Raw genomic sequence first — 72089 nt, 5'->3', positions numbered from 1 at the left:
CCCACACATTGTCTATTATTTTCTAAAAGGTTGCAAAGTCAATTAATAGAAAAATGGTAGTCTTTTCAACAAATTGTGCTAAAACAATTATACAATACACATGTAACCTCAACCTATACTTCACACCGTCTATAAAAAGTAACTAAATGGATCATAAGTCTAAATAAAAACTGTGAAACTATAAAATTTCCAGAAGAAGACATAGCAGAAAATCTTTGTGACCTTGGGTTGGGCAAAGAAATCTTATATTTGACACAACTGATAAAGAAAAAAATTATAAAAGGAACACTATCAAAAATTAAGAATTTCTGCTCTTTGACAGACACTGTTTAAAGTATATAAAAAGACAAACTGTGAAAAATATTTGCAAATCATGTCTGATAAAGAACTTGTACCCAAAATACGTAATAGTAAGAAAGCAAACAATTGAACTTAAAACTGGTCAAAACACTTGAATAGACAAATGTTCAATATAAATACTCAAAAGGCAAATTAAAACCACAATGAATTACCACTATACATCTACTAAAATGTCAAAAATTTTAACATAACTAAAAATACCAAGGGAAGCAAAGTGATAGGAGATCTTTCGTATTACTAGTGGGGATTAAAAATGGCACAGCCATTTAAAAACAGTTTGGCAAGTTCTTGCCATATGACACAGCAATCCTACATCTAGGTACTATCCAAGTGAAATGAAAATTTATGATTAGAATAAAATATATAAGAATGTTTATAGCATCTTCCTTTAAAATCACCAAAACCTGAAGCAAACACTAATGTTACTCAATAGGTAAATGGATAAACTGTGATATAACAATACTACTCAGCAATAAAAGTGAAGGAACACAGAAATGAAGCAGAGACACTAAAAGGATAATAAAATTCACAGAATTTTCAATGCCAAGAGTGAATCATAATGTGAACTATGGACTTTGGGTGATTATGATGTGTCAATGTACCACTCTGGTGAGAGATGTTGATAACTGGGGAGGCTTATGCAGGTATGGGGCAAGGGGTATGTGGAATATCTCTGTACCTTCCTCTCAATTTTGCTATGAACCTAAAACTGCTCTTTAAAAAAGACTAGAAGAAAATTCCTACAGAATTATTCACAATATGAGATAGCCTGGAAGAAAGAAATGGAGGAACCACTGATTCACCTGCCACATGGACAAATCTCAAATGCATTATGTTAAGTATCCAGTCTCAAAGAGTTTCATACTGCATTATACCATTTAATGACGTTCAGAAAAATAAAAACTATATGGACAGAAAATATATCAGTGGTTGTTGGTATGGAGGAGAAGGTGACTACAAAAGGGCATAGAGGAATTTGGGGGGTGAGGAAACTGTATTGTACCTTGATTGAGATGGTGATTATATGACGATGCATTTGTCAAAACTCTTAGAAATGTACAATGGAAAAAGTGGGTTTTACCATATGTAAATTAAACCTTTATAAAAAATGTAAAAAGTATTTAACCTGTAGCCCAATATATGACTTATGTATTGAAAAGATGTAATTAAAAGTATTTACTACCCTTACACACTATTTGTTTAAACTAATGAATTTATTCTTAAAAGAAAATACTTGCTAAGTAAACACTAATCCTGGCTCTTGTCTAAAATATCCTACATTTTAAAATCATAGAGTATGAACTGGTAAGTTTTCAGTGTAATATAGATAGCTACATCGTCCATATTTTAATGATCGAAATGCATTATAGAGAATGGATTGTTCTGACATTTCATGCAATCTTTGAGTACACTTTTAACCTGAATGGTTATCTGTGTAAATGCCTTCATAAATTCTTTATGATAGCTTACATTATATGAATAAATGAATACCCAGTTTTGAGTAGTGTCCTTTTCTTTTCAAGTGCTCCAAATTACATTTTATCTGCCTTCTGGAGTGATACATTTGCTCTTACAACCCAGATGACTTCTCAGCCCCAAAGAGAAGATTTCAAAGGTAGCCACCTATTGGCAGAACCTTTATTATATTGGATTTATGATGCCAAGAGTGTAAACTAAAGAGATGGGGTGGGGAGTATTAAGACCCTTACAATATCAAAGGCCATTTACCACAGTATCATTTACTTCATCAGTAGTTGATCACTGCTCCTCTTTAGATCCTTCATCCACTAATATGACTCTCAGGCTATGTCAAATTCATTTATTTAGCAATTATTTTTGTATCTTTGCTATGTACGCTACAATGATAAAGCAAATTCTGGATATAGCAGCAAACGGAAAAACAAAAGACAACTCAGCATGTTTGGGAGGATAAAGATCCATAAAGTCGAAAATGATGGCAAAATAGGATCATAGTTATGATAGAATACAAGGAGTATATGGGAAGAGGGCAGATTCTTTAAAGCAGGACTCTCAACCGGGGAGGTATGGTCAGTAAGAAAAAACAAATTATGAGAGTATAGGCATTGACCTGTTTGATGCCTATTCACCATCTATTAACCAGGTTTACTGGGGAATATGGGGAGTAAGAGAAGAAAATATGAGCAAAACCCTAAAGGCTTAGAATTTAGTAGCTTTCTGTAATCATTTAATTAAAGCTTTACTACACACACAAAAATGCTTAGAAAATGTAGACTCAATAAACCTTTGTAAAAATTCAAATTTAATTGATTTGTATATATGAAATTGAAGCAACCCGGTTGATGCTAAGTGGAAACACAGAGAGTAAATCTAATTTTGAGAAAATTCTATCATTAATTTGTCGTTAATTGGGGAAAATATTTTGGCATTAGAGTGACTCATGCTCGACAACTAAATTCTCACAGAATGTTATCAGTTGAGTAAAAAGCAATAAATAGGTACTTTTACCCTTGCTAGCTCTGAAACTGTGCACTTGGAGGGAGAGTCTTACCAAAATAGTTTCTGATAAATGTCATTTTAGAAATAACGACAGTAATCTCTTACTTTTATGCATTTCCTGCAATAGAAATATCTTGCACATTTAGTCTTGCTATTTCTTTGCATAGAAGCTTATTGTTCATCGAAAAACTATTCATTCAAAAAATCTTTATCTAGTGCCCACAATGTGCCATGACCCATAATCCTCATTTGTGTTATGCTCTTGAGTAATTGCTCTCATCAGTCATATAAAAGTCTGAAGATACACGTAAAATTACTTAACTGGTAGCTTAAATGCTTAGGTAAGCTCTCCCTGAAACCTCAAAACCAATAATAAAATGAGGGCTAAAATGTCACAAACCTAGCCATATTTTGGATCTGTACCATTTTTTCAGATAGAGTTTCAATAAATATCATTCCTTTAGCATGCCATAAATTCACTTCTCTATAGCTTCAAAAGCTTGGTCATAGTTTTATGGTTCTCAATTTTAGTGAATTTGTCCATACTCAACCATCAGTCTTTGTCTTTCCAAAACATTCATAATATATAATTCAGAAATAGCATCCCCTTATTTATTTTCCTGATAACATTTTTTGGTTTTTCTCCCTCTTCCTTATTTCAGGTTTCATTCTCCCCCATTATCCAAAGAGCTTCTGATGTTTAGTTGTGGTGGTAATTCAGCAAAAGGCTTAGGTAATGTTTCTGAAAGTTTAAACCCATGAACAAATAGCAACCTGGTTAACATTTAAAAAGATTGTAAGAATTACCAGAACCTTGATTGTGTTTTTTTTTTTTTTTTCAGTGAACTAAGCAATGGTAGGAATACAATTTCTCTTCTTTGTGTGCCTATTATATTATGCCGATACTTTTAACAGCTATTTACCTGGAGGTAATGTTTCTGAAAGTTTAAACCCATGAACAAATAGCAACCTGGTTAACATTTAAAAAGATTGTAAGAATTACCAGAACCTTGATTGTTTTTTTTTTTTTTTTCAGTGAACTAAGCAATGGTAGGAATACAATTTCTCTTCTTTGTGTGCCTATTATATTATGCCAGATACTTTTACAGCTATTTACCTGGAAACCTTTTCTTCAAGTCACTGTTTCTCTGAAGCAGTGATACAAGGTGGGCTATCTAAGACATCCTTTCATTGCTTCAAGCAGAAGGAAGTACTCCTATAATAAATCCTCTGGGTAGACTTGCTCCATAAGGGCCTTGAAAAGCTGAGAAATACAACAAAAGACCCAAATTTAAAAGAAGGGGCTGTTGTCACTGGCAACACACAAAGTTTAAATCACTCATACCATTTACTAAGTAATACCTGCCATGTTAGTAAATTGGCCAATTTCTCACTTACTTTCTTTTATCTTTATAAACCAAGAGAGGAGCACAAGAAGAATAATCTCACTTTTATGTTTTATGTTTTTAACCCATGAACAGAACGCAAGAAGAAGTTGTATTTTGCAGGTTAATCGCACTTATTGGGGGCAGTTATTGTTAACTCTTATAAGTTCAATCATAAGAATTATGGGATTCCACCAATCACAGGCAGTACAAGAGAAATCTGCCTTCTGTCTTCATCACATATATGTGATGCACCTTCAGAATTAGACATCACAGCATCATGAAAGAAAGTAACATATTGGAGGAGATTCACTTATTATACCCTACCCACATGATATCTATGGATATTTTGTTCAAGTCCACTCTGCTAACTTCTAATTTCATGGATGGTATCAAATTTTATTTTAGTGCTAATATTTTCTTCATAAATCTGCTTGTATATCTTGACTAGTGCTGAATCTATATGCTGTAGCCCTTAAGTCTCATTATAGCTAAGAACTTTATATATGTGGAGGATGAAATAAATACCTTACCTGAAATTCCTGCCCTCTGTTTCACACTTAAAATAATCTTTGCCAATACTCAGTTGTTGCTTAGAGAACTAGTTATAAGAAGTGACTGCTATAGGAGACACAGTTGAGCTCCATCCAAAGGCCCTTAAATTCCCAATAACATGTCTATGTGCCTTTCAGTGGGCCTTGCTTCATATGGCCTGCATCTGTTATTCTCGTCAGAGGCTGACTTTGGACTACAGGAAGGAGCCTCTTTGCTGCTCAGAGAAGCCAGAGTGCCTGGGAATTTACATCTTGCAAGGATGATAAACCAGCCCAGTTTGCATGAGAATTTCTCATGCAAGGATTTCTCAAGATGTGGGATTTTCAGTGCTAAAAGTAGGACAGTCTCAGGCAAAGAGATGATTGGCCATCCAATGCACCCCAGCACCACTAGTGGGCAGTCCTCAGCCAATATCTGACTAGTGCAGAAGTATAAAAGCCCAGTTCCCTGCCCCAAGTTGGGACAAACATTCAGGTACAATTATGCTCCAGAATTTCTTGCATGATCCAGCTGAGGCTGAAATTTCTCTTACTTGGCATCTTCCTTTCTGTCTTGTTTATCCCCCCACCCGCAACTTCCCTATGTCTCCTAGAAGCACGTCCTTCATAAACCACTTTCGCTCCTTCCTCATCTCAAGGAAACACTTCTGGATATCCCCACTGAAGACAAATGCCTTTCCCTAAGTGTCGGAAAATCGCAGGATGTATCTGTCATGGAAATCCACAAGGTGGTCACAAATTTCACTTTGGCCAAATTTTTCAGCTTCCTCTCCCAAACTAAAGCTGATAATAGAGATAATGGCAAGCAGGAAACTCTCTCATTTTGGTGTGTTTCTTTTTCTTGTTTCCATAGCCTTGGATCAACTTGGAGGTGGTAAAAATGTCAGAAATGGCAGCAGAGAATAAAGGTGGCTTTGATTGGCAAAGAGACAGTTAAAAGGAGAGATATGAAATTTAAATAATAAAATTCAACTGATTAAGATTTGAATATTTCTTAAATAGAGTGGGACTCAATGGGTATTTTTCCTAAAATAAAATTAAAATCTCTAGTACATTTTAAGAAAATAATTTTTCTACTATGATCTAGTAGAGTTATGTAATTATATTTTTAAATATACTTAGACATTTTTCTGAAACTGTAACTCAATAAAATATTAACCTGGTCTGGGACTGTCCTTTTATTATATCTATTTAAAAGCTCTCCTTCACTCTCTTTGAAGTTATTATAGGATGAGGAGCAATTTGCAATAATTTACCTAATAATAATAACAACAACAACATAGCTCTATATCCTGTATGTTTGATTTAAGGAAAAGGGTTTCCCTTCCAGGTCCCCATAAATGTACAAGGTTCAAACAAAGTGCGGGCCACTAATGAACAGACTGTTTTCCTGTGTAGGGCCCCCGAACAGAATGACTTCATTCAGGGCTACTGCTCGCGCATGGAAAGTGTTGGTAAGAAGTCCCACAGAGTTCAGACGACCTTTTCCTAACTTTCGTTTTTTTTTCCCCTGTTTGCCTTTCGGGTCTAAGCCAGGGATAACATAAATATTCATCAGCTGATATTTGCAGTAGCTGTGAAGTTATGAATGAGGCCATGCGGCTGCCCTCCTCTGCCATCTACAGAATGGCAGCTTCTCCACTCAGTTCTCAGCCAAACGACACTTTCCAAAATCCCCAAAGTGTACTAGTAGGCTTTTCAAATTCAGTCTTTCTTTTTTTTTTTCTTTAATGCTCAAAGCAGAAATGCTGTCTGCTTAATGTTTACCCTGGGATTATAGAAGAAGAAAAAGAAAAACATTACTTTGCCAAGCTTTAAACTTTCAGATGCCTTGACATAGCAGGCAAATGTGTTAGTAGCTCAAAATATTGGTAGCATATATCAATGGTTATGATGGTTGCAGGTTTTCTTTTTATATTAAATACCAGACATATACCTAAGGCATTTATTGTGTGAAGAACAGGGAAAATAACCACAGCTTTGATCTGTTTTTACTGTTTTGTTACTTACCTGGGCAGGTGTTGGAGAGAGATGTTGGAAAACACTTTTGAATAAGACAACTTCAAATAGGTCCTCGACATTGAGACATAAAAACATGAAAATTAGGCCTGTCGTAGGGCCTGAAATTGGGCTGGTCTTCCTGTAAATGAGACTTCCAACAAATCATCACTTTAGAATCTAGATTTTTAAAATTTTTCCAGGGCCTCTCACTCAATAAAACCTAAGTAGAAGGTGAGTTGTAAATGGAAACAAGAGACTGTGTGGTAGCAAATAGCCAATCACTGAATCAATCCCCAGTAGTTAATAAACATAAATATAACATGTTTTTATAGATATAGGATAAATATTGTCAGTGTGCAATGTTCTCTTTTTGACTTTGCTCATCAATGTGCTTTATTCAAAACCCAACATTTGGTCTGTCCTTGTCTCTGTAAAAATTCCACCTACATGTATGAGTTAGCCGTATAATTCTAGGACAGGAGGATCATTTTTAAGAAGTGTTACCCCAAGTCCTATACTTCTTCAGAATGTTCTCTTGTTCTGAATCTGAATTAACAATTGCACATTAAAATCTCTTATCAGCACTGTTCTGAATTTGGGGGGTTCAGTCATCTTATCCATAGCTGACTGTAGAAATAATTGTCTAAACCACCAAACCATAAAGAAGAACAAGATCTCAGGTGTTCAGATAAGGACTAGATCCCAGCCTGGCAAGAAAGCTGACTGGAGCAGGTATTCATGGCTGCATTCCTGTCTCTGTCTTCATCCTGGAGTCTAGACTCACCAGAGCTAGAATGGAAGCCAGAGGCAAGTGCTCAACTGAATTCTCCCTGGCTCTAGCCCTCTCTTGAATAAGACCTGATGAACTGCTATTGGAGGGAGACAAAGGCAATGACCTCCTGCAGGAAAAAGTAAGGCTATGGACAGGAATAATCATCACACACACTCAGAGACATTTGGGAGGTCGGATGAGTTAGAGCAGGCGGGAAAACGTTTCCTCTCCCTCTCAGCCTGTCCTAATACTGAGCTTTCTGACCTGGAAGTAGAGAGGAGAATTACATGTTGATCCTTCACTATGAAACTCTTTTTTTTATCCAAAGCACATCAGATCACAACGTCAAAAAGAATTCCAATAAATACTCATTACTCTTATGGTATCAGGGACGAAAGTAACCTGATTCGACAGTGGCTTGTAATAGTTGTGTACAAGTGATTGTATTTTTTAATCTTGGGCACAAGTAATCAAAGATTTTTTTAAATTATTATTTATGAATTTTGTCCCTTAAGGACTATTTACATATTAATGACCATTCCCTGGGTTTTAGCCTTTCTTTTATTTCTCTGAATTCTCCAGAAACATTGTATTTTCCCCACCAATACCTCATCTTTTCAAGCACACAGCTAGAATTTTCAAGTATAGTTCATATTGTTCCATCAAAGTGGTCCATGTAATTTATAATTCAAATTGGGAGACTTTGGAAGTAAATGGGGGCATTTACACCGGAACAATGAGTATTACATTAGGAGAATAAGTATTATACTGGGACTGTTGTGGGCAAACTGAAACATATGATCACCTTACACCTGAAGCCTTCTAGATGAGTCTCTCCACTTTTATCTTCAGTTAAAAATAAAGGTTTGTTTTGTTCTCTGGATAATGAGTTGCCTCTTTCATAGGAAATTTAATGTTACTTAATTTGACTGCTATGCCAGATTATCATCAATACACCTTACTCATCGTGCATCCTCCTGAAATATCTTCAGATGATGTCATCTACCTTCTGGCTTCCCCTTGATGGTTTTAATGATTTATAAAGCATAACATGTAAACAACTGTATTCTCTGCCTGTATTTAAGGACAGTACCACCTCAAGAAAAATGAAAGATTAAATTGTTTATTTTCCTTGCTGGGTAATCTGAAAGAGTATTGGTGGATACAGGATATCTAACTGCTGGTTCTCTATTCTGAAGTATGCTCAGCTTCCAATAGCAGGATCAAGATAATTAACAATGTATAAAAGGGCCTCAGACTACTTCCATGGGGTCAGTGTCCATAGATGACAGAGAAAAATACCCTGATAGAATGGCAACTTCAATACTTTAGTTTTGTCTTAAAGGCTCCATGATACCAGAGGATTTCCAATTCCTCTGTGGTGAATTTCCTTTACTGTTCGGTGATCTTGAGAACCCACTATACATCTCTTGTTTCAGAAAGTTCCTTCGGTATTATTATGTAGAAAATAAAACTGTTCCACTTCAAAGTTCATAATTTTTTGAAGTAATAATTACCTGAAGTCCACAGATACCATTTAAACGATGAGAAGGATTTTGACCAGGATTTGTACTAACCAAGTTTTTTTAATTTCTTACCAGTAAACTTTGATTTATTTTGTTATTAAAACCTTATCAATCTTCTCCAGCTCTGTTATTAACTGACTGACCTTGGGTAAATCATAATCCTTCTGTGTCAGTTTCCAAAAACAAAAGATGTAAGGTCTGTATTTTTAGCATTCCTCAAACTGCATTTCATAGAACTTTACTTCTTTATTATATTAATTGTAGATGTACATGATATATTTATAGAAAATACCTGGTTTAAAAGGGTAGATTCCTTTAATATAAGACCTGAGATATATTAATAGGCAGATGTGTCTAATCAGATCACAAGACAACTTTAAATGTATATGATTAATTTATGCACTTCAACAATAAAGCAATCAAGAAGTTAAATTTGCAAGAATGAACACGCTAGCTTTGAAATAACATGTTAAACTTACATCAAACATTCTGTGGTCTTAAACTGACAGTTTGGTTCTGGATCACTGATGTGTGGTCAAGCAAACAAAGTAAGACACTACTCACAGTGGTATCCGAGGCAACTCCATGGCCAGCATCGAATTTCCCAGCTGCCAAGTGAAGCTGTATCCTTCAGGTGTTACAAAATTAAGGTCAAAGGACTGCTATGTTTTCTAAGTTTCTTTTTATATGAAAATATGACCAGAAAACATTAGTTAATTTATAAGAAGGCCCAGAAATTTAGCATACACATACACCCACACACATAAAATACAAAGCGTCCAGTTAAATTTGAATATCAGATAAACGATAATTTTTTTTAGGTTAAGTATGTCCAAAATATTGCATGGGATATACTTATAAGAAAAAGTGTTTATTGTTTCTATAAGGAACATCTATAGTTTTGTTCCCAATAAAACTTACTCTGGAAAGAGCAGCACCTCTTCAATTTCTTCTTCATGATATAATATTTAGGATTCACAGTATCTCCATATTTGTATTGTACCTTTTCTCTCTGACCATGTTTGATTGCTCAAGGGGTGTGCAAGTGACTTAAAAAAATGAGTTCTCTTTTCAGATAATCTTGAACTGAAGCTGGAACAAGAACATAAATTCTTCTTGGTTGAAGAGCTGGAAGATGTGAATCTAGGGAGCTGCATGTAGATATGTGACCCGCTAAGTTGATGTTGCTGCTCTGTGGTGGGAAAGCAGTAAAGCCTACGTTCTGGGAGAAACAAAGGGGAAAAAATATGAGTCTTTGTTGATTTCCAATTCCTACACCTAAATTTCCCAAGGCCCACCTGCATTTGTGTTCTTCCTGTGGCTCTGTGGTTCCATACTTCAAAAACTCCTTTTGTTTGACCTCCTTCAAGTTGTGTTTTGTTCTTTTCAACAAAGTGTTGTGAGTTATAAAATCTCAGTGAGACATTGTTTAGGATGCTTAAACAAAAAAAAATTTTCTCAGAAGGACTAAAGAAATATTAATTACTTACCACTTTTTAGGGACTAATTATTGCATAACTGAGATATGACACACCCACATCACCCAACTAATAAGGCCAGGAACCCATCATTCATAGAGCAGATCATAGGACTTGGCTATTGAATGTATGTGAGTAACATTTGGCCACATGATCTAACATATTCCAAACAACTCTAAAATTCTACAACTTTGTGACATTTCAACAATTTTTCAATCTTAGTTTGGTAGTTATTTACTATAAAAATATAATCAAAGAAATTTTTAAATGGTGAAATCTATCCTTGAGAAAATTATACTTTTTAATATCATATCTTTTGTTTTGAAAATCAAAAACAATTTCACAATAGTCACTTAGGATTATGAAATTCTCATGTATAAAATCGGCATTCTGAAATTTTTCCATTAAATACTATAATTTTAAGTTTTCTTAATGGAGATCTTTAAAGATTTTCTGTATTTGATGCCAAGCACATGTAAGAATTGGTTCTAAAAAAAACCTCTAATATCTCTGACAAACGTTCATTGATTAATTTAACAAATATTTACTCGTTAACTGTCATTTTCATGTAAGGTGCTGGAAATACAGCAAAAAAACAAGACAGACAGATTCTCTGTTCTCGTGGACATAATCCAGCTTATAGTACTATTTCTTCAAAATTTTTCCTTACTGGTGTTTGTTTTGTTCTTAGGACATTGTATGTTTACTAATATATTTACTTAACAGTATGTAAGAAAGTACAGATCTTCATGTGTCAACTCCAAGACTATGGAACATTCTATAAGCATCACTTAATATCTAGGCATATTTACCATGTTCTTTGCTTTCCCTTAAATGTACTCAGTGAGGTCAGAATGGGAAACAATGCTACATGGATAGATAGAGTTGAGAGAAACTCTTTCTATTGTCCTTGACACTATATTCTGTTAATTAAAAGAGGATTAATAAATACTACAGTTAGTGATAATAGAACTCTATCCTCCCTGAGATAAATATTGAAAGCACCAAAGAGCAGGTCAGAGTGTGCTATAACATAAAGAAGTCTCCATTAGGAGCCCAAAGATCTGGATGTCAGCTCTTAGTCCAGTATTCATCTTGGCATGATCTCAGTACTCAGAGAAATGTCTAATGGCATTTAGAAATCCTCTAGGAAATTAAAGGTCATGTCCACAAAATTCTACTCGCCTACACCTTTGCACCCTCTGCATGAAACTGGTTAAAATTTTTTTTAAATAATGTATTGTTTTAGTAGCTGATATGCTATCATGTGATAGCTGGTGGCAAATGTAATTACTGAACTGCTTCAATAGTGAAGACAAGGTCTGATTACGAGTATTTTCTAGCAAGGTCTGATAGTTCTCGGTTTCATTCTTAACCCTTAGTTTGGTGGAAGTAAAAATATAAATAAATCTAGACTAGGGAAATCATGTTGGCTCTTATATCGGATTGAACTTCTGAGAATACATGATTTATGCTTTATTTCTAAATGAGAGTCAAAAACCAGAAGGGTCAGCATATCAAATAAATTGAAATCGATATGAAGTTGTATTTTTGCATGATACGAGTCTTATTTTGTTGTTGTAGCTCAGTCATCTCTCATTCTCCTCTGTTGGGCAAGGTAAAAAATATTAGCAGACAATGTGAACCTTCATCATCAGCAAGGTTTGGATAAGCAACAGGAATGTCAACATTAATGAAAACTATTAGAGACTAAATAATTTTAATCACTTCACCGTGTATTGTTTTTAATTAACTTTAAAAAACATATTTTGCTACTTTTTACTTACCTGAAGCTTTGAAGAACTTTGGAAGTAGCAGTGTTAATGAAGGGGATATTTAGTAGAGAGGAGATTCTCATTCCTGAAGTCCAAGAGGAGGCAACATAAATGGGGAGGCAGTTTGGGCATTAACCTCTTTTGCCCTTTTAACCACTCACTTCCTGAGAAAGGACCAACAACTGTGGGGAGTGTCCTGTTTTCCGAAGACCTTTTTTTCTGTGTTTATTTGCTTGCACTTGCATCATTTCCTCCATCATTCGCCTGCCCAATAAAGAATGGACGAAAGATGGCAAAAGAGTTGAAAGCCAATCAAATCATTCTGGACAAATTGTTAACAGACCGGGAATAAGATTAGCCAAGAAACGTTTAGCAAAAATAAGGTTTGCAGGAAAATCTGTGGATTTCATTTAGACTGTGTTTACATGACAACAAAGTATCTGGTCAATTTAGTGGAAAGTAGACACATTGTTAATGCAATTATGTAGACAAAACCACCAGTTGATTCAATAACTACATTTTCAAATTTATGGTTTCTAGCTTTCATATACACTGCCTTCCTCATAATCATGAATATTTAATAGTTGCACAAATTAAATCTTTTTTTTTTAAATGGTTAGGAGAATAACCATTTCCTAATGCCTGAATCCTGTTTTTGTTGGTGTGTTGAGTTACTGAAATTTTTTTGTCATAGAAATGTATATCTTTATTCAGATTATTGAGAAAATTTTTTGAAAGTTTCATCCTGACTGCTTTTTTAGTGCATTTTTTTAAAACTCACTAATTGAAACAGGGAAGTTCACATCATGACACATTATATTAAATTACTATTATTTAGAAATTTTCAAAAAAATCAGGGTGATATTGTTCATATATATTTAAACTAGATAGCATGGTTATAGTATTAACAAATATTTGAATAAAAATATATTCTTGACTAGGATAAAGCTTTTATTTACTTGAATAAAGAATTCTGAATAAGAATTTTTCAAAAAATCTGAAAGGTTTGCTTATTAATATTAAAACCAGATAACATGGTATCAAAGATAAAGGAAATCAACAACAAAGTGCATTCTTTTTTTTTTTTTTTTAATGGTGATATTGGTTAATGAAATCCAGTAACTTTTAGGGGTACAATTTAACAGTAAGGCATATATATATATATTGCATTGTGTGTTCACTGCCCATAGTTATATTTTTTTCTGTCACCTCATATTTGACCCCTTTTAGCCCATCTACTTCTCCTCTCCCCCTTCCTCTTTACCCTCTGGTAACTACTAGTCTATTGTCCATGTCCATGAGTCTCTGTTTGTCCTGTTAGTTTATTGCTTTTAGGTTTATATCCCACATATAAGTGATATCATATAGTTTTCAACTTTTTCTGTCCGGCTTATTTAGCTTAGCATAATTATCTTGAGGTCCATCCATGTTGTCACAGATGGCAGTATTCTATCTCTTCTTATGGCTGAGTAATATTCCATTGTATATATGTACCACAGCTTTTGTAGCCAATCATCTATCATAAGACACTTTGGTTGCTTCTATGTCCCGGCCACCGTGAATAATGCTGCTATGAACATCAGCGTGCAGATATCTTTTCAGATATCGGTTTTCAAGTCTTTGGGGTAAATACCCAGAAGAGGGATTGCTGGATCATATGGTAGATCAATTCTTAGTTTTTTTGAGGAACGTTCATACTTTTTTCCATAGTGGCTGTACCAATTTGCAGTCCCACCAGCAGTGTATGAGGGTTCCTTTTTCTCTGCATCCTCTTCAACATTTGTTATTACTTGTCCTGTTGATTATAGCTATTCTAACAGGCATGAGACGGTATCGCATTGTGGTTTTGAGTTGCATTTCCCTAATAGCAAGCAATGTTGAGCACTTTTTCATATGTTTGTTGGCCACTTGTATGACTTCTTGGGAGAAGTGTTCATTCAAGTCCTCTACCTGTTTTTTAATTGGATTATTTGTTTTTGTTGTTGGTGTTATTATTGAGTTGTATGAGTTCTTTGTATATTTTGGATATTAGGTCCTTATCAGAGGTATTGCTTGCAAATATCTTTTCCCATTTGGATGGTTGTCTCTTTATCTTGTCGACAGTTTCTTTTGCTCTGCAGAAGCTTGTTACTTTGATATAGTCTCATTCATTTATTTTTGCTTTTACTTCTCTTGCCTTTGAGGTCAAATTTATAAGATCCTCGTTAAGTCCAAGGTCCATTAGTTTAGTCCCTATGTCTTCTTCTATGCGATTTATTGTTTCAGGTCTTATATTCAGGTCCTTAATCCATTTTGAGTTAATTTTGGTGTGTGGTGATAGACAACAGTCTAGTTTCATTCTTTTGCAGGTGGCTTTCCAGTTTTCCCAGCACCATTTATTGAAGAGGCTTTCCTTTCTCCACTGTATGTTTCTAGCTCTTTTGTCAAAAATTATTTGCCCATATATACATGGGTTTACCAAAAGTGTATTCTTGACTTGGGCACGGTAACTTGTTCATATGATGAAGGAATTTATATGCTCCTGGTTCAAGGATATGTCAAAGTTCCTTAGAGAAAGACTCTCTATTGGTAGAAATTGGCTATTTAGGATACAGAGTTTTGTCCACTCTACAGGACATATTTCACTATGTCCAACAAATTTGCTCCCTCTTTTCAGATGATTTCCAAGATGTCAGTCATTATACTACATGCCATTTATTTTTATTTATTATTTTTACAATAGCTTACGCATACATCATTTCTTACAGTTTGAAAGGTCATTGCTATTCAGTGTTATATACTATTAATTTGTAATATCACTATTCCACCTAAAGGTTAAAAATTAACATTCAAGTTTATTTTCTCAAGATGATGTGTTCACTCAGAGGTTGGGTTGAGTCATAAACTCAAGACTTTAAACAAAATTCTTGGGATCCTCTCAATAAACCACAACTGAAAAGATTAATAAGAAAAATGAACAAAATCAAAGCTGCTTTAGATCAATACAGTATTTTCCTTCCAAGTAATTTTAAACATTATCATATTTATTATTTCAGTTGCTGCTCCTGCTACACAGATAAGACCTACTGTAACATTTGTATTTTTATTTTTCAATTACAGTTGACATTCAACATGACATTAGTTTCAGGTGTAGAGCACAGTGACTAGACATCTACACAATTTCTGAAAGGATCCCCCTGATCAGTCTAGCACCCATTTGGCACTTTACTTTTATAGTATTATTGACTATACTCCCTATGCTGTACTTTACATTCCCGTGACTATTTTGTAACTATCGAATTTTGGATTACTTTTTAATCCTTCACCTTTTTTTATCCAGCCCCCTAAGCCCTGTCCCATCTGGCAACCATCAGTTCATTCTCTGTATCTACGATTCTGTTTCTCTTTTGTTTGTTCATTTATTTTGTTCTTTAAATTTCACATATAAGTGAGATCATATGGTATTTGTCTGTATGACTTGTTTTACTTAGCATGATACCCTCTAGGTCCATACATGATGTTGCATGTAACATTTTATTTTTAAATTGGAAAGCTACATTGAAATGACTTTATTTGATTTGACCAGCGTAACCATGTAGCAAGGTTGGCCTGGAGTCTATTAGATAAAGTTTCTTCGGTGTCTAAGGTTGTTCTGAACATACAGACCTATGCTACAAATTGGCACATGAGACAATTTAAGTTTAAATTAGTTAAAATTAAATAAAATTAAGCACTCAGTAATAGGCAAATTTCCAATGCCCAATAGACACATGTAGTTAATGGCTATTACACTGGACAACACAGATATAAAACATTTTCATCATCACAAAACATCCATGGGGCAGCATTGGTCTGGATAATAAGAATCCTTAAATATTTGTTTTAATGGAACAAATGTCCAAAATTTTATAATAACCATGGATATTACCATTGTTATAACACTGTTGGTAAGGCTACAGAAAAATAGAGGGCAATGTTGTAAAAATATATGTAAATAATTGCTATGAGATATATTACTTCAGCCGAAGGTTTGAAATTCAAAGATAAAGAAATAACTTTTCAGACCTCAGGTTTGGGAGGCTGGAGTTCAGTAAACAACAGGAAAAGAAAGCAGGCTGGCCTTTAATTATTCACATACAATTCAATGTCAAAATGTCCACAAATGAAAATGTGACCCCAAAATATCATACTTATCTAAGCTATCATTCAAATATAAAAGCATTAAGCAGATTTTTTAAACATGCACAAACTCAAAGAATATAGCTAATCTTAAATGATGTAATTTACCAATGAAATCTGGGGAACCAAGAAGAAAGAAATCAAAGTTCACCAGGAAATGGAGAAGCTCTGAAGATTGTAGTAAGTACTGAGCCCATTTCAGTGAAAACTAATATTAAACAATTTTGGAAATTATTGTTACAGAAGAGGATGTTTTATACTTTGATGATATAAAAATAATATATTAACAAAATTAGAACATAAGAGGAGGAAAAAAGAAAGAAGAGTTGGTGTAAGAGGCTCATTTCTTTATTTTTTTTATAGCAATGAGTCAACTGATATTGTCAAAACTGAAACATGTGTATGCCAGAAACAAAAAATTATTTCAACCTCTTATTTTCATAGCTTGTAAAATACAATGAGCAGGTGCTTTTAAGCTATAATATTTATTTTTGAAAGGAGCATTTACCTTAATTTAAAGAATTCCTTGAATTTAACTTTCTCTTCTAAATTCAAGTAAAACTAAATTGAATATTTTACTTAAATGTAACATTTATTGAATAGTCCTATTTTAGTAAAGCCATTTCTACCTACCTATATATCATCTATCTACCTATCATCTACCCAGCTACTATTTATTATACACATACAGTAATGTCTGAAATGGTATTCCTAAGCCTAATACAAATAACAATGATCTGTATGTAGTAAAATCTGTGGTGATTTTTATTTTTAGTCTGTGAACTGCTTGAAATCTTTAACCAGTTTTATTAAAAATTTAATTTTTTAAAATAAATACTATAAAACAAAGTACATATTGGAACTTGTTATATTATCTCTCCTGATAATAATTATTGTTAATAAGAAGTTAAGCATTGATGTATAATTCATGATATATTCTCACATATTTCACCATGCCACGTCCTCATTTCACAGCTGAGAATCTGAGGGTCCTAAGGGGAAATAATGGTTCACCTGGCCAGTCACACAGATCTTCAAGATTGGCCTTGACCTTCATTTAGTGAGCTTAGTAATGAAGCTCTAACATATAATCTGAAGCACATTACCATAAACAACTCTATGAATAAGAAGATCTCATTATTAGAAACAGACTGAAGAGTTTGACCATAATGGGAAAAAAAAAATCAACATTAAAGAGATGATTAAATCAGAAAATACAAGTAGGAGAGTAAACCAGAATCTTCTCCTCAATGATGCTGAATCAATGGAAGAAACAAAATCACATTTATTGCTCACCTGAATTCCAGTCCTTGTTTTAGCATCACTCAAGGTAACACAATTCTTGGTTTTCAGAAGATCCTGGAAAATTTCCAGTTGAACCTATGCTCGTTAGCTAAAATAATATTCAGAAAGATTTCAGTAGAGAAACTGATAACTGAATAAAAATAAGCATTTCTTATTTCTCCAACCAACTATGGGCAACCGCTTTAGGAAGGAAAGAAGATAACTATTGCTCAAGTTAGATTTGGATAAGGACAGGAAATTGCATCTTTTAAAATAGATAAGAGTTTCCATCACATAAACATATAATAATAGCCTTCTACCATTTGGGTTAACATTTACATTACCTAAAATAAACTCTCATCCTGATGTCATTCTATAATTGGCATGTGATGGAGTGCACATTGAAGCAAATATAGTTCAGAAAGCATCCTCTATCTTTATGTTATAAGAAACCTTCAGACTTTTCCTAAACAGACAAACTTTATTTTGTTGCTATGCAACTGACATCCAGTACAGTCCATCAGACAATAAATAAATTATGAATTTTACAATGAAAAGTCTTTTCTCTCGGTTTGAGAACAAGCCACAACTTCCCTTCATACTAACCACCAAAGCCCTCTAAAGCTGTTTCACAAATGGCAATGTTTTGACAAGATAAACAAATGAATGAATAACATAGCAATGACACAGATGCAGTTTTGTAAACTGCACACTGAGAAGCATCTATACCGTTTGATTCAGTCCTACAGGCCTGGGAACCTGATGGAGAGAAGGAAGTTTATTTCACACCCACATTCTTCCAGGTAGCAGAATATAAGCAAACTTAAAAGAGATTCTGGCAAATTCTGTTGGCAGGCACCCATCACTGCTACATGTTTCAGGCATGATTCTTTGTAAGGGCATTAGAGTGATTTTAGTTATGAGAGAAACATCTGTGAGAACAAAATGCTATAGGCATAGAGAACTTGAGACTCCTGAGCCAAACATGAGCAACAGCCATCTTTAACATGACCTTCTCAGTGTTCAAATGCTAAATATTCTCCAACATTTAAAATCTTTACTTAAAATGTAGATGTCTAATTTTCCTTGAAAAATCAGAAAATAATACTAGACTTGCATTTTCACAAAAATTAGTTGGAATCGGCTGCTAGAAGAAAAACTGCAAACAATCCAAACGTATAATGATAGGAAAATGGATAAATTGTGGTATATTCCTATAGTGAATTGCTACAGACCGATAAACAGAACTACTGATATACTCAACAACATGAATGGACTTCATATGCATTGTGCAAAAGAAACCAAAAACAAAAATATGTACTATATATTTCCACCTGTATGAGGTCAAGAACAGGCAAAACTAATCAATAGCAATGGAAGTTAGCATAAATTTACTTCTGGTAGAGGAGACACTTTCGGGATGATGGAAATGTTCTAGATCTTAATCTGGGTGGTGGTGGTCACATGGATGAATACGTAAAATGTATCCACCCATGCATTTAGGTTAGAGCATTTACATACCTCACTATAAAGTAGTCTATATCTCAACAAGAAATATAAAATTCAGTGAAAAGAATCAATTGGCTAAGGAGAAGTTGGCTTTTGTAGGTGGGGCATGTCTCACACCCAATAGCCAGCTCATTACGTGATCTGCTTAGCAAATCTGACTTGATGGTCATTGCTCTAGACTAGCCCAACAGACCAGTAGTGCCCGAAGTATGATGCCTAGACGAGCAGTATCAGCTTCACCTGAGACCATGTTAGAAATGCAGGTTGTCAGGCCTCACTCTACACCTGCTGAGTCAGAATTTATGGGAGTGAGGCCCGGCAATCTGTTTTAACAGGTTTCCCCCAACCCCCATGCCGCCCCAGAGATGATGATGCACTTGCAGATTGAAAAACATTGCTCTAGAGCACTACGTACATTAAATAGCATACAAGAAAAGTAGACTTGGTCTGTATTAGACTATCAAGTCCCTAGTACCCTACCCCCAATGTATTTCAGGAAACTCAGGAATAGAAAAGTTGATTGCTTCCTCAAAGACTTTCTATCAATTTCAATCAACAAAATCTCCAGAAATGCATGGAGAACCAATAAACCCCATTCCTATCTTAGCCATAAGATAGCTTTAGTATTGTTATAAATGGACTGGAAACACTCTCAGAATAAAAAGTAAAAAACAACTTTATATCATTCTGATTATGAAAACAATATACACCATAAAGCATTGTTATATTATAACTCTAAAGAAAAAAATCTACATTCAAGGAGAAAGAAGGCTCTGAGGGTCATAAAACACCTAGAAATTCACAAATTAAGACTACGAATCCCCATTCTCATATAACTTAAATAAAATTTACTTATAACACAATATGTGGATCTCCATTTGCTGTGGGATGTTACCAAGCTTTTAGCCAAGTCACCATCCAACCACATACTATGATGTAGACTAAATGGATATTCTTTGCCAACAGCAAAGAAATTTCTGAATCAGCTGAGGAAAATCAAAGAAGTGCTTATTTTGTACTTATTAACTGATTAATATTAATTTGGAAACATAAAACAACTACATAATGTGACAGTAATATTCCCTCTTTGTATTTGGAGAAAATGTGAAGGGGTAATAACTACTTTTCATAAGACCGAATGATTCTTCTCTATCAGACCTAGATATAATTTCAGAAAGATCTATATTTGTGTCCATCAGAGTATTTAGGAACACCCTAACATTTTGAGAGAGAGAGAGAGAGAGAGAGAGAGATGAGAAAAAAACCATAATAATAAAACAATAAAATATAACAATCTTATTTTAAGGTAGTGATTCTCTCAATTGTTTTACTCAATACTTCACAGTGGTTTAACAACTGGTGAAAAATCAATTTCAAAATTACATTGGCTATTAAGTTCACCTACAATCTGTCATATGCCTGGCTTGGGAATGAATCTAAGAGTCACGTGACCCGAGCTTTGTGGGCATACAACCAGTGCAGTTGCACAGGACTCCACACTCAGAAGGGGGCCTCATGCTTGAGTTTAATGCTCTGTGGTTAATGGCTTGAAATGCTTAATAATTTTATCTTTGAGTTCATGTTTTACAAGTAATGGCTAAAGGGACATGTGCTGGGGACTTGGAGCCTAGAATCACACATTTTCCCATCTCTCACCATTTCCCCACCTCCTCTGAATAAGTCCTTGGCTGCTGGCTCACCCATCTGCCCAGTGACAGCTCCACCCTCCACCCCAAGGGTCTTGGACCCGGGCACAGAGGAGTCAGGGCAGGTCACAGATGGTGCCTCACACATCTGTGAAGGTCTACACTGTGAGTAGCCCCGTGCCCAAGGAAACATGACACTACATAGCAAATAAGATACCATGACAGGTTAAGAGAGAAACCATGGAGGAAAAGAAAATGCTTTTTTCCTGCTTTTTGAACAAAGGGTCAACATTTTCATTTGACATGATCCTCACAAATAATGTAGTTGGCATTGCATGTGACTGTGGAAAGAAGCAAAAGAATGAAGAAGAGGAATTAGGAGGTATGAGAATTAATGGGGTATGTGTCAGGGGAACAGGGTGGTAATTATCATTCACAGATTAAAATGGTTGAATTCCATATTGTTCCAAATAAACCAGATATATTATTTTCAAAAAAAAAGCTTTATTTCTTTCTAATTAAAAAGTAATATACATCACAAAATATTCAGATAATATTCAGACACTAAAGGTGCGAATGGAAATCTACATTCAAAGGAGCATAACCCAGGGCATTAAAATGTATCTAGAAAATCACAAATTCCTACCAATTCATCCCGATTCTATCTTTTGAGGAGGTATCAAGTGCTACCTCCTCAGTGTTCTGAATTCAAGTTGCCTGTTTCTCCAGGCATGGCCAACCTTTTGAACCTGAACTTACAATTTCAGAACACTGTTTTAAGGATATCTAAACACAATGCAGGTTAATAAACAGTGAGATCATTATCTTCTCACCCTCGACGTTAGCTACTTCTAATTTTACCGAAGGATAGCTTTTGTTTTCAGCACTTAGCTTGCCAGGGGATGACGTTGTCTAAACACATTTTCAATGTTTTCTTTTTAACAGTTAATATATTTCCAGGATGCAAGTCCATTTCTTTCTGAAAGGTTCCTAGGACACCCATTGAAAAGTCAAAAGCAATGAACTAAAAGGGATTGCTATTTTGTTGGAGAAGAACGACACCCTTTGTATCGAAGTGGCGAATTACAGACTGTGGTCACCCTCTGCACAGTGTCTCTTTGTCAAGTAATACATGCTGAAAAAAAATAATACAGATGGGAAAATATTGTGCACTGTCAGATCTTGGAAAGGGCCAAAGGATTTTTCCTCACCAATGTCTTGTCGATGACTTTCACATTCTGGCACCCTGAAAAAATAATGCATACATTTAATATGAAATGAATGCAATAATAATCAGGCAGGTAATCGTTTTCCCAAGGAATGTAAAACTTGACAAATGTAAAGTTTATGATTCAAGGTAGCCTTGCCAAATCTTATGTGGCATGAGACCATTTTTATTACCTAAACAGCCCTTAACACAAAATGACTGGCACATATTTTTATTAACACAAAGAGTATATTCTTTCTGCCACATTTAATAGAGAGTCAGTAGCTGAAAGCTCTCTTTTAGGATTTGTCTATAGCAAATTAAAATGTATAGTAAGGATTCACAGAATGACATTCTTCTCACTGAGGCTGTGTCCACACAGGCTCAGCACAGCAGTGAGTAGACCACTGATACTGAGGATTCTATCTATGGGGATAATCTGAGTGATATGGGTCACAGAAAAGGAAACCCTCCTTACTTCCAAAAGTGGGACAGTCGATAATTAACTCAAAGCCATTCTTTGCATCTAGAGGTTCATCTGAGTTAAATTTAAAACAGTTACTAGTAATAATAGAGCTTTATTATTTATTTGTTCATTCAGCAAATATTGTTCATGTGCCAGGCACTCCTCTAGATACTGGGAACACTTCAATGAAAACAATAGACAAAGATCCCTGCCTCATGCTTATTACACTCTAGAAAGAAATAACACATATTACATGTAATTTAAAAAATAAATTATACAATAGATCATCTATAGAAAGTGATAGGTGCTTTGGTAAAAGAATGAAACAATAAGAGAGAAAGAAAACTGAAAGTTGAGTTGGTGGGTAGAAAAAAAAAGTCATTTTAAATAGGGTGGTCAGGATGGAACCGTCTGAGAAGGTACAATGTAAGCGTGACTTGAAGAACGTGAGGGAGTTAGCCATGTATATATCGGAGGAAAGAGCATTCAGGCAGAGGGAATAGCCAGTGTAAAAGCCCTCTGGCTGAAACATGTCTGGCATAGTCAAGGAATAGCAAGGAGATAAATGAGGCCTGGGTAGAATAAGCCAAAGTGACAGTAGTAGGAGTTGAGGTCAGAGAGGCGACAGAGGTCAAACCACATAAGGCCTTGTGCAGTATTGCAAGCACTTTGGCATTTACTCTAAGTAAACTCAGAGCCATCAAAGGGCTCTGATCAGAAGAGAGCCATGATCTGAAATAACATTTAAAAAGATCCTGCTGACTACCATGATCAGAATAGGCTGGGAAGAGGAGGAAGGCAAGATAGACAGACGGACCTGCAATACCCAAGGGGAAAGACATGAGGAGGAGGAGGATACACAGAAAGACTGTCACAGTATCCAAGATAAAGAGAGATGATGATGACTCTGGCCAGAGTGATGGCAGCGAAGGTGGTGGGCAAGGTCAGATTCCGATTACATTTTATAGATAGAGCCCCTGTGGGTGTGAGGGTATGAAGAAAAGGAGGAGTCAAGAATGACTCAAGATTTTGAGCAGAGCAACTGAAACCGTGGTATTAACGTGAACTAAGTTTGGAGAGTCTGCAGGTGGAACAGGAGCCAACTTCAAATTTAATGACACCTCTTAATGATTCCATCTTCTTGCTCCTCAAATTCACTTTTTTCCCTACCCAAGAGCCTGGCTTAAAGACCACTAGAAGAAAAGAAAGTTGTAAACTGAAGCAACAAGTCTTACCACTCAGAGCCATGGCCAAACGGAATTCTTCCTTTAGAATCTCAAGGACATCTTGTACACCTTTCTCTCCCTAAGCAGGTAAAAGATACAGATTTTCCGGGTAAGTCATTCTGACTTGTTTCATGTATTTATTTCACTGTCAAATCATCCTGTTTTATATGTTTATTTCTTTGTCCTCTAATTACCTGAGAAGCTAAGCCCCAAATGATTGGCCTCCCCACAAACACAGCCTTGGCTCCCAGGGCCAGAGCTTTCAGGACATCCGTGCCTTTCCGAACACCCCCGTCCAGGAAGATTTCCACCTTCCCTTCAACGGCCTCTACGATTTCTGGCAGAGCATCAATCTGTGGAGAGAAGAGATCAATAATGGGACATTAGGCATGATGAACTGTTACTCAACTCAACCTCTACAAACCAATGACCATCTGAAAGCGGCTCAGAGGAGAAGAAGCTAAGTAGGTTTGGAATCAACAGTAAAATTGTTCCCTCTTGAAAAAAAAGAGGTACAAATGCTAGTAACTGAAAAGAACAACTAGGCTTATTTTTCTTTCAAAGTCCAAGATTTTGTTTTAGTTACTGATGTTCAAATTCAAAGATCATGATTAAAAAATATATAAACACAATTTTAAAACACTTATCCTTTTATAGCTATTCTTCATTAAATGCATAAAAGTAAATAAAGTATCTTGCTCATATAAATTATTCTGAATATTATTTACTCATTTAAAATCAATTGTTAAAATTTGTGCTGATGGTAGTAGAAGTAGTGGTATATAAAAATGCAAACATGGCTAGTAATGAAAACCTTAGTCTCTGATTTCCCTATCCAAAACACTTTGCATTCAGCCATACATTAGAGAAGTCTCCACGAAAATATTTTTCTTGCTTTTAAAGGAATATGACCACATGCATCTTGAAGTTCCTTGCCTTGATTGGCAATTGATAATGGACTTATATCATCACCAGAGAACACACAATTCTCATAGAGGTTCATCTGGTAGGCTGCATTATTATTCCTTTCATACCACTCTGAACCCACTTCTTTTCCAAGGCAACTTTGCAGTGTTTCCTGCTAAGTGAATGAATGAATGAATGAATGAATGAATAGATAGATAGATAGATAGATAGATAGATAGATAGATAGATAGATAGATAGATAAATAAGTGTACTTGCCCACTTCTTGACATTGGCCTACTCCTTGCAACCTACTTTGGCTAATAACATGTGAGCAGAGGTGGCAGAGTGTCATTTCTGGGCGTAAGCCTTAAGCAACTTCATGCATATCAACTTTCTCTTGTACTTGTGCCATTTGCCAAGAGAGGAGATTCCCCTGGGCAATGCTTCTCCTTTAGCTGGGCCCCAGAATAAATATTCAGGAAGCAGAGGTAGCCCAGCCAAGCCCAGCTGGACCTGGAACTGGGAGCACAGCCACATAATCAGTATGAAGTCTGTATCAACATACCCCCAGTTCACACAAAGTTTCATGGGAATAAATTACTTTTGATTTAAATCACTGAGTTTGGAATCTTGTTTTATAGCATCATGTGGCAATAGCGAATATATTTGGCTAATAGCCAATATAGTTAATAGCTAATAGCTGATGCAGTCGGCTACTTTGATGTAAATCTTTGCACTTGAGAATGGAAACAATTCCCAAGGTGACCTGTAGGTCAAAATCTGTAGAAATTACTCACGTTCATACCAAAATATTTAAATATAAAATTAAGTCCAATCCCTATTTAAAATGCACGCTGAAAAAGCTACTATGCAGTTTTCCTAGAAATAATTGTGCTGAAAACACTCAGTCTCTCCCACTTCTCCCCTAAAGTTTTAAAGGCTAAACTTAAAAGGAGTTTTATGTAAAAGGCTGAAGACCAAACCCAGCAGCAGATTTGGAGGAAGTGAAGGCAATATTTGGCATGCAGCCCCTAAACGTTTGGCAAGTAATGTGATTTTCCTCTTTTCTTTTAGGCTTTTCTGCCTTGCCAACCATGATTTGGATCCATTTACATATGCCCCTTTACTTATACATAGTCCTCCTTTTACAGTCAAGCAAGTTACATCAATATATAAATGCTACAATTTTCAAGCGATGATGCAAGCTATAATTAAGCATATTTCCCCATTTGAAACCAGAACCAAAGAAAAATATTAGCTAGCTTGGGTTCAATACACATTTTCTAAGTCACGCAAATCAAGTCCCTTTAGGTTGTTTCCAATGCCCAATCTGGCCTGAAAGGAAGCTAATAAGGATACTTAAAATGTGAATCCTGAGTTATAAAACGGAACCCCGATTGGTGCTTCCTGTGTCTGTGGACAAGGATGTTCTTTCTGCTGCTGAACATTCCTATCCTTCCCCCTTTTTCTTTACTTTACTGCAGTTTTACTGTGGGTGTGTTTCAGACAATAATTCTGATCAGAGGAGATTAAATAAAAAACATAATAGACAAATCCATTCTTTTATGACTGCTACGTTTCCTTCTTTTCAGCTTGCTACACATCTAAGAGACCATTCATTTCAGCTTTTCTTTTCTTAGTGGTACTTTAGACAACTTCTTGTGAGCTTAACTCCAGTGGAGTAAACCTACAGGGAAATACGGTAAGATGCCGATATGCCATTGTTCATTTTATCCAACCATTCGCTGACTTATCAAACACTCTATCGAAGATCTGGTATATTCAAGGCACTACACCAGAAAAAATATCACAGATAATGAGAGAAGAATCCCACATGGATCCAACTCACAGACTTCTCTTTCCTGATCCTGTTCAAGTCACACTCTTCCAAGATGCTCCTTGTCCCTCCAAACTTCCACTCATTGGGAGTTCTCACATTTCTACTTTCCTGTAGCAACTGTTATACTACTGATTTCTGACATTTTAGGCATGGAAGAAACTCTTTAAAGGTTTTACACCAAAGAAGTTGCACATAAATAAAAGCAGATAAAGTCAGAGCTGCTTTAGTTAAAGCCAAGTAGACAGAATCCAGGCTACTGCCCATAAATCCTTCCCTGACTCTCAACTCTACGCTGTCCATTGCGCTTTACCAGGAAGACCTTGGGGGGGTTTCTACTCAGCAGGCTTAGACAATCACTGGCCCATGTAGGTCTGGCTGATCATTTGCAATTGCAAAAATGGCTGCAATTATTTCCCTCCCTATCTTTATTTCTTTGCAATGTGACATTTTATCTCCTTCCATTATGGGAGAGAAATGGGACCAGAAGAGCCTATTTCCTCACCCCTGGTATCTGAACTAGCCATTGTGATCAACCGAATGTGAGAGAAGCGACAGTGTGTGTGTTCTAAGCCTAGATCTCAAGAGGCCTTGTATGTTTGCACTTACTCTCTAGGAAATCTGCCACCTATTCATGAGAACCAGCCCACCTAATGTACAAGACGTGAGACAGGCAGAACTAGCATGTCCCTGCAGAGGTCATCCTACACCAGCCTTTCTTAGTAAACCCAGTAGCTGACCACAGATACATAGGAGTGACTCCAGCCAGAAAAACCTCCCAGCAAATCTCAGCCCAAATTGTCAACTCACAAAATTGTGCCATAAATAAATGGCTACTGATTGCTGGCCAGTTAAGTTTCAGAGTTGTTTGTTACACAGTAAAAGCTAACTGATATATCAAGTGGTTCTCAAAGGTAGAATTGTGGATCCCTTTTAAAGGACAAAATAAAACCTCTTAGATCTCATAGAAGATGGCCAAGGACTTGATTTTGGAAAGACTTGACTTTAACAAACCAAATACTTATTTTATAAAAATGTTCTACGGTTGAGAATTTTCACTTGAAAAGAACACTGTATTTTTAAGCTTAAGTTAATTTGGTTCCCATTAGCATCAAAACAAAAATGAAAAAAGAAAAAAAGAAAGAAAAATGCTGCTATGGTTCAAAGATTCCAGAGAATCTGTCTTTAGACCCCAGTTTGAGATGTTGCAATACTATGATTTGGGAAATCAATTTGATTCTGTCACATTGTTCTCCAATTACTTCAAGACTGATCATGGCCACGTTATTACCTTGAGGGTAAGGAACTTGACACAAACTTAATTTTTAACTACTTTTGGGTATAGCAGAGGTCTGGCAGTGGCTCGCAGTAGTATGGTATTAAGATGAACTGAAGTTAAATTCTTGTTCTAGGAGACCTAGTGATAAGTATTTCCCTGTCCAAGGGAATTCTGTGCTTTATAGAAATGCAAAAATGACATAATCCAGCCTCTTTCTTTTTGCAATCCACATAATACTACTGAGGAAGCCCAGGGTGAAAAGTTTAAGCAACTTACTCACCCAGCTCTCACTCCTTAGAAGAGGCAAGACAAGGAATTGAACCTAAGACTCTGAATTTCCATTTCAGTGTTCCTCCCATGACATCATTCTACCTCTTTGGCTCTGATTTATGATATCATAGGATCTGCAGGACAGCAAGTCTTTCTGTGTATCTACTGAAAATTTTTACACCACAGCCTCCTTCAAGTCTTTTACCACTCACCTCAAAATTTACATACCGAGGGAAAAATATCTTCACCATAAACCGAATCCTTTCTCACATTTTTCTCACCATCATAGGCCTTAAATTTGCTGTAGAGTATGAGGCAAAACTCAAGCAAGCAACTCCTCTCTTGCACACCGCACGCAAAGGGGAGGGTCATTGTTTTTTTTTAAAACAGTCTCCAAGACCACAGCTCAAAAAGGCCTTTTAGATAAATTTCCATATCCCCTTAGCCAGAGGGAAATAAACCACACCATTTAGGTATTTTTTTTTTCTCTTAAAATCTAGTTAGATTTGATTTCAGTAGATTTAGATATATTATTTTTAGGGGAAAAAAAAAAAAATTTGGCCCTCACAGTAAGTCTATGTCTTCATATACAAGAGAGGCATAATCTACAAAAACGCCTTGATCTGTGACCACCCTCTCCTCCTTCTCCCAGAGGTCTTCACTCTTCCTTCTCCGTTTATCTGTGGGCAACATTTAATATCACCTAAAAAGATGAGTCTCTATAAGTAGAGGTGAATTAGAAAGAGCTGAAACCATCCAGTTTTATGATTTAAATTCTTAACAGCATAATCTGAAGTGTGCAAAGACTTGGTTCATTTCTACCATTAGTGCTTTAGGAAAAACTGTGAGTACAGATATGGACATCCAATATGCCCTGTAGTCATTTAGTCTTCCTTAAGACCTATTAAACTGGTATATGGATTTATGTAAATTAACCTGCTAGTTCAATGAAGCAACAGTCCATGTTACTTGACTAAATTATTTGTTCTATGCTATTTCAAGTTGTTTGAATAAATTCAACTGGTCATCCCAACTAAAGCCATCCATTTAATAACTATGACTGAATAATTCTGATAAAAAGGGGTAATGCATATGATGATCCAGTAGAAAGATGGGGGTCTAAAAAGTCCATCTGCATTATTGGGTAAATAATTTTTTTAAAGTTTTGTTACATGATGCTAGCTTACTTTACCTGGAATAAATCGGATTATAAGATATTAAAGTTTAAAGGCACCAAAGAAATAATCTAATGATGTTTAAACTTTAAAAGGTAAGAAAACTAAGGTTCGGAAAGTGGAAATTGAGTCTCTTTGCCCTGTCACAGTTCAGGGTCTTCTTTCCTTCCTTGGCTATAGTAATAAGCCAGGTGACCTAATTAATCTTCCTGCCTGCTGTCATGCCAAAATCCAATTTCTAAGACTCACTGCTGCTAAATCAAGGCTCTTCTATTGTATATCCAATGTTATCATATTAAAGAACTCTTCCTTACCTGTCCATGTAAGCATATTTCCCAGGACCCTCCTCCCACCACCAGACACTGCAAACAAAATAGATTACTTGGAATTCCCCAAGCACTTCTCATTCTTTCCCATTCCATATTTAGGCTCACATATGGGGTTCACATGGGGACAAAGCAGAGGTGAAAGGCAACTGCAAAACCATTGCCTCATCTAAAAGAATTTTGGCCAAGTCCCCACAAGTGGACAGCACAGAAATGAACTACTCTTTAATACTCCACCAACACCACGTACAGCTCCTGGCCCCCTATTTGGGATGGTGAATCCACAAAATCCACCCCTGGATATGTGTCTGTCTCCATGACTTTTGATCTATTTCTGACCCCTTGATCTTAAAATCTGCCCCAGTGACTCTGTTGGTCTTCTAGGCTCTTGGCCCTCTTGAGGTTAATTTCTCTCCTATACAGTTTTAACTCAGTCCCACAACTTTCCAGTCAGTTTATCTTTTTATCTAGATTTTGGACCTTGGTTTGCCTGGCATAATGTGTACAGTGTATAAAAACCATAGATGCACACTGGGAATCTCCTGAGTAGTTTTAAAAAATACTAGTACTTAGTCCCACATCCCTAAAGATTCTGATAAATTGATCTGGGGTGCAGCCTGGGCATTGAGAGTCTTTAAAGTTCCCCCAGGTGATTCTCACATGCAGCAAGGTAGTTCACAGCTCAAGCAGCGTAGCCTGTTTGCAGCTGACCTTCCCTCATTTGGGCCACAGGATTTCCATCTCCCTTCTCACGTCCCCTCCCTATCCCTACAGGTTTTCAGACCCACATCCACAGGAAATTTCAGTCTGTCCCTCCTCTTGACTTCCTGTCACAACTGTACTAATGATCTCAAACTCCACTGAAGCCTTTTTTAATTACTACAACTGTCTATTCGGTCTTCTTTTTTTGGACTTTCATGGCATAATCATTTCCAATTTACATTATGCCTATCGGTGTACCAATGAATACAAAAATAATCCTTACCCACGACTGACTTATTATTTAATGGGGGCTTTTACAAGTTTATAAATAAATGTATTAGACTAATTAATGACAAATTTAGGTAGTTATGTGCCACTAAACTTCAAATCCAAGATCTCATATATTCACACAAATTTTCCCTTGTGCACTCACACCAAAACATTCACAGAGAAGAGGCAGACACAGAGATAATCAAATCTGTGATGGAAATAAAAACTCCAAAGAGAAATCCTGGCGTGGGCTGCAACTCACAGTGGCTGGCACCCCATCAAGTTGTCTAGCTCCATGATTCGACACCAAGATCCCATCCAAACCGTGTTTAACTGCCTCCCTGGCATCATCTCCTAGAAAAAGCAAGACAATCATTAACCATAACATGAAAAAGCAGCTTAACAGAAGGCTTGGGTTTGGAGGTTGAAAAACCACAGTCAAAAGGAGCCTGATTTCACACATATGTACCTTGCTTGAAACCATTAGCACAGAAATACACCCAAGCATTAGATCTAGAATAGCCATGATAGTATCTTGGCCAAAAAAATTAGCACTTATAACAATTTAATTATAAAATAAAATTATCAATAAATAGTAAATTGGCATGCAGTAAAAATTTATTTATCCTCATAAGGAAGTATTCCTGCTAAGTACTTTTTATTTCTATTAATAAGCTCATGCCATTTAACATTTAGCAGAATTACTCTTCTACAGTTTGGATAGCATTAAATAATATAAGTGGCAAGAACTTTGAATGTAACAGGTAATGAATAAGTCTAATTCAAAAACACTTTTTAATACAAAGTTATAACTTCAGTAAGTATTTTAAGTTATATTGTTCTATAATTAAATATATTTTTCCCATTGAAGTATCTCAAAATGTAATATTAAAATTATATCTCTAATCATGCTTCAAAGTATATTGATTTCTCAAACTATTGATTTCTGAAAATCTTAAAATAGATTGTTCTCTTAAATCGATTTCCAACTTATTTTTTATATTCTATATTTTTAACTACTATTTTCAGCATGCTCCCAATAACAAACCATTTGCTAACAGAATAATGAAACTAATACGAGTTCTCAAGTTTCACACTCAAAAATGGTTGGTCCAAGGTTGTAATGAAAATCAGATTTTGGAAACTTAAGCAGATGGATACAGAACATTGTATATATTTATAATTCAGCAATGGAAATGAAGGGCAAACCTGACTAAAAATAATAAAAGATTCACAGGAGAATATGTAATTCTGATTGTTTTCAATTATTTTGCTAAAACATTTCCAAACTGCATTTCGTAAAATACTACTTTTTAAATAGTCCCATTTGAAAAATGATGCCAGTATTATTTTTCTTCTAAAATTACAGGTATATGAAAATGTGAAACCCATATTTTATGGACTCAATGTTTGTGTTCCCACAAAATCCATATGTTGAAGCCACACTTTCAATGTGACAGTATTTGAAAATGGGGTCTTTGGGGAATTATTAATGTTAAACGAGGTCATGAGGGCAGGGCTCTTGTGATGATATTAGTCCCCTTATAAGAAGATACCAGAGAGCTTACTCTCTCGTGCTCTGCTCTCTGCCTCTCTGTCTGTCTGTCTGTCTCTCTCTCCTCCCTCCCTCTCTTTCTGTCTCTCTCTCTCCATGTTCCCACAAAGAAGAGGTCATGTGAGCACACATTAAAAAGGCAGCTTCTGCAACCCAAGGGAAGAGCCTGTAGCGAAAAATGACCATGGTGAAACCTTAATCCTGGATTTCCAGCCTCCAGAATTGTGAGAAAATAAATTTCTGTTTAAGCTACCCAATCTATGGAATTTTGTTATGCCAGCCAAGGTGACTAAGACATCATGTCATCATGTTATTGTTGGTAGAATCTACCTTTAAGAAATGCTATGACAAACCCTAAAATGCAATGAAATCGCATGAAAGATATTCTGATACATAAACATCAGTGTTTACCAACTAACTATGTTGTATGTCATCTATTCACCTATAAGCCTGAATTGTTATGCATTTTGTTGTATACCTAATAAATGATCAATATTCTATATTAAATATAAAAGCTAACTGTTTCTATGAGACTGTTTTTGGCTACCTGCTTTAATCCAAGTATGCATTACATCTTGCAAGATCTAGTTGGTAATTTTTTAGTCACTCGTAGGGAAAAGGCTATAGCCTCTACCCCATTGATTGATTCATATTTTATATTTTAATACTGCTTCATATTTGAACTACCTATGTTTTATTACAGAGCTTTCTTTTCCTGGATTTCTAATTGCATTTCATTTCTTTCCCTTTTTCTCCATTTATCATAGAGACTTTGAAGTATCTTTGAGTTCTTCGAACGTTTTAATTATTCTATCTAATCCATTTAAAAATCACCTTATTTTCCCTATGGAGACATCCCCCGGAGCCCTCTATGATCCCATTCTATCCTGCTCTGGTTATTCTCAAGGCCTACTGACGACCTTCATCCTATAGAATTTCTCCTACTCGCTCTGGGTTGAATCTACTGTAGTCTAGGTTATATATTCATTTGGTTCACATTATCATCTGTTTATAGCACATCCTTTATAATTTCCTAAAAGAAGAGGTAAACTTATAGGTAATTTAAATAACTTCTCTTGTGTTTGAATGATAATTGGATCAGATATAATATTCTAGGTTGAAAAATCCTTTTCTTTAGAACCTTAAAGACATTACTTCATTGTCTTCTAGTGCCCACTGCTGTTGACAAGAAAATTGATGCCAGTTTGACTCCCATTCCTTTGTAATTCACCAGTTTTATGCTTGTTTTCTCTCTTTAAAAACATTTTTCAAGAGATGTAATAAGCTGTCTGTTTTTTCAATATAATGATTTATGTCTCCAGCATTGAGGCATTGTCTATCTTTAATAAATTCCTCCTGCCTTTTTCTTTTACTTTTTTATCTGAAGATCTTATCAGTTGAATGTTGGACATTTTAAAGGGTCTGCAAGCTTCTCCTTTATTTAATCATATTTTCCTTCTTTTTGTTTTGTTATTTGACATTTTGGGACATGTCACTGACTCTATTGTTCAATCAATAATTTCACTTTTAATTCCAGAAATCAAATTATTTAAATATTTGGTAACTCCTTTCTGTATTCTGATTGTCTTTTCATGGTAGACTTTTCTTATTTAGGTATATTTTCAATTTCTCTGAGTCTATCATTTGGAATTTTTTAAGTTCTTTTTCTTGCTTTATCCTTTTACTCTAGGATCAGCTTTTCTGTAGATTTATCTTGGTCTTTTACATTTTGATGTTTCTGATCTGCCTAGTGATGCTAAATTTTTCATTTATATTTAAGGAAGAAAGATTGGGGAGCTGTTATAGGTTTCCTGGGCTTTTTCGTAACTCGATTTAATTCATTCCAAGTTTTTGCCTAGAGTAGAAATTCTTTCTTGGAGCTCCCTGTGGGACAAGACAAGGAATGTCAACTAAGGGGCTATTCGACTATGAGCTCCTCAAGGTCAGAATGAGGATAGCATCGTACCATATTGTAAACGTTATTTCCTCATAGGTTGTCCCAGCAATCCATTTATTTCCTGAGAAAGGATTAAGCTACTATGTTAATTAAGTTGCTGATCATTGCACAAGAGGTGAGAGAGGATTGCCGGCTGGTGAAATAGTTTCACAAACAGAACTCCAATTAATCCCTGTGCTTCTAGTCTCTATTTCTCAGTCCTCAACCCTACTACACTTTCAGACTGGACCCCTAGAGCCTCTCAGGCATTCCATTATATAGTTTCCCCCTGCCTCCTCCAGGGTTCCCTCCAAGCCTATCTTGAGGGGCAATTTTTTTGTATGTTCCTCCTATCAACAGGCTCCCTTACGTTTTCTTTCTTTCATAAGTTTCTTGAAATTTTTCTGCTGTTCATGCCCCTCATCTTCCTTTGCTTTGCTATCATAAGTCTTATGTATTTTTGAATTTCCATACTTTAATTTCAATGGAGGTTTAGGTAACAGACTACATATGTACTCAGTCCAGCATTTTGAACCAGAAGCCCATACATAATATACGATATACGATAATGTAAAATATTATTTTACATAACACATTATTTAAAATGTTTAGAAAATGGTTCTCTAAATATATGGCCTTAATACAGTGCTATTCAAATGAACTCTTCTCTGATGATGGACATGTTCTTGATCTGTGTAGTCCTAAACAGTAGCCACTAGCCACACGTAGCCATTGAGTAGTGGAAATGTGGCAGCATGACTAAGGAACTGAAATTTCACTTTTATTAATTAACTTAGCCACATTTGGCAAGTGGCTGCCATATTGGACAGACCAGCTTTAATGTTTGTTTGAATTTATCTATTCTAACAAAGAGATGTAGTATGGTGTTTGTTTAAAAGTCTAATGTATCCATAAACAATCTTAACAAAAAATTTAAAATATATTTGGAATTGGCATGGTTTGCTCTGGTTATCTAGTTATGTATGTGATTCTCAAACATTAAATCAAAAGTGAAAAAAAGTCAAATATATGAACTATAATATTTTATGAACCCCATGATTGAGGATGTATGCAGTGCTCTACTTTATATTCAGATGTCTGTGACCATGTAGCTACAATCTGTGTTTTGAGAAACTGAATATTATCAATAAACAGCTTCTATACAGTATGAAAAAGTGATTAACTGTTTAGGCTTAGTAGTCAGACCACCTGGATTTGACTCCCACAACTGCTACTTGTTGGTTATGTAAATGGCAAGTTATTTCTTTGTACATCAGTGTCCTAACCCACATAATGGGGATAAAAAGCCACATAGATTGGTTTGTGCATCAAATGAGTATTTAGAATAACATTACGTAAATATTAACTATCATTATTATTATCTGATGGTGTAGGAAGTATAAATTAAGATGATGAATAAATGGGGGAAGATTCGTTTCCTGGATGCTTTTGGCAAGTCTGTTTGAGTTTTGCTTATAACAAAAAATTTTCATTCTAGTAAAGATTAAAATTATAAAGAGCCTTTCATTGGAAGTAAGTACGTCTTAAGTAAGTTTGTTATCTTCTATCATAGCAAGTGGTATTCCAGGTTCTTCCAGGCAGTGCTAGGAATGTGGGGGGAAATGACATGGGGCTTTGCTCAGAAGATAGGATCATGAGTATCTAGCGAAGTAAAAAAAGTAACAATAATTAGTGGCTAAACATGAGCCCTTTTTCTTAGCTACTTATGAAACAATGTCCACAGTTTTACATTTAATTTTAACCCAGAAAGAAAAAAATCTTGCCTTAATGAGACGGTCAAAATGTTCTGACTTAGGAAAATGTTCATGAATCTTTAATATTTTCATTAATCCTTAGAGTTTACTTACATTGAATTCCATGTTTGCTAATTTACCAGTCTATATATTAATTGATTGACAAATGCAATAGTCAATATGAAATAGTACTGTTTGATATCTTACTAATATACTATTTCTGTATTTAATCTGAAATACAAAAGTGAAATGTAAATACTCAAGATTTACCCTCCAGGCACTGGAGCTTTTGACCCAGGACTCTGCACTATCTTACAGGAGTTTAGTAACTCAATCCTAGATATATGGCAGCGGTTTTGAACACAGTCCAGGAAAACTGAGTGAATATTCTTTAGGAGTATTTTGGGGAAAAAATGTATATAGGAAAAGGGCTAGTTAGAAAACAGTTTCTGAAAAACAAAAAGCCACTATAACCTAGTTAAAAATTTTTTTAATTAAAAAAAAAAACTCTAAAAAGCATTATGCCTTTGCTCATAAAGCCATTTTCTTGTTAGTGTGAGTTCTGGCAAAGACCAAATCCTGTCTCAAATAACACGTTTGGAGCGTGTGTTGAAGTTTTCCAAGGGCAGAGTTTAACCACAGTGAGAGATTATATCTTGCACTCCAATTTGCATTCATTAAAATGAAATTCTTAACATGGTGGTAAGGGGGAATATTTCATTGATATCTTTCCAGTTGCCCGTGATTTCATATGCCTGCAACATAATCTGCATCTTTCTGGTAAAAGGAAATGAAAAAGGATGAGTGACTCTCAGTCAATCCATGTGACTTCTGGATAAAGATCTGTGAAATAGTGAGCACTAGACATGCCAGAACTGGCCCCACCAACCATGAACTACCGCCCCATGCAGACTGAGCATAGGCACTACCTGATGTATTTGTTGTCACAGAGATGTTTTTCGTTTGTTAAACAGATGAAATAAATAGTTACAGAAAAACTAGACAATATAAACTGTACATGTATAAATAAGTCATTTCCTTTCAAATGCCAAATGTTTTATCTCTTTCTCTTGCTTTTGAGCTCTCTCTAGTTTATAGACTCATATAGTTTTCACTGAGGATTTTACTTACTAAACATTGGTCTCTCTACTACATGCAAAACATTATGAAAATGTGTAGAAACAAGTTCACATGATCCATATGGATGAAAGGTGGTGGTCCTGGGTAAGATGACCACATAATGAAGTTCTAGAAGCCAAAGTATTTTTTAATATAACACATGATAGTAAAGTCTAATTCAATGGATTTCTAGCATATCCTATAGGACAAAGTTGTAGAAAACTATATATAGGAAATCTTAAATTAAAAAGGTTAAAAATTAGATAAACTCATTCTTATATTTGTTCCCTATTTAACACACAAATATGAAATTATACTAAAGTTTTATTCTTCCTTTGTGTTTTCAAGCCAGTTGCCCTGGGCTACCTCTGTGATGAGAGTGAATTAAATGTTTGAAACTGCATTAAATTTCTAATTCAATAACATCCTCTCACTTTTTTCGGGTCAAGCACAATTATCTTTTGCCTTAGCAACAACAGTTTCTTAAATGTACTCCCTGACCTCAATTTCGCCACCTCTATCCACTAAGTCCACTATACAAAGTGTGATTTTTCTAAAATACTAATCTGATGAGGTTGCTTACTCCCTGATCAAGATCCTTAGTGGTTCTCAAACATCTTAAAGTCTATATTCTCTAATACGGCTTACATGTTTAATAAATTGTTACTCATAACTGCTTTATTTTGTCATTATTGCAGTCTGAGAGTCATTTGACCTGATGTCATAGCAAAACTTAAGCATCATCTTTCATTCTTAAATGGAATCTTCCCTAACCTACTCTTATAATTGTCCACATCCTATTTTAAACCCGCCCTTATAGTTCATACGTTTCTATCTCAGCTCCTGTAATATGTTATTGGACCCAAATTCTTGTTTATTTGTCCATCTTTCACAAGAATGGGACCTTCTTTTGGCTAAGGACCTCAAGTTATTATTATCATATTATTACTTAAATTTAGTACACAGTAAGCATGATAAATATTTATGTAATGAATGACTGAGAGAATGAATAAGTGAGCGAATAAACGAATGGAGCAGAACCTTTAGGCTAATGTTCTGAGAACCTACAGGAAGTGGCACTAACAATCATGGATGACAATATGTATGTAAGGTAAGTTGAACTGTTGTTTAAAGATGCTCCTAACACCAGGATATACTTATTCAAGTATAATTCTCAGAAATTTTGAACTAGGACAATGATCAACAGGAAAGAGTAAAACAATATTATTTTTAAAGCACAGATTAAGACATCTGTATTTAAATACATCTCCACTACCTGAAAGTTTCCCTGGGCTCATTCTTTTACTTTTACTAGCTTCATTCTGCATAAGATTAGACAGATAAAATTAGTGGCATGCCTGGAGCTTTATAAATAAGGTCATGTGACACATACTCAAATAAGACTTATAAAAACGTTTTGATTCTAAGTCATTGTTAACCCTGAGATAAGATAATAGAATTTCTCATCCTTGAGCCACTTACTCAAACATTTTCATTTACAATAATAAGTGGTAGTTATCTATTTAACTGTACTAAAAATATGTATTTTCAAAGGCAAGAAAATGTTCACCCATTTTTGTGAGTGAACACATTTACACTCCAAATTATTACAATCACTGGTACCTCCCGGTAGGAATGAATACATGTAGTATTGAATACCGGGGAAGTAGTCAAGATCCTTAATACCCATCTTGATAATCGAAGATTTTAATGTTCTATTCAACTATTCTTTACAGGGAAGTAGATGTGAGATTCATCACACTCAAAAATCAGTCCTAGTCATAGGTACTTGAAGAGAACAGGAGAAAAATAGAAAAGGATGTTAAAACTGCTCTGGCTATCATAATATCACCTTTGGAGCTTCTCATTGGTCTGAGGGCAAATGTTGCAGCTTTCAGCCAAGGCAGAACCTTCTACACAGATCTTGCCAAGCTCCATAATTCGGTGACAGCTCCAAAATATGGCAACAGTAACCCAATGCTTTAAAAAGGGTAAGTCCTTACTTCATGAGAGTCCTACTCTCCTTCGGTATATTATCTAAGAATGAGGGAATATTTACTCACTAACATCAAAATGGAGAACTGAGAGATAGAATGTCTCTTTTAATTTCCATGTTAATTTTTCCCGATTTTCCCTTAAAAATAGCATGATTGTATTCACAAAGAACCATAAAATCAGTAAGAACTCAAGTAAAGAAATAAACAAACCTCTCAAAATGCCTTTTGCAACAATTGGCAGTGAGGTCAGCCCCCTCAGCCATTTAATATCCTCCCAGCTGAGAGATGGGTCTATGGCTTTAGCCGCATATTCAGCAAGTCCGCTGTTGTCTCCAAAATTTTCCTTAGGAGAAAATGCTAAATCATTGGTTTCAAAATTTTTCATTCTGAAATAAAGAGATATATAAAATGAGAAACCTACCAAAGTTAGAGATATCGTTACAATGACTCATTCAATGAAAAAAGAAAAGTCACCCTTTTCAAATCAATTGGCTGTTCACTCTTCAATCACCTATAGGGGGTTGCATGCCTATCTTCCATGTTTTGATGTAGGATTCCAGGCTATAATGTCACAATCTAGTAAACTTAATTGGTCACTTAAAGTTTATTTTTCATCTTAGGCTATTTTTTATATAAATACATCACTTTCAAGGAAAAATATATGTCCAAGTTCAAATAGAACTACCTTTTTAAGCTAGTTTATGAATATAGACAATAGATTTTTTAATCCTGTTTTCAGCCAGCAATGCATACTAATCATGATGATGAACACTTGCATGGTGCATTATGATTTATAAAGGGCTTTCATATACCAATATTATCATAATTTTGAAAAACTTTAGAAAATAAAATTGATACTCTAGGATTCCTATTTTATATAAAAAATAAAAACCAGAAGTGCTGAAAGAAATGCTCCAAATATAAAACTAGCTAAGGCATCATTTGGCTCCAAACTGGGTCTCTTGACTCCTAATTACATTCTTTTTGTTCAGATCTCAGTTGCATCATGGCAATTGCGTTTGACTTCAGGAAACCTTCCAACGTCCTTGTGGAAAATTCTAGAAGAGACTGAAACTGCAATAACATGTTAACACCTTCTGTCACCACTGTAGTCTTCTTCCTGCCTACTATTATTGTGGTGGTGGGCGTAGGGAGAAGTGGGGGTGCTTTTCAGCAGTTATCAGCTCTTGCTTCTCTCCTCCCCACTTAGTTGTTCTCTCTGAGGCTCTCTACCTGCTGACTCAGACTTCCCAATCTTCCAGACAATCTTGCCAAGGGCATGAGCTTTCTGATCATCAAGGCCTTCATTTCTTTGCCTGTGGTGTGATGGTTAATTTTAGGTATCTACCTGACTGGGCTAAGGGATGCCTCAATAGCTGGTAAAATATTTCTGGGTGTTTCTGTGTTTCTGGCTGAGATTAGCATTTGAATTCATAGACCGAGTAAAGATGGTCACCCTCACCAATGTGCATGGGTATCATCCGATCTGTTGAGGGCCCAAATTGAACAAAAAGGTGAGGGAGGATAAATTTCTGCTTTCCACTTGAGCTGGGACATCCATCATCTCTTGCTCTTGGACTTGGGAGCTACTGATTGTCAAGCCTTTAGACTCAAACCAGAACTTATGCTACTGGTCTCTCAGGCCTTCAGATACAGACTAGGACTTACACCATTGGCTCCCCTGGATCTCAGGCCTACAGCTTGGGACTGGGATTACATCACTGGTTTTCCTGGGCCTCTAGCTTATGGACAGTAGTTCATGAGACTTCTCTGCCTCCATAATCATGTGAGGCTCTCTCTCACTTTTGTCCCTTCCTTACTCCCCAGGCAGCTCCCTGGATTTCTGTGGCTGCTTTTTTTTCCCTTTGGTGATTATTTTTTTAAATAGCTCTATTAAGATATTCACATACAGTTCAAGTAATGTTTCATTATATATATACCTACATATATATACGTGTATATATAGATATACGTGTGTGTATATATATATGTATATATATATGTATGTGTGTGTAGATAGATAGATAGATAGATAGATAGATAGATAGATAGATAGATAGATGCCACTGCACATACTGCTCTCCTGCTGCTCATCGCCTGCTGTGCAGCTGAGTTCCTAAAGGGCCACTGACTGGTGCTTGCCCACAGCCCAGGGGCTGGGGACTCCGTTCTAAAGGAACTGCCAGCACTTAAATCACTGGCTCCATTCTGTTACTAGAAGAACTCAAACTGAGTCACAGCTCCATTGAGTTGCTGCCCTCCCCTAAGTCGAATTTTATTAACTCAGCTTAGACCAGCATTTCTCTAACTCACCTGTAAGATGCTGCTACTGGCTCACTCTATACCTGAAGTCTTTTCTCTTGGTCTAATGTCCTGATATCCTGACTAGATTTTGGCAGTTCTCCAAACTAAGGATAAAGTCTTTTCTGCCTGCAACTCTGACCACTAGCTGGATGGATGGCCATCTGGATACACAATGACACTATACATATGACTTAGCTGTCTACAGTCCCAAATCCAACTGTGACCTTCATTTCTCTGAATGGCTATCTCTGAATGGTGACAATGACCTGAATTCACTGTGTTCTTCTGTACATTATAAGTTACCTGCTGGCCAAACTTCTCTTTGGGTAAAAATACAACTGTATATTTATCTGTGGATTAGTCATAGCAATTTTTTCCCTTTTACTCGCTCTGCCACTGATTATAGAAAGAATCTTGGAGCCATATGTATAACAATTTTTATATAAACCTAGAAGTACATAGACCCACTACTTTAAAATTATTTTTTAAAGAATCATAACATTTCCATTAAAACAAAATTAGGTTTAATGCTTTTTACATTTTAGTGCATGTTCAGCTAAAAGGGCTGGTCGGGTAGTTTAGGTGGCATATATTATCATAGGACATGAATATTTACATCTTACGAAACTCTATTTAAGCCATTGGTAAAGTTTTCACAATAAGAATTCAATAGCCCTATACTTTCATGGACTTAGGTAGCTATTACAGATTAGAGAAGATTCCAACTCCATTACACTCACACTGGTACCCATTCATTGAGCTCTGGTAAGGATTTTAGCTGAAATAGTTGGATATCTCTTTTTATCAAACCACTTAGGGTTGTATTTTGTATCACAGACTGGCTTTCTGCTGTCATCATAACTTGAATAAAGTAACTTTTTGGTCAATAAATATATCCTGATTATGAAAACCTATTCCAAATACTTAGAAATGATATTAATTGATACTAAATTCCAAACTTTTAAGTAATATTGTTAATAAGACAAAGGTCCAGTCTGCCTCTCCCATAGCAAGATCAGAGGCGGGGGGTGGGGGGAGACTTCTGTATGTGTATATACTCTGCGTAGCACCCCACCCCCTCCCAAACAAGCTACAGTGTTTCAGCAGGGGCGGGGTGAAAGGGTGAAATGGATAGGAAAAAACAGAAACATGGATAAAATTATATAAATAACTGTTGTTATTCTTGGACGGTGAAATGCAGATCAACACTTGAATGAATGTTGCCTTACAGAAATTTCAGCGCACAATGAAGCCTTGTTGTTGCTCTAAAACGTTGTTCAAAGCCAGAAGCCAAGAAAAAGTTTTCAGATATCTTGACAGAGACCCGCGATGGAGTGTTTTACCAATGGCTCCATGAATGCTATTTTTATTTGAATTATGACATATATACAAAAAAACATTTAAAGCACCTTCTGATAACTAAAGTATTCCATTTCATAAGGAAGGAAAGGGACAACATCAAAATAATAACATGATTAGTTATGACTTAATTCTCCGAATCCCAATCTATTTAATGACCCAAAGGCAAGGGTTAGAATTTCTTCTTTGTAAAGGACTCATTGTGCCTTGAATGTTCCTCAAACATACTTTTTAATCTAATCTAAAAATTATTTTAGCTTTTAGTAAGTTAGCATCATAAAAATAGTAACAACTACTAAAGGAAAGTTAAACATTATTAAATCACCAATAGTAACACTAATAATAATAAATATTACTGAGAAATATATAACATTATTTATTTTAGCCATTGATAGGATATTAAAGATAAAAGCTATGTGTCTCCATGGTGAGAAATAAAATATAAAATAACAACCAGTAGAGCCCATGATATCAACACAATGAGAGACACAGATAGAGACACAGGAATTTGTTCATGGGCCACTAGCATTTAATTCAGTGGTTAGGAAAACACTTATAGTGAGAGTATAGCCTTGCTAATTTTTTCCTCAATGTGGCTGGGTAGCTAGAAGAAAGGGTCAGGGTATGGATATTAAGTGTGAGTTCAAACTCTTGTTCAGCTTCTTACTAGTCATGTTTTATTGGGTAAATCTCATATGCCCTAGTACATTTTTATTTACTTATGCAACATTATTTACCGGGCACCTACTGTGTGCCAGGATTTTAGATGTTTAGGATATACTAGTAAATAAAACAATCAAAAATCCCTGACAACATAGGGTTGCCATTCTAGCAAGGGGAGACAGAAAATAAACAATAATATAATCAATAAGTAATTTATGAAACATGTTAGAATATGTGTTATAAAAAAATAAAGAAAAGACGTAGAGCAAAATAAGAAGCAAGTAAGCTAGTAGAGGCTTAACTTAAAATTTTAAAATATTATAATCAGACTTGGCCTCATTGAGAAGTTACCTCGTAGAGGAAATTAGCAGAGCGGGGTTATTGTATATGTATCCTGTTGCTGCTATAACAAATGACCACAAACCTAGAGGCTTTAATATGACATAAATTTATGATATCACAATTCTGGAGGTCAGAAGTCTAAAATGATTCCCAATGGACTAAACTCAAAGTGTGGAGAGAGCTGTTCCAGAGGCTCTGAGGAAGAATCCAATACCACCGACGCCCCCTAATGCTATCCCTCCAACCTCTGCTTGTATCGTCACATCTCCTTCTCTAACTCTGACACTCCTGCCTCTCTCTTATAAGGACCCTTTACTTACATGAAGTTTATGAGATAATCCAGGACAGTCTTCACATCTCAAGGTCCTTAATCATATCTGCAAAGTCTATTTATTTTGCCATGTAAAGTCACATTCACAGGTTCCAGAGATCAGGACATGGACATCTTTGGGAGGTCGTTATTCTGTTTAACACGATCATAATGTGGATGTTTTTCTAACCAAAGAATTCAGAGGCTATTGGACCATGTGCCAAGTCCTTCAAAAATGTTTCTCTTTCCACTACCTCTTCCCACACATATTATGTCTCTGTTCTAATCTCTACCATTTAGTCTATTTTTATTGTGGTTTCCTGGCATAAACCTGTAGACTCATCCTTGATATCAAAATGCAAAGAAAACGATGAAGTTAGTAGTGCATTGATTTGAGGAAGGAATGTTACAGGCAGAGGGAAGAGTCAATTCTGAAGCTCTAAGGAGCACACGGGCCTGGCACGTTGAAGGAAGAGTAGAGAAGCCAGAGCGGATAGGGGAGTGAGCGAAGACAAGGGTGCAAGAAGAGGAGGCCAGAGAGGTAATGGGGGACCCGCTCATGCAATACCTCACAGACCACTTTTATCATCAGAGACTTGGGAAGACAATGGCAGTCTGATCTTTTTTTGGTGTAATTTTTCTGGCTGTTGTTTTTAATAAATCATTTCCAGGCTTAAGGAAGCATGTCCCCAGGCAAATCACTAAAAGGGTAGGTGTGATGATTTACCTTGAACTTAGCCATTAATGAGAGATTATATTTCTTCTCTTTCAATCGCTCTGGCACTACATCGAATATCCAAATTTTTATCCAGGGTAAATGAACCGCCCCCATGGGGTATGGAGAAGGAAAAAGGTCCCTGCCTCAAAGCCTCAGAAATCAGTCTGGTGAACTGGCTTCGTTCCTAGCTTCTTCCAAGAGCAGATGAGCATTCTCTTTACTACCCCTCAGTTTCAGGAATCTCTGTGGCATTCACAATTTACATACATACCTATGTTTTGCATATAGACCGAGCAGAGACTCCCAAACTCCTGAACTGTGGCTGGTCCCAGATGCTAAGTCGAGATCCTCCCCCTACCCGGGCACAGGAAGTAGCAAGGGCTGGAAGGAGCCACTGCCTTATGGACTCATTCTCCTCTGGATTTCCTGCCTCCCTCGCCTGCCAAATCTCACTTCTGAGAAGCCCAGCTTCACCTTCTATGAGTCAGGTCAGTTGCAGAAAGAAACCTGACTTCCTATCAGGCTGTAACAGATGAGCTTTTCGGCTATATGTGGCCTCAGGCGGAAGCCTAGGGCTCATATAATTGTGCTCTGCCTTCGATTGCTGACTGTGGGCTGACACGGAGGAGCTGACCAGAAGGTGCTGGCCAGCCCAGAATTTCTCTAGGACAAACAAAGCCAGCATGCGCTCTGCAGGCCAGGGCCACTGGGCTGTGGGGTGTTTCCTATGTTCCCAGTAATCTGGATGTGTTGCTCAATATTTGATCATCTTCAGATGGGAGATGTGACAAGCTGTGGAGCTGTGGCCACTCCTGTGCACATCGACAGCTGAAAAGAGCCTTTGTCTCATGGCCTTTCGCGTCATCTGGGTGGGAGCCCGGGAGCAGCAAAGGAAAAGGGGGAAAATCAAATCAACCTTCCTGCTCCTGACTGAGTGGCCCTGGCAATAAAGGAGTAAGAGATACCAGCCAGAATTTAAAAACTGTGCCATTTTCCCCATCTCAGTAGATAGCACTGTGAACACCTTCCGTTATACAGAGCAAGAAAGTGCTTCTTAAGCTGCAAAAAAAAAAAAAAACAAAACCCTACTGTATTATTTATTGTTATTGTTGTTATTGTTAGTACTAGTATTAACAGGCAGAGAGGAAAAAATAGCAAACTCCTTTTCAAATGGCCAAAAGGAAATAATGAGGAATGTTCCCTGTCAGAAGCCTAAATAGTGGGAAACTAATTATTTTAGAAAGTCTAAAACATAAGGTAATCAAAACAGAGAAATAATGTAAATACAAATCTCCTATTAGGGAAATTTGAAGCCATCTACTTTCTGATGAATTTGGCAAGAAATAGGACTATGTCAGGGACCTTTTGTTTTTGTTTTCTTAGAAACACAGGGTGTTTTGGTAATCCTGTGTCTGGCATACAAGGAGCAGGTTTACTGGTAGGTCTGACAGGGGGAGCACTTTCGTTTGTCATTGGCCACTGAAGGTACCACATATACAAATAATATCTTAAACCTGACCAGAAGTATTACAGAGATAAAAATCACACAGCTAATTTACATCTGGCTCAACAGCAAGATTTTATGCACAATAGTTTATACTTAAATAGGTAGACGCCCAGCAGAGCTATGTGACAGTTAAGTGATACACAAGGCTGTATAGGGACTTATGTGATAGTTGAGATACATCCCACTCTATGACCTATATGAATTCCTGGCTTCCAACCATCTTCTTGTCCTTATATGGAATGCTGACTTGATTTTAAATCTTTCAGATTTTTGATCTTTTAGAAGGGTCAACTTTATAAGTAGAAAGAGTAAGCAATGGTCCATGTGAAATGGGTCTAGGATCCAAGGAAGGCATCCCTCATCATTTCATATACTCCTATGTATGCTGTGAAATACCATCATCAAAATGTCTTCCGTTGAAACTAAGATTTTGATTCCTGTTCAAATACTTTTAGCTCTGAAGGTTATCACAGATTAGTCACACATTAGTATGAAAAAACTAAGAGCAGATTTAGGGGGAAGGAAAAATCAAAAGGAAAAAGAGGTTTTTATATTAGGGAGATTGGGGTTTTTCTCAGTAAATTCCACTGAATTCCCAGCTTTGACTCAAGATGACTCTACTCCTAAATTATCCCAGAAAAAAGGAGACTTCCCTGCTAATGGTCAAGTTGAATGACCTAAAAAAACCATCATAGTTCAATTACAGATTACTTGATATATTGTTTTTGCTAAGATGAGTGAATGAATGAACCACTAAATAAATGAATGAATGAATTTTGATCCACAATTAAAGAGAAATATTGCTGAAAGAAGAGGTAGAAGATGAGGGATCAAATATGCAGCTTCTTCTGTCTCTACTCTTTAAGCTTTCTTCAGTCTTCCTAGCTATAGTTCTTCAAAATACAATGAAAAATAAAGTTAAAAAGTGGCTCTTTGATTTCAACAGAACTAGGGTATTAGGATCACAATAAAACTGTTGTTTGGGCTATATTAGGTATCTTCCATCTATATGGCAATTCATACTTATAAAAATTCTTAATGTACTCTGGTACATAAATTCATTTGACTTTTATATGCATATGGGCAATTCCTATTTCTGTTTTATTGCTTGAGTATGTGACATCCACAAAAGGGGTGTGACTTGCTGGAGATTAGGTGGATATTTGACAATGACACTATCTCTAGAACCCACATCTTATCATTCCTAGACAAGGTCCCTTTCAACTATACTTCAGGATCAACGTTCTGTGAAGATGTAACTCCCCAGGGCTCCCACTTGGAGCAGGCTCATGACCAGAGCAAAGAGAATTAGAAAACCATCTCAGGGACTCAGGGGATCAGAGAGCTATGGTTACCTGAAGTGGGGTGGCAGCTTGAACCTGTTACGCACGTCATCGATGCGATTGCCCAGGTAAGGTGTGTCCACTGTTACGAATATGGCCTTATAGCCCATCCGCTCAGCCCGCTGCACTAGACGCTTGGTAACTTCACGATCCTTGTAGATGTACAGTTGCATCCAGCGAAGTGCCTCGTAAGCAGCTTCTGCCACTTCTTCAATTGAGGAGGTAGCCCAGGAACTCAGCATCATGCCGGTTCCCAGTGACCTGCAGGCTGAGGAAGAGAAGGAAGATCAAGGCGAGCCTGGCATTTTCCCCACTTCAAAAACTTCGGTTGTAGTTCAAAGGGAAAGAAATCTACAAGGGCAATTTGGCAATAAGAAGTCAAATCTTTATAAAGTTAGAAATGCACATTCTTTTCCACACTCTGTGAATTGATCTTGAAGACAAAAATGAGATAAATAGCCAAAGATATGCTATATGTAAGGTGAAAAAGTTGGGAACAATCTGAATATCCAACCTTAAGAGACTGGATGAAATGTAGTTCATATATAAAATGAAATGTACACATCTATTAAAGGTAATATATTTGTGATGATTAATTTTATGTGTCGACTTAGCTAGGCCGTGATAGATACCCAAATATTTGCTCAAAAATGTCTAAATGTTGTTGTAAAGGTATTTATAAATGAAATTAACATTTGAACTAGTAAATTTTGAGTAAGGAAGATTATCCTCCATACTGTGGACAGGCCTCATCCTATCAGTTGAAGCCTTAAGGAAAAGACTGACCTTCCTTGAGGAAGAGGGACTTCTATCAGTAGTGTCTTCAGACTTGAATTGCAACATCAACTCATCCCTGGGTCTCCATCCTGCCAGCTTACCCTGAAGATTTTGGACTTGCCAGCCTCCAGAACTGTGTGAGCTAATTCCTAAATAGCCCACTAGACATAGACAGATAGATGATAATGATAGATGATAGACAGATAGATAGATAGATAGATAGATGATCGATAGATAGATAATCCTTCCTCTCTCTCTTTCTCTCTATATATTATATATTCTGTTTCTGACTATTATAGGTATAAGAGAATATTAATGAAAATAAAAAAGATGTTCAAGATAAATTAAGGAAGCAAAAAAGTCTACAAAATGACTCCACATCTGTACAAATGTGATTATTGGTATATGAACCTAAACAAATTAATTACTAATGATATGTGGGAGAATTGTGGGTGTTAAATTTTTTCTTCCTTTTTAACTTTTGAAATTTATCTTTAAAAATTTTGTTAAAGTTGTATTCTATTTATGTGGTATTTTAAAACTTTATAAAATAGATATGCTAGACATCCCAATTAGACAGCAGTTTCCTCACATCCTTTTGAGCAAGATACCAAAAAATGAGCAAATAGATGAAAAATTAGGTAGATCTCTCTAACTATTTAGAGAATTTGAAAGAACATAGGTTTAAGCTTTCGTCCAAAAATAGGTAGTAAAATTGGGGTCAGCTTTAGCAGAGAGAAACTGATACAATGTTTATATGCCATATACCAAACATGCCAAGAGATAAATAATTAATATATAAAACTGACTATATGATCCTGGGTCATTCGACTTTGCGTGTTCACCATATATTAAATGGGAGTAAAAGTAGTTGTCTAAGTGACACTCATAAGGTGATGATGAGAATCAAGTGATATTTAGTTTATAAAGCAACTTTGAGAAGTTAAAAAGCTTCCATCCTTCTCAAACTTTAGCGGACAGCCAAATCTCCTGGAGTGCTTGTGAAAACACAGATTGTAAAACCCACCCCCGGAGTTTCTGATTGAGTACATCTGAGTTGGGGACCAAGAACTTATCTTTCCAACCAGCTGTGGGTGACACTGCTAGTCTTAGACTATATTTTGACTTTTAACTAGTAGCATTATCCTTTGATAGTAAAATGCTAAGTTCAAATAGCAGTAAAGTGGATTTTGTTTTTTGATAAATGTTACTTTTTCTATGCCTTTGAAGGTGTTTTCCATCCCTGTTCTTCAGGTCATAGCCCAGATAAAGAAGCTTATCTGGAGATTATATCGACCCAGAGATTATCTACCAGTCACTAATCTGTTCTGAGTATTCCTTTTAGACTTTCTCTCATAAGGACTCATGGCTGGCAAAATGTTGTTCAACAAACCACATTTTATTAAGTAATAACACATATGAACATCTGGACCATTGTCTGATTTTCATTAACATCTGTAAATACGGAAGTTAGCTCCAGGCCATCCACTGCTGTTAGACAGGAGGACACTGATTGTTCGGTCAGAATCGCCTAACCATCAATTTCCCATAAAGAAATTATGTCCTGAGGAGGGTGTGACTTAACAAAGGTCACACAGAGATGGGCAGCAGAGTGGCAGAAGAACCCGGCATATCTGACCACTCCCCCAGAGCAATGATCTTTCTAGAACTCCCAGATGCCCAAAAGACTCTCCTGCTATCAAACACAGGTAAATGTACTCCTCCAAGCCTCAAGGCCATGACACCCGAGGGAGCAGGGTTGCCACAGGCCTGAGGGACACTATCATGCCAACAGGTTTGGGAAGGCATGGAAACTTGGAAGCCAGTGGGAAAGGCCTGCCATATACTACAGGTGCAGAGTGTGGTTTACACAAAGTGGTCCTGTTAAAAGGATCGTCAGATGATATGGCACCATTTTGTAGCTTATAAAAAGGCCTCATGGAAGCAAGAAGCAGCTCTGCCAGTAAGGATCAAAAATCCTCAAAAAGATCTCCTTTAATTCATAAGAAATATCTAGACATTCCATACAGGCTGTTAAAATGCTATACACACCAATGCATCAGTCATATCTATTTCACCTAAACCATAAAACTTGGAGGGGATGTCAGTCCTCAAACATTTTGCCCAGATCTCTTCGTATATATGTCCAGAGAAAAGCAAGGCCAGGCCAGGCCATCTATTTCCTGAGTCCTTCGGCTCTGATACTAATGGCTCTTGATGTTATTGCTGTTAAATATTTATTTTCCAATGGGCTGAAATTTTGAATGAAGACCCCTGAAAATTCTAAGTTATAGCTCGTTCCGGTTGTAGGCATTCAATAAATATTTGGCGATTTAATGAGACTCTCTCCCTGGATGCAGGGGGGATATCAGAGTCTGTGCTGACATACTATGAGTCGAGGCTAAGATATTACTCCCAGAAGAAAACAGAAGGGAAACTTAGAAGGCTGCATGCTCCTTGGAACATATATTACTGATCACTGTGATTCCCATTCACTTGTGATTATTTGCTGTGATATAGGAAAATTATTGGTGAATACATCCATTGTTTTCAGAACGCCTTTATGTTAAAATGAGGTAAGGGAGCCCAGCAGTTTACAAGAGCCATTCGGATAGATAACCATAAATTTGCGTAAGGGTAGATCTAAGATTAAGTTGGCACATATCAGAATGACTATTCTGCTTGTTAAGATATTGAAATACTTGAATTCCAATCGGTAAATTACCGTGGCTCTGAAGCAAATAACCCCCTCCAGAGTTCCTTCAATGTGTCATCACTGCCATCTCTTCCCAAGGATTCCCTGGACCCATCCTCCCAAATCCAGCAATTTAAACGTTAATACCTGGCAGAGCTGGGGACATTGGGAACCCCGTCACAGCTCCAGAGACAGCATCTGAGCATCTTGTCTAATTGGTCAAAGTGCTGCACTGTACTGGTTGCTAAATATTTCCAATATCATCTCTGTTTGACACATAAACATATACCCTTCTAACTCACATCACTCTTTTGGAACAAAAATGACAAGTTTTTAAATTTTATAAATAATCTAGCATTGTCAGACTTTGTTCAGAAATTCTAATGAGAGTTATCCTAGTCCAGTGTTTGAAACCACTAATGTTTTCTGGTCTGTTTTCTCTCTTTATTCATTTTCTACAATGAAACTCTGACCTCCTGTTCTGAAAAGCAGAACATTTTATTTTTCCAATGACAGGAGTCAGCTTGCATGGGGTCCTGTTCTAAATTTGTGGGGCAATAACAGAAGACTGATGGAATTTGCATTTTTGCAACTGCTGATAAACTGGAGATCGCCTCTGAGGTGATATTACTATAAAGGCAAGACCTGGCTCTTGCCCATGATAAAGGTCCCTAATGTTGACCCAAGTCTATGTATCATGGATGGCATATCCAAGAGCTTATACAGTCAAGTAAACATTGATCCATATGACAGGACTCTATTTTCTTAGTTTCCATACTTCACTCATCCCTTCTTTTGTCATCCCTAAAATATAACTTTGAAGATAGATACCTAAACTTTTAATGCTCTACATGACATATTCAGATTGTATTTGACATTTCTTTCTCTTCTTTATTAGAGGTAACAGTAATATGTTATGCTAGCGATATAAGAAAAATGCATAACACACATCATCACTAAAAGAGACTCCAGTAAGGTCTCAGGCATTAAAGCATCAAAGGTGAGCCATACGTATAACCCAGGAGGTAATATCTTTATCTCAGAAAGACAATAGGATATAATGGATTGAGACTCAGAAAGCCTGGACTACAGTCCTAGCCTTTCCATCCACAAGGTACATTTTGTCTGCAAAACAGCTATAAACACAGATGCTGCCCTGTCTACTCATAGCATTGCCAAATAGTCCACTAAGACAATGTTCGTGAACATTTTCTGTGTAAACTCTGAAGCCATGCAACTGTAAAGGGTTATGTGAGAGAATGCCTAATACTATCTGGAAAAAGAAGTTCTGGAAAGCTTTTAAAATTTTCCCTATTTTGCCAAGGACCTGGATTTCTCAACATCATTATTTATAATCTTCTCCACATTCAGCTTTCCTCTGCAATGGTTTTGATGCTCAAGACACCCATTCTTCGTTTCTCTTGCAAATATAGTGTGAAATGCTTACTACCCTATCCGAAGGAAGAAAGCTCTGAGAAAACAAAGTAATTTTTTCCAGGCCAAGGAACTCCCTGATAGGTCCTATACAGGGAGAGAATATCAAAGGAGATAATTTCTACTTTCCCAGGGTACACATTCCATTGAAAAACCACGGCCAAGACAACAGCAAATAATCTAAGAATTGTAATTAAAAGAATGCCTTTCCCCACCTTTTTCCCCTACCCATTATTTGTCTAGAGATTTCCATGGAAGGAACTGCAGGGTAGATCTAAAGGGCTGTCAGTATTTGCCTAGTCCATCCATCAAACAATAATACCTGAAAGAAAAAAATTTAAATTCTCACTACTTTTTTTGTTCCCTACTCTTTCGTTTCCCCACTGAGGCACTCACATTTCTTAGGTGTTTGGTTATGGCAATGCCATGGATCGGAGCACATGTACATTGGACCCTCGCAATGTACAGCCGAAGGCAATGGTTAAACCACTGATGCATTTTCTTATTCTTTTTTTCTTTCTTTTACTTTGCAAACCTTAGGAGGAAAGTCTAAGATGCAACAAGTGAGAGTGCTGAAAGGTGAGAATCCCAGGTCAGAAAGCATTCAGTTACTGGGGAAGAGCAGAGAACAAGCCATAGGCATGCATCTACAGGAGCTGAGCAGGGCTGTTGAGGACAGGACATTGTGGACGTCATTCATTCAAAGGGTTGGAATTGAAGCTGACTCAATAACTCTTTCATGTGCAATACAATCATAAGTATAATTACGTGGAAATAAATGAGATTAATGCCATTGTTAACTATCACCCGTAACTCCTCTCCCCCATTCTGAAAGGGGCTATGGGCAAGTGGGAAATGTTGGTGTATGTTTAACAGAGTAAAAACTACCCTCAGACCCACTCACAATAAAGTTTCTTATTAGAGTTACATCGCATGCCCTAGGGTAGGGAAATGCAGCAAGACATTAAACTGCATTAATAATCTGGCATAAGATCCAATGCAGTTCAGCAATCCGAAACTGCCATTCAATAGAGAGTTTACTCAGTTTTCTATGCTATGGAACCTGCAATCCACTACAGAAGTTTACATCAACTCATATCAGACATAAATGCAGCCACCTCTGGGTCTGATACAAATCCGAAGCTCCAGTGTACAGTGATTTAAATGGGCTAAAGCAGGTAAATAACTCTGCAAAACACCATGAACTGGCAGAATCCTTCCTACGGCTAAGAAATCCAATTGTGCTTCTAGATGTTGGCAGGGTTTCACTTTACCCCAAGCCTTAATGGAATGTTTATTTCTGATCTAGGAAATCTGGACATGGAAGAGAGAAGATAGGAAAACTACTATTGATTTAAGTCTTAAGAGACTGACACTAAGCCTGCCCATCCCAGTTCCTTAATCGACAACTACTTTGTACACACCTCTCTCATTTATCTAGTCTGCTTCTTACTTCCTGCTACATTTCAGGCAGTTGTCCTGAAATCAGCTGGCTCTCAGATCTTAGAGGGTCTTCAGATGCGACTGCTATTTCTAACACTCTTTTATCTTTGAGGATTTGAACGATGATGCCTTTGACTAGGAAGCACCAGGAACTTTCATTCCAGCCTCTTTCCAGTGCTTCTCAGGCTTTGATGTGCACAGGAACCACGTGAGGATGTTGATAAAATTCAGATTCTGACTCAGTAAGTCTAGGGTGAGACCTGAGATTCTGCTTTTCTAACAAGCTCTCCAATGTTACTGATGCTTTTGTTTCGTGAACTGTAATTTGAGAACAAGGTAGATGTTTTCTTTCACAAAGACTCATCCAAGTTAATGGGAGATATCTGATGGCCTGAGTAAAGACAGGACCTTCTAGAAAATGGGAGGGAGACACGTATCAGTGGTGGTAGTGTTGCAGGAAGCGACATCTGTCAGAGGAATTTGGACTCTCAGACAACTTTGTTAGAGGAAGGAGAGTTTATTAGGCTGGCGAAGCTCGTGAGACAAAAGGCATGAGCTCATTCTGGTTAGATTTCACAGCTTATATACCCCGGTAGTGTTCCATGCAAGGGGCATGTGATTCCTTGTCTGAGGGTCTATGTGCACTTCCTGACTCAGGATGGTCGAGAGGGAGTTTCAGGTGGAGGTTACAAGGGGAAAGGAATTTCCAGACCATCAGTCCTATCTATTTACAGATCCTTTCTCTTGTAGGTGTGACAAGTTTCCAGAAGACCATTCAGAGATCTATAGGGTGTGGTTAATCTACAACCCACTGACTCATCATTTCTGCAAGCCTTTTCCTTTGCATTTTTCAGATGCCTCTTTTAGTAGGATAGGTAGTGGCTGGTGCCTAGCTTGCCAACTGCCAGTCACATCCTGATGATGAATCTGTCTATCTTTTCCACTGGTGTCCCTCTGGAGAGAGGCGCAGGTACTCTTACCAGTTTTAAAGTCAAGGCATTAAATTGTATTATAGTAACAGTCCTTCGGCACACTTAAATATTATCAGATGTATTTTAAAAGGTTGCTTATCTAGGATTTGCCCAGCTTCCTAGATTTTAGATTAGAAGCAAAAAAAAAAAAAAAAAAAAAATGACAAAAATAAAATGGCTGAAGATAAGGAAGATGAGAGAGAGGTTACTCAAAGCTGAGAAGGCACAATTTACCAATTATAAAATAGCTTCCAAATGTTTAATGTCGGGTCCAACAGTCTTACACAAATAAATAAGATGCTGAATCATCAAGTAGAACTAAAGTTCACCATGGCAGGATTGACAAGGAAGGGGATTATAATGTAGTTGAGAATGATGTTCATCCACAGCCACTACACGGCATCAGAGGAAAATATGTTAGTTATCAGTGGGAGCAGATGTCTATTATTTGGAACATAAATTCATGTGAGACAAATCACATACCCAGAACAATGAAGCAATGTGCCACTTTGGGTCCAAATGATTTCTTTGAAAATAGCTCTCTTTTAGGGAGAAGGTAAGTTTCCAAACTTATGTGTTTGAAGGAAAAGGGGTAATATATTCAAAGGGCCTAAAGTTTTTTTAAGGTGCATTTGATTAAAAAGCTCCTGTAAAACTGAGTCAACAAAACAGCTGTGCTGAAATTTTGTTAAGAAAATGCATTTTGTCATCTGTTCAGGAAGTCATTATGTAATGGGGAAAATATGCAATGACAAAGTAACAAACAGTTGTGTGGTTCTAAACTCAGGATCTTATATCCTGAAATGTTGGCATAAATGTGCACCCTCACATTCATTGACTGTGTTAACCTTTCTTTGCACAGGAACTTTCATGATACAGGTTTGTTAAAGACACAATTAACATTATGCTATAACTGTCTAAAATTACCACTGAGATTACTCTGAAAAAGAATGTTCTGAAGTCAATAATCGAAAAGAACAAACCTTGCACTACAATTATGCTTGAAATATTTAGGAACCGTCAAACAAATCTTAATTTACTATTTGGGGAACTTAACCAATTTAAACACTGCCAATTAAGGCCAAGAAACCAGACTTCAACTTTCTAGTGCTTTCATGATGGTCCCTTGTCTGAATTTGGAGCAATAAAGTCCTAAGTGATCATGTTGTCACTACATCTCAAGAACTCTTTTTATACTGAATATTTTCAAGGAACAGTTAGTCCCAATGACATCTTAGTTCCCCTTCCTTGCTTCCACTTTATCACTGGGGCAGAACTCTGCAATAGACTAAAATATTAGCTGTACCGTAATGATTCCAGGTTATTATTCTGCCATTTTATTGAGTTGTCTGGTCCGGGCATAACTGGCAGATCGCATGGAGACCACCCTACAAGTAAGATGCCTTTTAAAAGGGTTTCAAGAAATATCAAGTTTGCACATGATGACTTTGATCAACTTCCCTCAGTTTAACAACCTCAGCATTGGGATACACGTGAGCTTCTGATTTCTCACTGTCACACTTTAAGTCATCAGGAACACTAATATTTCGAGAATAAGCAATCTCATGCTCTCAAGAAAGCTGCCCAATAGCTTAAATTATTGTGCAATATCTTAGAAATCATAACATATAATGTTGGTCTTTTACATAGCTAGAGTCTAATTTAATAGCTATTTTTGATTTGAAGTTTGTCTCATTGCAAAGTGATTTAAACACTGAATCTCTCTACAGCCATGCCACCCTGAACAAGCCCAATCTCGTCTGATCTCGGAAGCTAAGCAGGGTCGGGCCTAGTCAGTACTTGGATGGAAGACCACCTAGGAAAATCAGGTGCTATAGGCGTAAAATTTTAAAAATTTAAAAAATAAGGGCTTGTAAGCTGACAAGGTCCTTGCAATCTGTGAGGTCAACCAAGGGTTGCCTTGCCTAAAAAATAAAATTAAATTAAAAATTAAAAAAATAAACACAATCTATCATTTAAAAAATGTTAGATATGAATTATACATTATATATAATATTTGTAAAGTCCATAATTTTTAATATATATACATGTACGTGTATATGTATACGTAATGTGCGTGAGTCTATGCAGAAAGAGCACATCCATTGACTTTTGATTGCTGGAAAAGAAGGCTCGAAACATAAAACAGCTGAAGTAGGTTGAAAATAAAGGTGAGAAAAGGTGTAAATTGATTTTTTTTTTTTTTTACTACAATGATACGAAGAGGTATTACCTTTCAAATGTTTAACTGATATAATTTGGAAAAGGTTTAAGTGAACTGTCCTTTTATTCCTTCCTACTTTTGTTTCATTTTAGTAAAAATGGATGAAATAATGAACAGAGACAAATAACTGGGTTGGACTCCAAAGTTAAATACTCAAACCCTGTCTTAACCATTGACCAGCTCTAGACCTTGGTCAAGGGTGTCCTCTTTCATGTCAGTGTGAGGAAAATGATAAACGATAATCACCTTGAAGGTCTGTTGTGAGGATTAATGATAGGAATGTAAAGTTCAAGCTCCTGGTGCATAAAAGACACTCACTTCAGAAAGAGTAAAAGTTTCATTTAAAGCAAATTGGGTGCTTTTCCTGGATTTAGGTAAAATCAAGAATAATGGGGATATTTTCCTCATAGTTATGCTGAAACGTATATCTACTCGGTCACCCAGCAGAACATATAGATATATAAATCAATAAAGCTTTCAAAAATACATCGTTTGGGTCTGGAGCAAAGGAAGTGACAATTTTTCTTGCTGAATGGTCTTTCACTCAATGTTAAGGTTGATCACTTAATCTCGGAAAATCCAGAAAATTCAACAGCTAAAGCTCTCGCCTACACCCTAATTCAGTTCTTCGGGGTCTGTATGCCTCTTTGTGCTACTCTGCAATCTGTTCCACCTGCACCTTAATAGGCGGTCAAGTCACAGCTCGGTCCCGAAACTTCACTTCGGAATGTTCTGGCCTTTTAGGCTCAAAAAGAAAGTGTTTAGATTTAATGGTTTTATGGTCCATTGAATCCTGTGTGGTAGCCTCTAATTGCATCCAGGGGTAGGAATTTCTTTTAAAAACTTTTTTTTTCTTTTGACAGTTTAATAAGAATTTGCTAATATGCTGAGCATTCCTGGAACACATTAGGTGAGTTTTAATTTTTCTCTATTTGAGGTCCCAGCACTCCCTCATGTGGCACTTGTCCATATAACAAGTCAGAAGCAAAAGGATAAATGAATATTTAATCTTTTTCTCTTTCTTTTTCACTTTCCATGTTTAAATGGAGCAAAATAGCTAATATAGTTCCATGGAGGATGAAATAAAATTTTATTACAGCCGCTATGTGTAAAACCAGAGAGATTTCTACTATAATGTCCTAAAAGCCTCAGTGAATAGTAGGCATTTTATTCATTGGTTCTTTGAGAAGTTATAGGCGCTCTACTTATCTGGCAAGACAGAAATTTAACCTAATAAGACCACTTCTTTTATATACTGCTAGCGTTTATTTTGATTGTTGCTTTGTCCTTCAATATTTTAATTATTTATAGAAATTATTTTATATTCATCCTTGCTTATATGAAAGATAAAACTTAAAATATAAAAAAAAACACAATCTAATAGTTTCAAATGAATGTGCCATTATAAGTAGAAGCATTTATATGGCTGCTTAAATATTATAATTGTCAATTATTAAAATGCTGACTAAATCATCTACTGCAATAAATCTCTTATTCATAACACGATGCATGGCACACTGCTCTCCACTCGGTGTTTTCCAGTTTTTTTTTTTTTCCTAGCTTAAGAGTTCTAAGAGTTTTAATTTTCATTTGTTTAAAATTCAAGCCCCTTAATTTCTGCTCCTGAATTTTACAAAAGTTTCACGTTTCCCAATGAGTTTCATATTCTTTAGCTTATTCCTTCCATCCTCTCAAAACTGAAGGAAGAAAACTGTAAAAACATAGAACATTCACAGTTAATACTCTAAGACTATAGCATAGCATTTGCTGCAGTTAATGACATTGGATATATCAGTAACTGACCAGGACATTACAGACAGCCTTGCGCACATTATCGATAATGGTGGGGAAAGTACTTAACCTCTCCAAGCCTTGATTTCCACATCCACAGGAGCTGGAGAAAGATCCTTACAGCTTTGGGCTCACACACTGTAAGATGGTGGTCAGAGACAGATGAGTTAATAAATTCAAATTGCCCGGCACACATTAATGGCTAAACGAATGTTGGCTATCATCATTTTCCACAGACTATCACTTTTTAAATTTTATGTAGCATTTATTAAACATCTATTTGTATTTTCAGGAAGTTCCAGAGATAAATGCCTATCTGCTTGCTCTCCTCTATTCCAAGAATGTAGCTATGAGAAATGAAAGTCGAAGGCACACAAATGCTTACTCCACCTGATACAGAAGAGCTGGCATAAAAGATAGAAGATAGAGAATAGAGATGAGATTTCAGAAATATAAGGAAAGTCAGTTCTCTACTTTGAATGATCTCTCTTTTCGTATTTGATAAAATTTTAAATACTACTGTTGAGAATTTTCTGTTTTTGTTTTTCGAGTTTTCCCCATGTGGAGGCTTTCTTCCTTTGTTTTTGTCTTAGAAGCAGAACTCGTTCTTTAAAGAACTGTTTTTTTGAACTGCAACATGCAACACAAGTCGCTGAGTGCTCAGCGACACACCTAATTTTCCTGAGACCCTTGGGAACAACCCCAGCCTCTTTGGGACATGGTAAGCAAATCACTGATCTTGCTTCAGCAGAGCCCACTCTATCACTGAGGAAACATAATCCTAGAGAGTGAAAATGACCTGCCACAAGAAGTGAAACTAGTTAGTGGTGAATTTTCACATAAATCAGATGTCCCAGCCGGACAGCCCATGGGACAGTTGTAGCCCACAAAAGTATTTGCTTTGGCCCATACCTTTTTGCCCCAAACAGTGTTTTAGAGAATTTTGATTTATTTGCCAACATTTAAAAACCAGTAGATTGCACATAAAAATAAAGGTTTCTGGCTTCTCTTAAAATTTTTGAAGATTTGGCATCCCACATCCTCACTCCCTTGGGGCAACAGTTGGCGAGTGTCAAACTGCCCCCCTTTTGATGGAACCTGCAATCTCAGGTCTGCTAGTGTCCACCACTGAGCTGGCATTGGTGTCTTCTTAACTTCATCCTTCTCTGGATACTTTTATCTGGACATTGTTATCAGCCTGGCCCTAAAGCCATTTTTTAAGGTTCCTGGATAATGTTTAGCAAAAATGTATGTGTGTGTGTGTGTATCTCTTTAGTAAAGAGTAATTTTCATTCCCACTAAGATCTTAATGGAGTATACTTTTCTGAAAGTGGCTTTTCATGTGTAGAAGAAAAAGATTTGGGCGACTCCAGATTCTGAGGGGCAAATAAAATCATAGCCATTTTGGGAAGATTTCCCTAGCATTTATCTCATGTAATCCTCATAAGAACTCCTAAAGGTAAGAGCTCTTATTTAACTAGGGCTGCCAGATATAGCAAATAAACATACAGGATACCTAATTATAAATAATTTTCGTTTATCTGAAATTCACATATAACTGGCTCCCTGTATTTTATTTGGCCATCGTGAAATTGAAAAAAGAGTAGCTCCATTGGTCACTTTATAACCACGTAGCTGTGTAAAAAAGTAGAGCTCTGTTCTTGGGCCCAGTTTATAATTGAGGAAGTGCCCCACAATAGCGAGAAGAAAGGCCCGAAGATCCTCGAAACAGAGCCCTGTGATCCAGTCGGGAGAGCCAACTGTGAAAGCGAGACTATAATACTGTAGCAACTTCCAGAACTTTCTAGATGTTCATTTTAATTATTCAGGCCAGACCATTCTCTGGGGATTTAAATAACCCTCACCTATACTGACTAGGCTGATGGGGATACTTTCTCCAGAGAGAACTGCTTAGTAACCCCTGTCCTCTGAACGTGGCCCCTTCCAGCTAAAGGCCAAGATCCTGGATATAGGAAACCTTGATTAAGGGCCAGATAATTAGGGAGGTAGAGGAAAAAAACCCTCTACAACAAGGTCCATAGATTTCACAATCTCCCCAAGGATCAGGCTTGCTTGAGACAATTTCCATATTTTGAAACAACAGAGTAAATCAAATATCTGCTGCATAATTCCATATTGATTTACTGAGTTTTGAGCAAAGAAAGCAGTCTCTACCAAAGGTGAATATTCTCACACTCTTACTTAAATTTGCCTGCAGCTATATATAATCTTCAGTTAGACACTGTCTTGGTTTGCATCCTACCAAAAGCCAACAATGGGACAAAGATATAAGTTCAAGTCTTTTTGGGGGAATGACGACAAGGTAAACTGAAGGAGTAGGAAAAGAGAGGGATGGGAGGGCAGTCAATGAAGGGCGTATTAATGGGCAGGTAACTTCTGAGGGCAATTGGGGCTTAATTCCATTTGGGAACACTGGGTGACAGTACAAGGAAATGCTTCAGTTACCTTCATCAAAGAGAGCTCAGGTATTTATTCACTAGCTCTTATATATCATTGGCTGAGCAGTCCTCCCACTAACACACTCCCAACCCACCCTACCTGACATTTGTCATTCTGTTGCCAGAGAAAATGTCCGGCAAAAAGATGCCAGTACTGGTATAAATGGTAAGTGACGAGGGAATACACCCCAGGCACCAACAGCATCTGCTCCAGATACACACCCTTTCCTTCCACATCACCGATCCATCCCACAACCAAAACATACCAATTGAGGGATACTCTTCGTTATGAGCTAATTACCATTGGATTTCAACATTAATCTAAATATTAAATAGACCATCAACTCCATAGGTGGGTACATGGAATACAGAAAACGGTAAGAATGTTGAAATCCTTGAAGGATGTTGCTACCACAAATCTGAATCATAAACTGTGATGTCACTGCCCTTACAGGTACCAGATCCTGGATCTAAGATTCTTGAGGGTATTGCCAATTCCCTCAGAGTCAGCACACCTTTGTTTTCCTTGATCCACCTTATCCCAATGTCTACCAAGTATCTCACTCTTCTGGGGGACCTGTTTTGTATGCATATAAATTAATTACTTTTAGGAGATTACAACTGACAGATTAATGGGTTTCCCCTCATGATATTTTATAGGATTTTATGGAAATTAAAGGCTGCACAAGATGCATAGGAGCCCAGACTCTGGAGCCAGACTGCATGGGTCTTAATCCCATCTTTATTATTTATGAATTGTGTGACCCTAGGTAAGTTATTCATCTGCTGTGGGCCTCAGTTTCTCATGTGTAAAATGGACTTAATAATAGTACTATGTCTTGAGGCTGCTCTGAGGATTAAATGCTTTAATACTTGTACTTAGAATAGTGCCTGGAACATGGTAATTGCTTTATAAGTGTTTGATAAATAAATGTAAAGGAATACTACAATACAATAAGTATTTAGTAATGCCTCATGGTAAGTGCACAGAGAAATTCATGTTGTATAAAGCAGTCCTACCTAGTTTCTAAGTAAGCTTTCTTATTTTTCTTTCTACCCCACCTCCACCACAAATAAGGAGCACTGATCTTGGCATCGTCAGAAGTGAGGCGGAGAGTAAGTCCTGTTGTTTGCTAGCTCTGAAAACCTGCTTTCTCTGGAACTCCAGCTTTTTGTCCACAAAATGGGGACAGTGACACCTGTCAAAAATCAGACAAACTAAAAAGTTCTATATATGTGTGTGTATGATTTTTCAGGCTCAGGGTGTTTTACCAAGTGAGCTCTGCTTACTGCCTTCTTTTACTTCCTCTCCATCATTTCCATTCTCTTCATATTCTTTTTTTCCATTTTTCTCTCTTTTAAATTTAGTTTTTATTGTTTCCTTCTCATGAAATAATCAAAGGAAATTTTATAAGTATGGACCAAAAATAAGAGTATAAAGTCAGGAGTAATCCCATCATTTATAAATAAATACTTGTAAAATATAGTCTGCATTCTTAGTCTTTAGTCTAAAATAAAATAAATGTATTTTATGTTAGGACCTTACTATTGTTTATAACTGCTTTTTAAAAATTATTATATTGTCACATCTCTCTATACTACTATATTCTTTCTATGATCTGATTTTTAAAAAATTATCTTATTTTTAATACACTCTCCTTTTTGCAATATTAAAATTACAGAGGCATGTATCTTCTTGCAGAAATGTTTTTCCTCAAAATAATATTTTCTTCGAATTCCTAAAATTTTTTTAGGAATTTACAGCATCACAGAGAATTCACATTTTTAAAGCTTTGATACACAGTGCCAAATTATTTTCTAGAAAGATTATTCCATTTTACACTTTTTCCATTAGTTTTGAAAATGTACATTTCCTTCTTTCCTGATTATACTGTATAATTTTAAAATATTAATTTGATATTCAGAAAATGAAATATATGGCTATAATTGACTTTTATTTGATTGTTAGTGAAATTGAATACTTTTCATGTTTATTGGCCATTTTAATGTCTATTTATAAATTTCTTATTTGTCTTTTTCCGCTTACATTTTTTCATTTATTTTGTGTTATGTATTCTTACTCAAATATAAGAGCTATTTACACAGAAAGGGCAGTAACCCTTTGCAGTGTCATATTTTTTCAATTTTCTTTTGTTTGCCATTTGTTTTCATTTTTTTATAGAAATTTGAGAGTGGGCAAGTTTTAGTTTTTGTATGTGGATTTGTTTGCTTTTGTTTTAATGGTTGTTGCCTATGGCATGCTTGGGAACGCCTCTACTATCTTAACTATAAATAGACAGATATCCATTTAGTAGTTCTCTTCCCCTCCCCCGCTTTTTTTTTCTATTCTCCCAGCCCATATTTCAGAATTACCATAAAGAAATGGCTGGGGCCCAAGACCACTTATCTGCATGTGGTGCTAGAATTAAAGAGGCTCCAGGCACTGACCTAAGTCTGTTCAGAGCAACCTTGTGTCATGCTGATATTCCTCCTGGCAGAATGCTGTGGAAGACGTTTCAGGGAGGGAAGTGAATCTACAAGGTCCTCATTTCTTAGAACTAAAATGCTTAAAAATAGTATTTAATGTGTGCTCTTTGGCCCTGAATTTCCTGCCCTGCTTAGCATCAAGAAGTCAGATAGAATTCATTATCAACTTTTATATGAGTTTCTGAAGCAGAATGTAGGGAGACTGATCATCATGCATACCCTCTCAAATGTTCATAGTTGCTAGGAAACTGGAAAGTTAATAAATTAGCCCTAATAAGGAATTTCTTTACATCATATTTGAATTTCTCATCACTCCCCATTTGGAAATGCTCAACTGGGAATATAATCCATTTGTAAAAAAGAATAATGGCAGAAATGTCCAAAATCATGGCAGAAAACACAACCAACCAGGTCACTGCATTTGCTCTTTCATTGTGAGAATAACGTAGGTTTGGGGGAGGCAGGAAGGACTTTGAAATAAGGTAGCCACAAGAGTGAATCCTACCTCTGCCACTACCTAGCTGTATAACTTTGGGTGAGTCAATTTTTCAGACCCCTATTTTCTGAGATGTTAATACTAACACTCATAAAATAATTAAAATTTATTGAGGCACTACTCTGTGCCAGGTGCTGTTTTAAGCACTTAATATGTGTGAACTCATTTAATCCTCACAGCAACCCAAGGAGAGAGGTACTATTTTTATCCCCATTTTACACCTGATAAAACCAAGACACAAAACGTATCTTTTCCAGAGTCATACAGCTAGAAAGTAGAGAAGGAGGATGTGCAAGATCAGGCATTTTGATGGCAGAGTCAATGAACTTAATTTTCGTGAGTGTGAGAACAGCCAGGGAAGTGTTTGCTTGATGCACACAGATAAGTGAGTCACTAAATAGTATCCACTTCTGTCCTGGGTGAAGACTTTCTACCTACCTCGCACAGTTGCAAGCTCTCCATCCACATGAGCCATGCACTGCATGGCAGTAGCCCCAACACATATTGGCATGCTGACTCTCTGCCCTAAAACAGAAGTCGACAGGTCTATCTCAGCAACATTCCTGAGCATCCGTGGATACAGCTTCCATCTAGAATTAAAAAAAAAAAAAAAAAAAAAGTTTTGAAATTTCAAAAGCTTAGCTAGAGCTTTGGCATTCCCATTTTAATTAAAAAGAGAATATATTCTTGTATTTTTCCCATGAAGCAACTTACTTTACAAAGATAAAGGAAAAGCGGTCATTTTAACATTTGTTAAGATGTAAAGTTAGCAATACGATAATAATGAATTTCTCAAGCCATTGTTCTTAATAAGGTATAATTAACATACAGTAGATTTGCCCATTTGAGTGTAAAGTTTATGAGCTTTGACAAATGTACAGTCCCATAACCGCCAAAACAATCAAGATCTAATACAGTTCACCATACTGAAAAAAATTCCCCATTTCCCATTGTAGTGAAACTCGACCTTCACCAATCCCCTAACAACTACTGATCTTTTTTTTTTTTTTTTGGTCCCTATAGATTTACTTTACAACAATATCACATAAATGGAATCATATAGCACGTAGCCTTTTGAGCCTGGCTTCTTTCACTTGGCAGAGTGAGTGTGAGATTCATCCACGTTGTGGCAGGCATCAGTAGATTGTTCCTTTTGGTTGATGAATAATATTCCACTGTAAGAAGGTAGCACAGTTTGTTTAACCATTCTCCAGATCAGAGACATCTGAGATGTTTCCAATTTGGTGCAATTATAAATACAGCCACTACAAACATTTGCTTAAAGTTTTTTGTGGGAACACAGTATTCATTTCACTTTCTCCAAGCCACTTGGAGGGTATACAAAGGCATGAAAGTTAGATTTTAATTTAAGAAGATACACTATGGCTACTTTGCCCCTCTCTCTCTCTCTCTGTGTGTGTGTGTGTGTGTGTGTGTGTGTGTGTGTGTGTGTGTGTGTGTGTGTGTGTGTGTGTGTGTGTGTGTGTGTATGTGTACGTATATAAAGTCAGACTAGCTCCAGGCAATTACTTTTAAAATTATAATGTTTTTTTCTTTTTCAAAATCCTTAAACTGAATTCTGTCCATTAAAGTATGACGATGAAGGAAGATCATTTTCCTTTTTCAGTTTGAGTATTTTCTTCAAAAATGTTATTTGGCAGAGACTGGAGTTTTTGACTTAAAGAATTTTTGACTATTGGTCTTAAATGCCTTTCTCTGTGATTCTTTTGTATCACAAAGAAAACTACCAAAACCAAGAACCAAAACTTCACTAGTAAAACTTAACAGGAGAACAAGTTCTCTTCCCTCTCAGCAAAATTTATATCTCCTATTTATTTGGGATTATTTTTCTCCTCATTACTAACTGATTTAAAGGAAAGGAAGTACAGCCCTATATTTCTAATGAGCGCTAGGAGCACTAAGACAAGTATACATACCTAACCAGTATTTACCTTTCATTACCTAGGTTTAACTCTGCTTCCAGAGAGATCAAGATTTTTAGTTAACATAGTGAAGTGTGATTTAGTAATGAAATAACCAAAATAAATCAAACTTCCAAAGTCTTAATTGAAGCCTACTTCCTGTAGCGGAAGAAGAAATTCTGTCTTCATGTTGCTTTGAGGAACAGCTAAGGGTCTGTAATCTAACCCTTCCTCACATAATGAAGCAAAAACATCCAGCCCCCTGAAAAGCATAATAAAGAAGTTTTACTGGGTGATTTCTCTGTAATTCCTTTGAACATCATAATTGTCATTATTTTCTGTCATACCACAAGCTCTGCTGCTGGAAGTCTTTTTTTCTCCACTGACCCTCGCAGCATGACTCTTTGATCTCTGTTTTGAAGGGGGAGAGGCAGAAGCCTTGAAGAGAGTTTTTATTACCAATCATCTCTAAGTGTATTATTAGAATGAAAGAAAAAGATTTTAATAGCAGCCACTGGCATGCAGGCCTTGGGAGGCATTAATATTGACTTAGAGCTGAGGAAACAATGGAAGTTTTTATAAAGAGCACACACAGAGCTTCGAGGCATCAGCTGTGTGTGTGTATGTGTGTGTGTCTGTCTATGAGGCAGAAGGGGCAATTTTAAATGTCCAATTCCTGCTTCTAAGGCAAGGTTCAACACTTAGTATCTCCAGGCAGTAGCTTTACACTTGTCCACATGGTGGCACCATCACGTTAATAACTGTTTGCTTTTGCTTTGCCACACACCTTGTTTTCTGCTCTGAGGATGACATTGCAGAGACTTGTCAACTAATGTGCAAAATGCAATTCCTAGGCAAAATTAGATAAAATCAATGGAATGGGGAAATATATGTTATCTAAAAAGTCCAAAGAGCAATTACAACTAACCTTGTCAGATAGTTCCAATAGTTTCCTAAGCCCCTCTGGGCTCCATCCCCAATTTAAGTGATTTTTTGCCCAAATCTTATATAAAATAGAAGCTGACGACAACCATTGACTGTGCTCTTCTGAGACCTCCGCTTTGGAAAAATAATATGAAGACTGACATAACAGCTGAACGAACTGTTCGACTGTTTTTTTCTAAAGGATGGAAAATAAGATGCCTGAGTAAAGGAAGTAGGGGAAAGGTAGTAAAGCCAGAGACCCTTCAACAGAGCTTCTGACCCACACTTCAGAGCAAACAAGGGCCTCAGCTTAATTAATTAAAAAAGCAGGCGATATACACTCTCTCCCTAAGAGGGGCTACTCAGTTGAAGGAAGACACACGTCATCCAGCTTTTTTAGCCACATGCTGAATCCCACCGACTGAACACAACAAATTAATATTTTGTAAGTTCTATAAGATGATTATATTGTGTGCCAATTTCTCCACATTATTTTTTACTCTAAGCATTAGAACATAAAATATATGTGTATATAAAATATACCAGGACTTTTGTAATCTTATATTTTACCATTCATTTTTTAATGGTTTCAGAAGACCCATGAATCTCTTGAAATGGTGAGTGTGTGCGCATGTGTGTGTGTATGTGTGTGTGTATAAAGAAGCCACAGCTTTGAGGTGGGGAGGGGGAAGAAGGTGACAAAGAAAGGGGAAGAGGATGAGGGAGACAAGGAGAAGGAGGAAGAAAAAAATAGAGCTGGGATATGAAATCTCTTCCCATATGATTCTTAAAAAACAAGAGACAATTAGCTGCTTTTCATAAAGCGAGAGCAAAAAGCAGCTTACTTACCCATTTTGCAAACTAGCTGAATGATTCTGTGACATTTACACCTTATGAGAAGAATGCTGAAAATGCCACTGGTGAGTTTATATTGTTTCTCAAATATTAGAGAGAATGACATCACTTTTACCATCTGATATTTGTCAATAAATGATGCAACAAGAATGAGAATAGCTTCCTTTTCTAATATCATGAAACTTCTAAATGCCCAAATTGTAGAATTATTTTCCACCAATAATAAAATACGTGCAGACCATGGTTAAGAAGGATATACTGAGTTAATGTGTAAGAAAATCAAATTACTGTTCTTTTTAAAATTGAGTCCAATCAGGTCAGACCATGTAAAATATAACAAGCTGACAATTGCTGTCCCTGTCATGTTTGCAATAGAAAACTATGTTCTCCTGGGTGTTTCCAACTATTTGACTTTATTTGCAATAGAAAACTATGTTCTTCTGGGTGTTTCCAACTATTTGACTTTTGCTGGAGTAAGGGGTGGCACAATAATATTAGAATCCCAAGTCTTACCCAAAAATGTCTCCAGGCAACTACTGGGTTACGTAAGTGGCCCATGTCCCCAGAACTCCAAAATGTGGTTGTCAGAGTTGCGTGCAAAGAGATAAAAACCGTCACTGTGAATGACCTTCAGTTGTACTTGTAGAAGGGAGAGGTGCATAAATTTCATAAATGTGTTTAAAATGCCCTGTCATTGTGTCACAACAGGTTATCTGAGGTCTGTTTCTCTGCAGTCTTCGTCTGAATCAGAATAAGAGATTTCACACTGATTCCCTTCATCATATCAACGCAAAGCCACCACAACCCTGGCAGAAAATCTATTCTTAGTTCCACATGATCAGCTCAATGACACAGGGTGAGGGACAAAGGGTCATCCAGCAACTTACACAACAAAAGAGGAACTGAGATGTTAGATAGGTAAGTATCCCTAATGTTGCAATAAAAACTTCTCAAGTGGTTAATAGCATGAACCATTCTCCAGAGAAAGTGAAAATATATATATTCCCTCCTCCTCCCCCACTTTAAAGCTGAACAAATGAGAATGATCGAAGTTTGTGAATAGGTGGCAGTATAAACCTATCCACGGTATCTGTGTCCTGTCCCTTAATCACTCAGTACAGACACAGGCTGAGAAGACTCACTGGAGCACTATGTAATTCACACGAGATGTTCCAGGTTATAGCTTGGAAGTCACCACAGCCTTCTACATTCCACAGTTTCTCAAATTCCCAGGGTTACAGAGGTCATCCATCTGCTTTGCTGCACCCCTCTGCTCTCTTCTCGGAAGCTTCCACTGGACCAACTGTTTTGGGTCCGTTTTGCATCAGCGCAACCCACCAGCCTTATGGAGGCCGGTTCCATGTGTATCCGTTGGAATGTCAGCTCCTGTGGAAAGGAACTTTGTCTGGCTCACCTCAGCATGCAGTATAGTCTAGCTCACAGAGATTCTTAATAAGTGTGGGTAAATTAATTAACTAGCATGAGTTAAGGGGGGTTAAGGGGTGAGGAAGGCTGTACATAAATGGAACAGGTGGTCACATGAGCATTGTGATCTAAGGAATGCTAAGAGACACCAATCTCATAAGCCTGTCAGGCCTGAAATTTCTTTGGTTAAAGACACCTATTGGGGCTAAGGTGTCTTCTTCAGTAGATTACTAATAGGCAAACCACATTACCTGGTGAACAGAGTAGACGTGGGCCCAAGAAGGGGCCTTTCGAGAGCAGAAAACTTTGAAGGGGCCCAAAACATTGATGATTGGAAAGATGCAGAATTTTAAGCTTCTCCACTGTTAGTCAACTTTTCCCTCCCCATGGCTCTTCCAGCATTTTTTCAGCTCATTTGGTTTCTAGAGAAGATCTGAGACAAAGTCAAGTCCAAAGGGGTCTGGAGGAGGCTCCAACCTTCACCCCATTGTCAGGCTCCTACACTGATTTGCGGGTGAAATCATGCTTCTTGCCAGGGAATGAATTGGTTAGAAAGGTTTTATTTCCTCTTAATTTACATATGGAAATGTGATTTCGAGTAATTTTGCTTTAGACTAAAGAAGAAATCAGGAAAGAATGCAGATTCTTTACCCTGGATATTTTCTGCCTTTTTTTCTTTAATTTATCACCATCAATGAGCACACACAAAATTCACTGGCTTTACTAATGGCTATAATGTAAAATGGATGAGCCTGAACGACTACAGCAAATAAACTGTTTTCGTACTGCTGAGACATAAAATACTTCTTTAGAGTTATTTTGTCTCTTGTTTTTATTATAAGCAGAAAACGTAAATCATGACACCCACCATCCTGTACTTTGAAATACAAAAGTCAAGGGAAAACTAACCTGGGAAGAGAGATAAAGCTCTTTGGAATAGAGATGAAACATCAAAGTTGAAAGATTAATGCTATATAGAAAAAATGAAATCTAAAGTGAACATTTAGACAACAGTAATCAAAATGAATAATACGGGAAAAAGCTAGCAGGATGGGAATATTTGAGGCAATAATCTGTTCTGGTTCGACCAGGGAAGACGGCTAACTTGCATTTAACGCTGTTTCCCACACCATAAACATAACCCCCACTGACATACTCAGAGAAAAATATGGGGTCATCAGATCTTATCACTATTTTAAATATAGTTAAATTAATTAGCCACATAATACCAAGTGAGGAAACAGCGCTGGCTTTTTCAGTCACTTGTTCGATAGTCCCAGGCTTAGAATAATTTAAAACAATTGAAAAACTCGAGATTTCTCACAGCCTCAAGAATTTTCCCCTCTTTACGAAGCATGTATCTACATGAAAAATTCCACATTGAAACTAGAAGATCCTATTTTGATAGAACGTTTTGGGGTAATTTTAAAACATGATTTTAAAATAAAGAAGTTTTCTTACCTGGAAAATGCTGCAATATTATCAGCCAAAGTCTCCTGATCATTTGCCCCTGACCTGTAATAGTCATATATAGACTTTTGAAGTACTGATTTAGCATGTTGTTCATAATCACTGATGCACAGTAGCCGGGTGAACATGTTCATGGGTTACTGCAATCTCAGATTGTTTGTATTTTCTTCCTGTGTTGCCTTCTACATCTTGACAATTCTGTTATTCGTCAATTATTAATAGACTTATTCCAAAGTCTAGATTTAGTTCTCTGGTGATTGATGACATTAGGTGAACAAACATATGTTTAGATTTTGAAATTTCATTTGTAGCTATCTGCCAAAGAAAAGCAACACCTAAGCCACGAGAATTTGGGTTGAGGAGGCAACAATGCCACATTAAAAAGGCAGAAGAATGAGAACTACTTGCATAAAACCACTCTTGGCTCAGCTCTGCCTAAAACCGCTTCTTCCACACCGTATGGGTCTGTGCTCTTGAATTGGTACACAAAACAGGTTGCGAATCATTTTCCTTCCACATTTAGATCATGCACATACATGCGAAAAAGAGCTTATGAAATGAGTGGGGCAGGCAGCAAACAGAGTGTCTACACAATATGAATTTCAGCTGATTATAAATATTTTGGCTTTAAGAAGGAACGTTAAGGTCAAATGTACAGCTAATTCTTCAAGGGTCTTATCTAGCTCTGGAGAGGATATAAGGAGGTGCCATTCCCAAAGACCTTGTGGTTTCAATCTAAAATTTCATTTAATCATGGAACACGTGGAGAAATTAGCATTAGTAAGACATGATTCAGAAAGCAATGGCTTTGACACCTGTCAGATCCGGGTTTCAATCTAGGACCTTCCACTTAAAGCTGCTCACCACGTGTTCAGCAGCTGATGTCCAAATGCCTACACCTGTAGGAGGATTTTCTCTTGAACTAGGTACCTGCTTCTCCATGAGTATAATATGCTAACGTGGAAGCAAGGCTCCCTAGAACAGCCCTCAACCAAGGACTTAGGGAGCTGGTGCATAAATATCCCCAAACCCACACTCCTCTGGTGGGTGACTCCTTAAGTGCATGTTCTACTTTGCAGGCTTCACTGGGCCACAGTGTTAGTTGGTTTATAACCCACCCCATGTTGGCTGCCTTCCCTTTCAAGCTCACTTCCCTACCCCTTAATTTAATTTAAAAAACTTTTATGATACTAGGATTGGCATTGACTTATCCACAGT

The 72089-nt window shown here is 36.6% G+C and overlaps 1 protein-coding gene and 1 pseudogene across 1 annotated transcript; one reads left to right on the top strand and one right to left on the bottom strand.

Moving 5' to 3' along the window:
• Positions 1 to 22012: 22012 nt before the first annotated feature.
• On the bottom strand, positions 22013 to 71058 carry HAO1 (hydroxyacid oxidase 1). The gene is made up of 8 exons (XM_006921603.1): positions 70863 to 71058; positions 64714 to 64865; positions 47511 to 47766; positions 39163 to 39338; positions 30854 to 30945; positions 24020 to 24178; positions 23835 to 23904; positions 22013 to 22172 (listed from the first exon to the last, which is right to left on the bottom strand). Exons 1-8 carry the CDS (start codon positions 71003 to 71005, stop codon positions 22102 to 22104), a joined length of 1119 nt encoding a protein of 372 aa, XP_006921665.1. The 5' UTR covers positions 71006 to 71058; the 3' UTR covers positions 22013 to 22101.
• On the top strand, positions 56541 to 56659 carry LOC112471257 (annotated as a pseudogene).
• Positions 71059 to 72089: the final 1031 nt, after the last annotated feature.

Source organism: Pteropus alecto, unplaced genomic scaffold (assembly GCF_000325575.1).
Source record: "Pteropus alecto unplaced genomic scaffold, ASM32557v1 scaffold45, whole genome shotgun sequence".
Taxonomy (NCBI): domain Eukaryota; kingdom Metazoa; phylum Chordata; class Mammalia; order Chiroptera; family Pteropodidae; genus Pteropus; species Pteropus alecto.
Note: the sequence above shows the minus strand (reverse complement) of the source record. Positions and strands in the feature narration are given on the sequence as shown.

Excerpts from the sequence above, each read along its gene's own strand:
- HAO1 (XM_006921603.1), bottom strand. The coding sequence starts at position 71,005 with ATGAACATGTTCACCCGGCTACTGTGCATCAGTGATTATGAACAACAT. Across the intron at positions 47,767-64,713 it reads AGAGCTTGCAACTGTGCGAG|CCTGCAGGTCACTGGGAACC; the intron begins GTAGGTAGAAAG and ends TCTCTTCCTCAG. Across the intron at positions 22,173-23,834 it reads TTTGGCCATGGCTCTGAGTG|GGTGCCAGAATGTGAAAGTC; the intron begins GTAAGACTTGTT and ends TTATTTTTTCAG.